Source organism: Schistocerca piceifrons, chromosome 3, assembly GCF_021461385.2.
Source record: "Schistocerca piceifrons isolate TAMUIC-IGC-003096 chromosome 3, iqSchPice1.1, whole genome shotgun sequence".
In the NCBI taxonomy this organism is placed as follows: domain Eukaryota; kingdom Metazoa; phylum Arthropoda; class Insecta; order Orthoptera; family Acrididae; genus Schistocerca; species Schistocerca piceifrons.
This window is the reverse complement of record NC_060140.1, coordinates 701082033-701154121: the sequence shown is the minus strand read 5'-3', so window position 1 is coordinate 701154121 and position 72089 is coordinate 701082033. Positions and strand designations below refer to the sequence as shown.

Genomic DNA, 72089 nt, shown 5'->3' with positions numbered 1-72089 from the left:
ACTAAAAGCACCCTTCTCTTCAAATTTCCGTATCATTTTCTCCAGGCCCACAGCAGTCATTAGACCAACGCCTTTTTCAAACCCTTCAGTGCCCGAACTTCTGCAGAGCGACGTGTGCACAGTGATCATTCTTGTAATACAGCTTTACAAGCAGAGCGCGATCCTGCATTGCGACAGTCATGACGAACGTCGGGAGGGCGAAAGGAGAAGAAGCCGAGTTCCCTGCATGTTTATACCAACGTAAGTGGATCGCATGACAAGTGGTTTTATTTACGGTTTCTGATACTTAGAGCGCCATCCGTTGATCAATTTTCACACTATTTTTTTGTTCTGCTATATGTTTTCCCCCTTCTCCCAAAATATTCCGTGGCAATTCGACGTCATTCTGACCAGTGGTATTATTTCAACAGCGTTTTGAAAGTTTAGTTTTAATTATAATCACCCAGTATTACGTCCAAATTGGACCCATTACTTTGTAAGTGAACGATATTTTAGAATGCAAAGTTTTAAATTCATCTTTCACTAAAGATATACTTTCCGAAGAGCCATAAAATAGAATGAATATGTCGTCAAGATAGCGACAATGAAATATAATTTTCTTGCAGAAATCGGAAAGCTGTTGAAAGCATTTAGATTCTAAACTGTTCACAGAAATGTCAGTGAGTGACCAAGGAGACAACTGCCCATAGGCAGTCCGTCAACTATCCGTCAAGTTGGTTGCACGCGTTATTATTAAAAGTAATTGTAGGAAGTTATCAATTTAAGATGTGAAGTTAATTCTCTAACGTCGTCGGTACTAAACTGACACTCAGAAGCCGAGTTTCTTGGATGATACCGATCGCCTTCCAACAAGAATATTAATTTACAGATTCTTCATATTGAGAGAAACTAGATTCTTTTTCTTGTTATTTGGCTCGTTCGCATAGTTTTCTAACGCTCTCTTGTTTGTTTGGATTGTCACAAAATGCAGTAACTGAATACTTCAGGCCGGTTTTGTTTCGTTCACTTTGTATACTATCCGCAGATGATATTTTCTCCTACAAGACTATGCAATTCCTTTCCTTGCGTAGCCCGTGTAACATTCATGTAGGCCTACATAACGCAAGACTTTCTTCTTGTATATACAACAACGCGCTCGACGTTCGAACACAGATCAGTACTGGAAGAATACTTCCACTTCACGTCATGTGAAACAAATTACGGCCCTGGTTGCTAAACAGATAGTTGCTTATACAGGGTGAACCAGAATTCCACAGACGAACTTTCAAAGGTGGTAACATGGTTCACAACAAGAGAAAAATGTCTCGTAAACATGGCCTCTGAAATTGATACCTTAAGAGATTCGAGCGTTTGCTAATCTTGGCTACTGTGAAACACATCTCTCCTACTGAAGAAGTGCTCGCACGTTTCAGAGCTCATGTTTACTGAACATTTTTTCTTGTTGTGGTCCATACTGCCACCTCCTGAATATGGAAAGCAAGAAGCTTGCGGCAGAAGAGATTTGTTTTACAGTATCTATAAAGAAGTTCTCGTAGCTGTTAGGGTATGCAGTTTGGACCCTATGTTTACTGGACTGTTATTCTTGTTTTGGTCCGTACTATGGCCTCTGAAAGTTTTATGGTGGAGTTCTGGTTCAATTTTTATATGATGAATTCATTCCAGATGCTGATATTTCTTCATCTGCCGATCTTCTGTCTTCTCTAGGAAACGTTTATTTTTAAGTAATGTAGTTTAACAATGTCCTTCTTGTAATATACGACGTGTACACACAAAAGAAAGGAGGTATAGGGCACAGTTTGAGAGAGACATACTTCTACTACTTTATGTAATATCAAGAGCTTCTACGGACGTGACAGAGACTGCACCCAAAAGATTTTACGTAAGAGGAATGGTAACCTAATGCGCGCTAATGACCATGCTGCAGTAACAATACGGACTTTTCTTCACACAGCAATTACACATAGGACAATGGTCTCCTGGATGTCGTTCTGCAGACGGATTCGTCAGAGCTACGGAAATGAGTTCTAATGAAAATTACGGAAAACTCCGAGGAGCAAAGCGGTCATGGACATGCATGTCATACCCGAAGTTTTACTGGGTATAATGGCCAAATGTTGTGACAGTGAAATGAAATGTAGCTTGAATAACTGATTGCTCGTATTTCCTATTAAACCATCGCTCCCCGTACCGCGATGATCACAACGAGTTAGATGGCTCTACGATCAGATGGCCCAGGAACTGTAATAGATGAGAAGTTTTACGACAAAAATTCGTTGAAGTATACCAAAATGAATACCATGCACATCATGAATATCACACTGACTTTCAAGATGCGATAAAACATTGAATGTAGCGTACATATCTGCTGGAAGTGGAGTCACCTTGCATCGAAGCCGGGAAGTCCTTGTAAGCGTTCCTCTCATTGTATGGTACCTGCGTAAGCATCAGCCTTGGGTAAGAATGAGAGCAATAAGCTTAAATTAAGTGGAAAATTATAATGCGCGGGAATGTCGGCCGCAATGACTTAACTGATTATTTAATAAAGTGAATAATGGGCTGAAATACGATAATATTGTGGACTGTTTTCATAAAACTGGTGTAAAAAATGATTCTTCCGATCTCACAAGCCTATGTTAATCGAAACTCCAGGTGAATTTCAATTTTACGCGTCGTAACTACATTTTCCACTCAAGGTTAATGTGACGAAGTGCCAAAAGCCTGAATAACTACTTTTTGCAGCTTGAGACGTGAAGGAGGAGAGACAAGGAGGTTCTGAAATGCATCGACAGGGATGTAGGGTAACTACATTTTCCACTCAAGGTTAATGTGACGAAGTGCCAAAAGCCTGAATAACTACTTTTTGCAGCTTGAGACGTGAAGGAGGAGAGACAAGGAGGTTCTGAAATGCATCGACAGGGAAGTAGGGTAACTACATTTTCCACTCAAGGTTAATGTGACGAAGTGCCAAAAGCCTGAATAACTACTTTTTGCAGCTTGAGACGTGAAGGAGGAGAGACAAGGAGGTTCTGAAATGCATCGACAGGGAAGTAGGGTCCTGCCGACTTCAGTACCGTACCCAGTTGCACTAGGTTTCTCGGCTGAGGGTCAATGGCGCGTGCAGCCCGGTCGAAATGGTCCCACAGATTCCCGATTAGCTTTAAATCAGGGGAGTTAAGTGGCCAGGTGAGTAGGCTAAACTCATCCTTGGGCTCTCTGAACAACGCTCGCTTACACTGCGAGCTGTGGGACACTTTGCCTTATCCTGCTGACATGTACCATCATACCGAGAGAAAACAAACTGCAAGTTTGTTGCAGGGTATTTTCTTTCAGACGTTTCATGCCGTACACGCCAACGGCCATCTGTCCCATGAAGCATAAGATGTGATTCATATGTGTTGTGTATGAGGCGGAACTATGGGCCTCATGGAAAAAAGGTGACCCGGATGAGTCACGCAATTTGACTCTTAGTCCGATCACAAGAGTGTAGGCTGACGTGAGGATCAACGAGCTATACTTGACGGGATGTATCTGGAACATCTTAGGTGATTAGAAGTTAGTAGACAGGAATACAATTAAATACTTAGCTTTAATTCAGCATCAGCGATTAACGTCGATCTTAACTTTGAACAATAATATTTACAATGGCAATTATAGACTGAACTGCGAATACTGCTTTACAATTCTGATTGCTTCATACACTTAGATCAACTGGCAATGCATATACTGTATGTGGTGCCTGACTAAGCCGTAGCTACTGACTTAGCAGAAGGCTAAGCTAACTAGTGTATCTGCAAACGAGATCTCTGAAGCTATAACGAGTGAACCATTCCTATTGAAGTCGGCCTTAGAACTGGGCAGTGCGCTAGCTTGACCCGTAAGACCAGCCGAGTGGCGGCGCTCGGTCTGCTAGCGTCGACAGTGGCGACTAACGGGTCCGATGTGTAATGACGTATGGCGGCCGATTTGAAGCCTTGCGGTGACACCACAATATGAAAAGGCCATTTGTCACCACTAAGTGAACGTCAAGTTGCGGTACTGACATGCAAATTCCAGTCTTTATCGCCGATGTAAGTAGCCAGCATGGGTGCATGAACCAGGCAACGTTCGCTGAGGGGACATTGTTGGTAGCACCTTTGTTCACTTGGGCGGTCAGTTGCTAAACAATTGCACGTTTATTCACCCGCACACATCTCCGCTGATATTTTTCAGCCCTGTCATCTATTGTCCGTGGTGGACAACAGGTGCGTCGGCATCGGGTTTGGATAGCGCCATTTTTCCATGCACGGTATACTTTAACCACAGCGACACGCGAACAGTTTACAGAGTTAGCCTTTCTGAAATGCCTCCACCCTTGGCCCTAAAGTCAATTATGACCCCCTTCCGATCGTCTGATGAATCGCTCCGCTTCCGCATTGCGACAGCGACTGCACTGTTCTCAACCCCCCCCCCCCCCCTCTCCCCTTCCAACAAGCTTTCTGTACCGTCAACTACTGGTGGTGTCACCTGCCGTCTGTGTGTGGTTATTGCACACTGACGTCGAACACACCCGGTGGTCACATTAATGTGACTGTACTGTGTAAAAGCGTAAGTTTACCTTTGCGCTGGTTGCAAGCTCCCAGAATGAGATATTCACTCTGCAGAGGAGTGTGCGCTGATATGAAACTTCCTGGCAGATTAAAACTGTGTGCCGGACCGAGACTCGAACTCGGGACCTTTGCCTTTCGCGGGCAGGTGCTCTACCATCTGAGTTACCCAAGCACGACTCACGCCCCGTCCTCACAGCTTTACTTCCACCAGTACCTCGTCTCCTATTTTCCAAACTTCACAGAAGCTCTCCAGAGCACTTGCCCGCGGAAGGCAAAGGTCCCGAGTTCGAGTCTCGGTCCGGCACACAGTTTCAATCTGCCAGGAAGTGGTTGTACGTTGTTGGTCCATGTGGTTGCCAACAGATGTCTTCGCGGTGCCACTAGCTCGCTCGCTCGTTCATTCATTGGCCAATGAGCATCGAGTGGGGAAGGCAATAACACAGCGGCAAAGGGCGTTTTGTGTTCTTAGTCTCGACAGGTGCTATTCAGTTACAAATGTGCAGTGTGATTTTCGTGGCGAGTACGGTACTGTAATTCAAAGTAGTTGACTACCGCACCGGCTGTTTCAAGACAGTGATAGTTTACGAAAGGGAAAATCCACAGGTCACCTCGGTGTACTCGTCGCAGACCCACTGTTCCTCCTCTTGCGACTATTTTGGGTTCACTGCGGCGCCGTATAGCGACAGTAGTGAATGTCTGCAAACCCAGGGCATGGGTTAGACCAGTGATATTCAACCTTTCTTCTTCGAATAGCCCCTATTTTCTATTCCAGCCTGTACCCCTCGGCATAGGCCCTTGGCCTAACCGTAGCGTTATCTTTAATTATAATTATACATGATAGTTTCTAAGACAAATATTAATATCCCAATATCAGTTCACGTATTGCACGTCATTACTCGGTTGACTTTTCCGCTTTTCCGAGACAATTTGCAGCCTTCTGCCGTTAGAGGACTCCGATCTGTAGGGTGTAACGTGGCGGTGTTTAACGTAACTAAGACGGTGCTTAAGAAACAGCGTACTGTTATCTAGTTACTAACCGCAGAAAATGTGCCTCCAATTGAAATCCGTAAAAGAATGAAAGATGAGTGCGATGCTGATTGTATGAACATCAATAATGGACGACGTTGAGTTGTTCTTGCTTGTAATAAAGGAAACCGTCGGGCTAACCTCAACGTTTGTGACAGAACTCGGAGTGGGCGACTGCGTACGGCAACCGACGGGACTGATCGGAATCGGGTGGATGAACCCATCAACGAAAATAGAGGTACCCACCATACACAGAGTATTCTATACCGCAGTTCTGCAGTGATAGCCTTCACACGATTTTCTCTAACGACCCGTATGTCCTGAAAAGGAATTCCCTAGTGGCATGAAGAATAAAATTTATTTCTTGTATATGCAAGTTAATCACATATTGCGTATATTGTTGTTTCAAGTATTAAGCTGTTATGTTGAAAATGTTGTTAGTTTGCTCCACTGATTAGTGACCATTTATAAATCCAAGGACTGGCAGGTAAGAGGAAATCCCAAAAAGTGGATCTCTGCCTGGGTGCCAATAATGTAACGGAGTACCAAGTCCAACAGAAACGGATCTGCTAAAGCACTGTGATATTCAAAGAAATGCCTACTTGTTGATTGTTACTTATATTTTGTTTTTCAGCTGCAATGAAAAAATGTCGCGCAGATCATAACGAGAACAACTAGATCCGAACATGTAAACGAAATGTTATCTAAATACTGAACGGCGATCTTTGTATGTACAATGTGAGCGAAAATCATTTTGAAAACGGATTAAAGTATATACAGAAAGAGAAATCTCATATGTTATTAGTTGTATAAAACAATCAAATAACGGAAATAAGAAAAACTGGGAATAAAATGAAGTAACGAGTGTTTGTACTGCAAAATTAGTATAAGCTTGTGACGACAGCGCAACGAAAACACACATTAGACACGCTACCTTACAGAAACGCAGTGCCCGTACCTAATTTCTTTTTTATGATGTACCCTGATTTAAGATGTGAAGCATCGAGAAGGGGAGGAGGAAACGAAATGAAACTTCACGGATTGAGAGGGTATGAGATTTTTTTAATGACTTCAATATCGAGTAAAATTTGCAGAGAACATGGTAATTTGAGTCCACTGATCAGCATGACTTTGCATCCTCTCTGATCCAGACGCTTGCACTGATTCGGCTAGGAAGTGTGTCATAAAGGCGTTGTATCGGCTCCTGAGTGAATCTGGTCCACAATTGTTGTAGCTGGTCCTTAGTATGCTGGATACCGGGACTGGGATGGAGAATAGACGTTAGAGTTACACTCACACATAGGTGGGATCCGATCATGGGATCATTCTCGGCGCGGGAATACCTCAACGTCATGCAGACAGTTCACAGAGACATGTGCCAAGTGTGAACCAGCATTGTTCTCTTGAAAAATGGCATCACAATATTGTCATATAAGAGGTAACACATGATGACGCAAGATGAACGTGGCGTACAGTTGCGCCTTGAGCACTCCCTCAACCACTATCAGCAACAAATTTAAACAAATATATACAAATTTAAACAAATTATATTCGATCTGAATGAGCTGCCTCTAGTGGGGGGCAACACCATACTAACCCCCCTCAGCTGCAGGAGTAAGCTCTTAGAGTAAAATGCGAAATTCGAACCCATTTTTCACGTGATGGTGGTATTTCCCCTAATTGTTTATATAAAGACTTATGTCCAGTTCCTAGGAAGACGTGACTTAGGTTAGTGGAGGTAGCCCTTTCTTTCCCGCCATTTTCTTAGGTTAGTAGAGGCAGTCCAATTGACCTACCTTCTCACCAAATGTAGCCATCCTGAATGACATCAATCGCGTCAGCAGCTGACGTCACGGCAGCCATGTGAAAGGGTTACGATGTGCTTGGTGACCAATACAGCGATCCTCCCTGTGGTGGTCCGACCTTGGATGGGATCTTGACGAGTATGCCTGCACTTACTTTAGTGCGCGGTCCAACATCAGGCCACTGTCTCGTCCGAATGTCCCACAAATATTAATATTGCACGGTCCCCCAGACGACGAAATGGAGACCCACAATGAGACTCGTTGCAAACTCTATCAGATGCTGATAATGCTGTCTCACATCAGTACAAGGCATCTTGGTGGCGCTGTTCATGCCCCTTATGTAGCCTATCAGTCCTGGTAAGAATACCAAACACGAACACTAATCCACTATGGTGTTTATGTAAACGAAGTTAAATTCACATAGAACTATGCCTTATGAGTGCTTCATGTGTTTCATGCACTCTATTTCAGTCTCACGTCACAAGTTTTACTATTACCGGTTTTGAATTTTACCAAGTCATCATGACGCTGATAAGTCGAAACTGGTAATGGAACAACTTGTGTGACATGAGGCCTAATTATATAAGAAAAACAGGATGAACGTAAATAGGAACAACAGACACAGTATGAAATCTGGAAAGTGCGCTTTTTTTAAAGTAAATCCCATTTTACGTAGTTAACTATACGTACATAAAGCCTAAGGTAAAAGTTTTCGAGGTTCCTGTAGGTAAATAGGGGTACCTTTTAGCAGAACAGCTTGAATTCACGAGAGAATATTTGTGTAGTGATGATGTTTTCAATTTAAAACGATGAAATCAGAAGCAAGCAAGACATTAGAAGTAGATGGGCACAAACGAAGAAGCCATTATTCAATAGAAGATTTCTACTGGTATGAAATGTTGATATGCAAGCGAAAGATGGACCGTCGAATAAACTGTAGAAGAAAACGCTGATGCACTTTAATTAGGCCGTATCAAATAATATAAAAAATTAAGTGGCCGCTTAAACCAGTAAATGCAGTGATACAATATATATATTATTTTTGAGTGAAGCAGTATTGATTGCGAAATTATGCTTTCATGATGCATTTCACCTTTGTAGGGCGTCATCAGATTATCGTGATTCGAGATACATTCGTTAACCTGAACTTATACCTACCCCATAGCATAATAGGTCTACGAATGTCTCTCAGTCCAAGATAAATGTTCTACAAAGGCGAAACGCTTTATGAAGGCAATATTTTCTCTATCAAAATCGTTTTACTAAAAAAATTAATATGTGATACTGGCAGGAGGAACAAGACTTTTGGTCAGGTGAATACAGGGTTATAAACACAAAATCAAATAGGGGTAATGCAGGAGTAGGTTTAATAATAAATAAAAAAATAGGAGTGCGGGTAAGCTACTACAAACAGCATAGTGAACGTATTATAGTCGCCAAGATAGACACGAAACCCATGCCTACTACAGTAGTACAAGTTTATATGCCAACAAGCTCTGCAGATGATGAAGAAATTGAAGAAATGCATGATGAGATAAAAGAAATTATTCAGGTAGTGAAAGGAGACGAAAATTTAATAGTCATGGGTGACTGGAATTCGAGAGTAGGAAAAGGGAGAGAAGGAAACATAGTAGGTGAATATGGACTGGGGCTAAGAAATGAAAGAGCAAGCCGCCTGGTAGAGTTTTGCACAGAGCATAACTTGATCATAGCTAACACTTGCTTCAAGAATCATGAAAGAAGCTTGTATACATGGAAGAATCCAGGAGATACTAGAAGGTATCAGATAGATTATATAATGGTAAGGCAGAGATTTAGGAACCGTGTTTTAAATTGTAAGACATTTCCAGGGGCAGATGTGGACTCTGACTACAATCTATTGGTTATGAACTGTAGATTAAAACTGAAGAAACTGCAAAAAGGTGGGAATTTAAGGAGATGGGACCTGGATAAACTGACTAAACCAGAGGTTGTACAGAGTTTCAGGGAGAGCATAATCGAACAATTGACAGGAATGGGGGAAAGAACTACAGTAGAAGAAGAATGAGTAGCTCTGAGGGATGAAGTAGTGAAGGTAGCAGAGGATCAAGTAGGTAAAAAGATGAGGGCTGGTAGAACTCCTTGGGTAAAAGAAGAAATATTGAACTTAACTGATGAAAGGAGAAAATATAAAAATGCAGTAAATGAAGCAGGCAAAAAGGAATACAGACGTCTCAAAAATGAGATCGACAGGAAGTGCAAAATGACTAAGCAGGGATGGCTAGAGGACAAATGTAAGGATGTAGAGGCTTATCTCACTAGAGGTAAGATAGATACTGCCTACAGGCAAATTAAAGAGACGTTTGGAGAAAAGAGAACCACTTGTATGAATATCAAGAAGTCAGATGGAAACCCAGTTCTAAGCAACGAAGGGAAAGCAGAAAGGTGGAAGGAGTATATAGAAGGTCTATACAAGGGCGATGTACTTGAGGACAATATTATGGAAATGGAAGAGGATGTAGATGAAGATGAAATGGGAGATACGATACTGCGTGAAGAGTTTGACAGAGCACTGAAACAAGGCCCCGGGGAGTAGACAACATTCCATTGGAACTATTGATGGCCTTGGGAGAGCCAGTCCACACAAAACTCTACCATCAGGTGAGCAAGATGTATGAGACAGGCGAAATACGCTCAGACTTCAAGAAGAATACAATAATTCCAATCCCAAAGAAAGCAGGAGTTGACAGATGTGAAAATTATCGAACTATCAGTTTAATAAGTCACAGCTGCAAAATACTAACGCGAATTCTTTATAGACGAATGAAAAAACTGGTAGAAGCCGACCTCGTGGAAGATCAGTTTGGATTCCGTAGAAATATTGGAACACGTGAGGCAATACTGACCTTACGACGTATCTTAGAAGAAAGATTAAGGAAAGGCAAACCAACGTTTCTTGCATTTGTAGACAGAGAAAGCTTTTGACAATGTTGAATGGAATACTCTCTTTCATATTCTAAACGTGGCAGGGGTAAAATACAGGGAGCGAAAGGCTATTTACAATTTGTACAGAAACCAGATGGCAGTTATAAGAGTCGAGGGGCATGAAAGGGAAGCAGTGGTTGGGAAGGGAGTGAGACAGGGTTGTAGCCTCTCCCCGATGTTATTCAATCTGTATATTGAGCAAGCAGTAAAGGAAACAAAAGAAAAATTCGGAGTAGGTATTAAAATCCATGGAGAAGAAATAAAAACTTTGTGGTTCGCCGATGACATTGTAATTCTATCAGAGACAACAAAGGACTTGGAAGAGCAGTTGAACGGAATGGACAGTGTGTTGAAAGGAGGATTTAAGACGAACATCAACAAAAACAAAACGAGGATAACGAAATGTAGTCGAATGAAGTCGGGTGATGCTGAGGGAATTAGATTAGGAAATGAGACACTTAAAGTAGTAAAGGAGTTTTGCTATTTGGGGAACAAAATAACTGATGATGGTCGAAGTAGAGAAGATATAAAATGTAGACTGGCAATGGCAAGGAAAGCGTTTCTGAAGAAGAGAAATTTGTTAACATCGAGTATAGATTTAAGTGTCAGGAAGTCGTTTCTGAAAGTATTTGTATGGAGTGTAGCCATGTATGGAAGTGAAACATGGACGATAAATAGTTTGGAGAAGAAGAGAATAGAAACTTTCGAAATGTGGTACTACAGAAGAATGCTGAAGATTAGGTGGGTAGATCACATAACTAATGATGAAGTATTGAATAGAATTGGGGAGAAGAGGAGTATGTGGCACAACTTGACAAAAAGATGGGACCGGTTAGTAGGACATGTTCTTAGGCATGAAGGGATCACAAATTTAGCATTGGAGGGCAGCGTGGAGGGTAAAAATCGTAGAGGGAGACCAAGAGATGAATACACTAAGCGGATTCAGAAGGGTAGGGTTGCAGCAAGTACTGGGAGATGAAGAAGCTTGCACAGGATAGGTAGCATGGAGAGATGCATCAAACCAGTCTCAGGACTTAAGACCACAAAAACAACAACAACAACAACAACAGGTTAGAGAGTATGTCTACTGTGGTAATTACTTAGAAACGACCAGATCAGCCTAAGGTAGGAAAAGATGAAGGAGAACATAAAAGACTAATGCCAGAAGTTCGACTTACAAACCCATTGACTACAGATAAGCATCAAACAACGTTTACTGCCACGGTTTTTGGTGACATCATGGAACAAAACGTCTATTCACGTCACTTGTTCTAGTCATAACAAGCGTATGTACGGACATTCTGGTGTTGCCAATGAAGGAAGAAGAGAGTTAAATGCAATTATAAACCATTTTCAGCAAAGGTCCAGTACGGTTACTGTATGATGCGATTGAAGATAGCGAGGGGTAACACGAAGTTTAGGGTTAATGAAAATAAATATTACACCTATGTATGTAGAAACGTAGCACCGAAATTCCTGACACTTGACACTGAGTTGATAATCTGTATTTCGCTACCGCTCTACGCTTAAGCCAACTCCTGGAGCTAGTTAACCTGCTTCGCAGCATTGTTGTGATGGTTGCCTAACACAATGTAGTGGAAACGGGGCTGGATTACAATATTTCGATCGTGTGATTTCACTATATCTAGCAAGAAAAGTACAAATATGTCGAAAGTTATCAAAACATTAAATAGGCTTAGCGCAAAGTACATTTTCTAACGTCTTATCGATTGAAAACTTTGTTTTTATTTTCCTTTCAGTGAGGAATAATTGTAGTTTCGAACGAAGTTTTCTCTCTGCAGCGGAGCGAGTGCTGATATGAAACGTTCTCTGGTTCGAGTCCCGCTCCGGCAGACAGTTTAACTGTGCCAGGAAGTTTCGGTTGTAGTGTGCATTCAGGTCCAGTTTTCATCATGTACTACGAAAGTCTTCTATATATTTAATGACATCCCATATTTATAATAGTGCGACCTAATACTTTCTCAAGTGTCATGACCGTGGTGAAGTGATGGCGTTCTGGGCCCCAGGTTCGGAACCAGCCACTACCTAAATTTTAAATAAAAATCATCTGCAATGGGGACCAAAGACGTGCGGCATACGAAGCCACCCTCGTTCTGCCAAGGGCCTTCTCAAAGAGAGCGGAGATGCGGACAGATGTTCAGTGCATTCTCTTGCCCTAGTGGTGAAAAAGTGCCCCCAAAACGCCGAAGCAGCAATGAAAACCACTCTGTTAAAGACACATAATGTGTAACCATAGCACATGTTGCCTGTAACTGAAAAAGTGTCATTGTGATCTTTCCATTAGCAGAAGATTCTGGATTAGACCCCAGTTCGGATCTCCGGGAGGGAACTGCCAAGGGGAATGTGAATATGAGGAAAAAGATGAAGTTACCAATTGGATAATATTGTATGAGTCGGAGCTTGGAATATCAGAACTTTCAAGGTAGTAGGAAAGGTAAAAAGTCTGAAAAGGGAAATGCTAAGGCTCAGTCTATAGTGAAGGACAGTGAAGTGAAACGGAAAGAAGATAGGATTTTATTCAAAGAAGATAAGGATTTCTGCTCAGAGGAATATAGTGTAATTTGAATAGCAACAGAAAATGATATGACGGGAGTAGGATTCGGGCCGGCCGAAGTGGCCGAGTGGTTATAGGCGCTACAGTCTGGAACCGGGCGACTGCTACGGTTGCCGGTTCGAATCCTGCCTCGGGCATGGATGTGTGTGATGTCCTTAGGTTAGTTAAGTTTAAGTAGTTCTAAGTTCTAGGGGACTGATGACCTCAGAAGTTAAGTCCCACAGTGCTCAGAGCCATTTGAACCATCTGAGTAGGATCCGCTACGAATAGAACAGACAGTGAGCTACTGTGAAAATGACAGTGAAAGGGTTGTTCTCATCAGATTCGACAGCAAATCAACAGCGACAATGGGAGTTCAGGTATACATGCCGACGTCGGAAGCAGAAGATAGAAAGACAGGGAGTGTATATGAGGATACTGAACCTGTAATTCAGTATGTAAAGGGAGATGATAATCTTACAATCATGGTTGACTTGAATGCTGTAGTAGGGAAGGAATAGAAGAACGATTTTCTAAGGAATATCGGATTGGTAGCAAGAAAGAGAGAAGAGAAAGACCTATTTAGTCCTGCAATAAATTTCAGATGTATAGTAGCGATTGCTTTGTTCAACAGCCACAAAAGCAGGAGGTGCACTTGGAAAAGATTCGAAAACACAGGAAGATTCCAGCTGAAGTATCCGATGGTTATATACAGTTTTCTAAATCGTATATTGAACTGTATGGCGTATCCAGGAGCAGATATAGATTCAGATCAAATTTTGGTAATGGTGAAGAGCAGGCTGAAGTTTAAGACAGCCGTCCAGAGAAAGCATTTGGGAAGGATGTAGGATACTGAAGAACTGAGGAATGTTGAGATGTGTTTGAAGTCCGCTAAGGATGTGACGACCAGAGTAGGCAGTTCGGTCAGAGAGCAGTGGAGTTATCTAAAAGGAGCAATTGCAAATGATGTTGGACAGACAAGCATAGGTATTAGAAATGAAGATACGAAGACATCTTGGGTAAGGGAAGAAATACTCACTTGATCGACGAAAGAAAGAAGTGCAAAAATGTTAATGGAAACACAGGAATACAACAATATAAATCCGTTGGTAGTGAAATAGGAAGTACAGGGCAGCAAAGGTGATATGGCTCCAGGAAAGATGAATAACTCGAAAAAGATATGATTGTTGGGAGGATTGATTTCGGAAATTGAGAGCATGGACGGTAACATTAAGAAGTGCAATGAGAACTCCTCGGTTAAACGCAGAGAACAGAGAGGGTAGCTAAAAAGACTACATTAAAGGCGTCTACGAGGGAATGGATTTGTGTGATGACGTGACAGGGGAAGAAATTGGAGTCTATATGGAACACACAGGGAATCCACAAGTAAAGTCAGAATTTAAAAGAGCTCTGGGAGGAGCTAAGATCAAATAAGGCAGAAGGGATAGATAATACTCTATCGCAATATCTCAAGTCATTGGAACAATTGGCGACCAAACGACTATTAAAGTTGATTTGTAGAATCTATTAGACTGGCGACGTACGATCAGACGTTAGGAAAATCATCCGCACAGTTCCGAAGATACCAAGGGCAGATAAGAGCGAGAACTATCTCACAATCAGCTTAACAGCTAATAAATTGCTGACAAGAGGAACAGATAAGTAAATTGAGGCTCTGTTATATGACGATCAACTTGGATTTTTTAGAAGGTAAAGGCACCAGAGAGGCAGTTCTGACGTTAAGCTTCATAATGGAAGCAAGACTGAAGAAAAATCATTACATATTTAGTATATTTGTGGAACTAAATTGCGTTCGATAATGTCAAATGATCCAAGATTTTTTAAATTCTTACAAAATATGAGTAAGCTGTAGCGAACGGCTGGTAATATTCAATTTGTACAAGAATCAAGAGAGGATGACCGAGAACAAAGTGCTCGGATTAAAAAGGGTGTAAGACAGGGAGGCAGTCCTTCGCTGCTGTTTCATCTATACACAGAAGAAGCAATTACGGTAATAAAAGAAGAGGTCTAGAGTGGGATTAAAATTCAAGGTGAAAGAATATCAGTGACAAGATTGGCTGATGAAACTGCTGTCATCAGCGCAAATGAAGAATTACAGGACCTGTTGAATGTAATGAATGGTCTAATGAGTACAGAATATGGCTTGAGAGTAAACTGGAAGAAGAAAAAGTAAAGAAAAGTAACTGAAATGAGAATAGCGAGAAACTTATCATCCAAGTTGGTGATCACGAAGTAGACGAAGTTAAGGAACTGTGCTACCTTAAAAGCCAAATAACCCTTGACGGACGAAACAAGACATAAAATCCACACTAGCACAGGCAAATAGGGCATTCCTGCCCAACTGAAGCCTTCTGCTATGATGCTACCTTAAAAGCCAAATAACCCTTGACGGACGAAACAAGACATAAAATCCACACTAGCACAGGCAAATAGGGCATTCCTGCCCAACTGAAGCCTCCTGCTATGAAACATTGGCGTTAATTTAAGGAAAAAGTTTCTGAGAATGTACTTTTGGACCATAGCATTGTAGGGTAAAGTATTGCAGACAGTGGGAAGACCAAGACAGAATAGAATCTAAGCATTTGAGATGTAGTGCTACAGAACAATGATGGAAATTAGGTGGACTGATAAGGAATGACGTTTCTCCGCAGAAATGGCGAAAGAACAAATGGCAAACACTGACAAGAAGAAGGTACGGGATGACAGGACGTAATATGAGACAAAGGGACTAAGTTCCATGGTACTGCAGCGTAAGAAAGATTGGTCGCTGCTTCAGAAAATACTGCCATAATTCACTTGAGGTTTTGTGATGTTTTAGGGTAAATTGGCGTTGCACAGCACGTCTTACCTGAAATATGTTGTCAATGAGCTGCGCTCTGTTACCGTTCGGCGTCTGCCTCTTCGCCCTCTCCAAGTGATGACCCTCTCGTGAATCCTGAACAAACGTAATGCTCTTAATCACAAACCCATTACACTTTGGTATGAAAGCTTAAATCAATAATTAATTCAACTAATTTAAAAAAAATTACAATTAGTTGTACAACAATATCAACATTAAGATTTTTTTGTTAACAAACATACATTATAATTTTAAAGTGTTAAACAGTTGCATTTTACTATTATGCGTTGCACAGTAAAAAGTACTCATTAGTGTACTGCAATTTAAGATTTTTTCTCGTTTGTTTCACTAATGGGTGACAGAAGGGAATGACTATCTATATACCCCAGTGACGTTATTATCATCTCAATTTTGTCTGTACGCTACTTAAGAAAGCGACATACCACTGACGGATATTCTTAAATTATCTATAACCTTGTTCTCGAAAATTTCTGACGGATATTCTTAAATTGTCTATAACCTTGTTCTCGAAAATTTTTAAGTAGCTTTTAGCGATATATTTATCATCTTTTGTCAGTATATCTCAGTTTACAGTTCTCACTATTTCAGTGAAATTCTCTTCCGGGTCATACAAGCCCTTCACCAATCGTCCTGCTTATCTTCGGGTGTCGATCTGAGTGAGCTCTTTACGTAGCCTCAACGGTGATCATGACGTGATAATAATAAGTATAATAAACTGATCCAGAAATGACTAATATACTCAGTCAGCACTTAAAGAAACATTTCTGAGACCTACTGATCGCTGCTAATTCAACAAGTGACATTTTATTTATTATAACATAGCTGAACATGACAGTCCACCGGGAAGGGTGCCTAGTATATATACACTCCTGGAAATTGAAATAAGAACACCGTGAATTCATTGTCCCAGGAAGGGGAAACTTTATTGACACATTCCTGGGGTCAGATACATCACATGATCACACTGACAGAACCACAGGCACATAGACACAGGCAACAGAGCATGCACAATGTCGGCACTAGTACAGTGTATATCCACCTTTCGCAGCAATGCAGGCTGCTATTCTCCCATGGAGACGATCGTAGAGATGCTGGATGTAGTCCTGTGGAACGGCTTGCCATGCCATTTCCACCTGGCGCCTCAGTTGGACCAGCGTTCGTGCTGGACGTGCAGACCGCGTGAGACGACGCTTCATCCAGTCCCAAACATGCTCAATGGGGGACAGATCCGGAGATCTTGCTGGCCAGGGTAGTTGACTTACACCTTCTAGAGCACGTTGGGTGGCACGGGATACATACGGACGTGCATTGTCCTGTTGGAACAGCAAGTTCCCTTGCCGGTCTAGGAATGGTAGAACGATGGGTTCGATGACGGTTTGGATGTACCGTGCACTATTCAGTGTCCCCTCGACGATCACCAGTGGTGTACGGCCAGTGTAGGAGATCGCTCCCCACACCATGATGCCGGGTGTTGGCCCTGTGTGCCTCGGTCGTATGCAGTCCTGATTGTGGCGCTCACCTGCACGGCGCCAAACACGCATACGACCATCATTGGCACCAAGGCAGAAGCGACTCTCATCGCTGAAGACGACACGTCTCCATTCGTCCCTCCATTCACGCCTGTCGCGACACCACTGGAGGCGGGCTGCACGATGTTGGGGCGTGAGCGGAAGACGGCCTAACGGTGTGCGGGACCGTAGCCCAGCTTCATGGAGACGGTTGCGAATGGTCCTCGCCGATACCCCAGGAGCAACAGTGTCCCTAATTTGCTGGGAAGTGGCGGTGCGGTCCCCTACGGCACTGCGTAGGATCCTACGGTCTTGGCGTGCATCCGTGCGTCGCTGCGGTCCGGTCCCAGGTCGACGGGCACGTGCGCCTTCCGCCGACCACTGGCGACAACATCGATGTACTGTGGAGACCTCACGCCCCACGTGTTGAGCAATTCGGCGGTACGTCCACCCGGCCTCCCGCATGCCCACTATACGCCCTCGCTCAAAGTCCGTCAACTGCACATACGGTTCACGTCCACGCTGTCGCGGCATGCTACCAGTGTTAAAGACTGCGATGGAGCTCCGTATGCCACGGCAAACTGGCTGACACTGACGGCGGCGGTGCACAAATGCTGCGCAGCTAGCGCCATTCGACGGCCAACACCGCGGTTCCTGTTGTGTCCGCTGTGCCGTGCGTGTGATCATTGCTTGTACAGCCCTCTCGCAGTGTCCGGAGCAAGTATGGTGGGTCTGACACACCGGTGTCAATGTGTTCTTTTTTCCATTTCCAGGAGTGTGTATATATATATATATATATATATATATATATATATATATATATATATATATATATATATGCACTTGCTCCTTAATTTTGACCTACGGAATATGATATCAGCAACTCATTACGACCAGTATTGTAAGATAGTTAAAATGTTATTAACAACGCAAAAAGGTATGTGATACGCAAATAGAACAGCTAATTCTCGAAATAGTAAGACTGAAGAGTAATAACAGATAAAATGAATCGTGCACGAATCCTACACATATGACATGCCATACGGTTAAATAAACATTACCATCAATGTACCACACATAGGTTTTAGGGTCTTCTTTAAATTTTTCCAGGAGTTCCTCGACGGAGTGGATGGAGTGAGCCTAGAGGAAAATCTTTAATCTAGACTTGAGATTGAGGTGATTACTGCTAAAATATATGAATTCTTGTGGCAGCGTATCGACAATTGATGCAGCAGAATGCTACACGCCTTACTGCACAAGAGTCAATGAGATGCGTTCCAAATCCAGACCGGATTTTCTATCTATTATCAACTGAGTGAAAGTTGCTAAATCTTGGGAACAAGCTGATATTTTTAACAATAAATGACATTAAAGAAATATGTATTGAGAGGCCAATGTCAGAATTCCCAGAGTACTGAACAGACGTCTACAACAGGTTCGCGAATTTCACCAATAATGATCGAACCGCCTTTTTCGGAGCCAAAAATACCCTTTTCAATCAGAAGAATTATCGCGAAAGATACCATGCAAAGTAGAGTGCTTTCCGTGTAGAACTCTCACTTATTTCTGACACTGTTCTAATGGAAAAAAACAACATTTAGTTTTTCAACAAGATCCTGAACATGGGCTTTCCACTGCAGCTTACTATTTATCTGTAGGGCTAGTAATTTGAACTGTACAATCTCACTAATCATATGCCAATTTTTTGTAATCGAAATGTCAGTTTTTGTTGAACTGTGTGACAGAAACTGTAAAAACTGAGGCTTATTGGGATGTCGCATCAATTTATTTTCTACGAGCCATGAACTTATGTCTTGAACTGTAGTAGTATTTACTGTGTCACTAGTGCACACAACATCCTGAACTACCAAGCTAATGTCATCAGTAAACAAAAATATTTGAAGATCACCTGTAATACCAGAAGCCATATCATTCATATAAATAAGAAACAGTTGCGGTCTCAGCACCGTCCCCTGGGGCATTCTTTACGTAACTGTGCCCCACTGGGACTGCACGTTGTAGCCATTCTTAGTACTGCGCAGAACGACCTTCTGCTGTCTGCTCTTAAGGTAAGAGCTGAACCAATTGTGAGCTACACCTCTTATTCTATAATGGTCCTACGTCTTAGTCAAGTCAATGAAGACGCCTAGCGATCGCAACCTTTTATTTAATCCGTCCAGAGACTCACAGAGGAAAGAGACTATAACATTTTGAGTTGTTAAATTACATCTTAAACCAAACTGTACATCTGACAGCAAATTATGTAAACCGAAACGCTCAATTACCCCTGTGTATACAGCATTTTCATTAACTGTAGCAAACACTGATGGTATAGAAATGGGCTTAAAATAGTTTGTATTATCCCTTTCTCCTTTGTTATGAAGTGGCTGAGTACTTTTAACTGTCAGGAAACTGATTCATCCGAAAGGAAAGAAAGTTACAGATATGGCTAAGTACTGGACTAACATCAACTGCAGTACTTTAGTATTCTGCTAGCTACCTCGTCTTATTCATGAGAGTCCAGAGTCCTTAGTGATTTAAGCATTGACACAATCTTCCCCTTGTCACTTTCATGGAGGAGTATTTCAGATAACAGTCTCGGGAAGCTATTTTCTAAGATAGTCATAGGATTCCCTGTAGGAACTACGCTCCTATTTAGTTCAGCTGCTATACTAAGAAATTGATTGTTAAATATTGTACCTATATCCGATTTACCAGTAACTGAAACATTGCTACTACGCATTAACTTTATATCCTCAACCTGGTGCTGCTGACGAAACACCTTCTTTATGACCGACCTTATGGTTTTCATTTTATCCTGAAAATTAGTTGTTCTATTTGCGCACCACATACCTTTTGCGTTGCTAATAACATTTTTAATTACCTTACTGTTTGTAATGAGTTGCTGCAGCTCGATTGTGACTGCTTCTAACGTTTTGACGTACCAGTTTGTCCTACATGGTACTCTTAACCCCTCAGCAATCCAGGCTGCCTGTTAGTGCCAATCCCTGTTTGAAACGTTCTATTTGAATGCAACTTTCAAAGAGCATGATAAATGTGTCGAGGAAAAGAAATTGGAAATTTGTGTTAAGGACTATGGGACCAAACTGCTGAGGTCATCGATCCATAGGCTTACGCACCACTTAATCTAACTTAAACTACTAATGCTAACGACAACACACAAACCCATGCCCGAGGGAGGACTCGAACCTCCGATAGGAGGAACCACGCGAACCGTGACAGGACGCTCAAGACTGCACGGCTACCACGCGCGGCGTTGAGGAAAGCATTATATTTATCGTCTAGGTTAGAAGCATTATAAATATCGTGCCACTCTTGTTCCTTAATGAGTTTAAAAAGATCTCTGTTGCAATTGGGTTAGCTTTCCTAGACAGTTTACAACTACATTTAAAATGTGATTGAGTAAAGAAACTTCTTGCGTTGAAATCTGTGTGTCGTGATCTGAAAATTCATTCATCTTTTTGCTAACAGAATGCCCCTCTGGTAATGAAGAATGAAACCAAAATCTCGTCTATGGTTGTGCTACTGTTCTCCTGCACTCTCGTTGGAAAGAGTACAATTTGCATCACATAATAGGAATTAAGGAGATCTACCAGCATCCTCTTTCTGACACACTCGCTTACACAACTGATATTGGAGTCATCACGTACAAGGAATTTTTGCACTTCCTATAAATTGCACCAGGATCCCTCTCTAGCATGAACAGAAATCAGACAGGGGACCTATAAATGACAACAGTCAGAAATTCCAGTTTCTTTAAGCAGTAGTAAAACGAAGATGCAGCTCTTACACCAGATACTCCAGGAATTTTCCCATGAGTGCTCCCACCGTCTCCCACTATACTGTCACCTGCAAGCTTTGCCAACCTCCCCTTCCAATACCAATTGGGGCGCAGGCCATGCCTAGTAAAACCCGATCTATTGATAGACAAATCTGACACCACTGCAATGTGAGCCATGCCCTCCGCCATCAGTGCCTTCTGAAGCCTCACGTTAATACTCCTGACAGCTGTATTGAGGCCGTTCACGACGGCCAAACAGTTGCACGAAATGCACATTTGTACCACCAGTTTGAGTAGCTACTTCTTTCAGGTCACCATCTATATTATACTCCCCGTCCCTATCAAGGCTATTCACATCTCCCCTACAAAAACTACCTGAGCCTTATTCGTTAAATTACTGTATAACTGTGATCGAGCGAGGTGGTGCCGTGGCTAGCACACTGGACTCGCATTCGGGAGGACTACGGTGCACTTCCGCGTCCGGCCATCCTGATTTAGGTTTCCCGTGATTTCCATAAATCGCTCCAGGCAAATGCAGGGATGGTTCCTTTGAAAGGGCACATCCTTCCCCGCCCTTCCGTAATCCGATGAGACCGATGACCTCGCTGTCTGGTCTCCTCCCCCAAACAAACACCCCCCTCCCCTCCTGTTTAACTCCTCTATGTTAACAGTCACCAGAGCCAATCCTACACAAGGCTTCACAATGCTAGTGACCTGATAATAACACCCCCAACTCTTCCTGCAACTGCTGACAATCGCCTCTGCCACGAGAACTACTTAGCAGCAGAACTATCTTCTTTCTATTAGAATTAGCAACTGACGCAGAATCGCTAACTGCTGAGATCTGCTGCTCTGGGATGAGGAACACATTCTTCTCAATAATTAATTTGTGAGGGTTAAAAGACTAACTCGTGAATACCACTGAAACACCGATTTCTGGAATGTCCAGCCTATCCAGCAGGTTCTCCAATGTTCAGCTCTGTTCGCGTGTAGACAAAAATAAATCGAAAAATTTTTAATTCAGAGAAAAGCCTAAGTTAGTCTATGATCTCAGATAAGGGCACTTCAAGAATGATATCAGTTCATAGGGAGAAACGATAGGTCATGTGAACTAACCGAAATGCAGAGTACGCAAAGTTGAAAAATCGGAAAAGAATTGGGATTTTACGAAATGCCACTAGGTAGATCCAACAGTCTACAAAGTTACTCAGTGACAATACAGGATAACAAAGAAAATTCAGAAACGTAGAATTTGGTCCTCCGAGATTGTTTACACTGCGGAAGATCATACAATTGTTCCTCCTTTCAATGGTCGTTGACATAGCAGGTGCTGTGATAAGTGATTGCAGAATTTAAAATCAACTAAAATCATAACTGGACCTCTTCGAACAGGTCCAGTTTATATAGTGCAAAAGAGCCCGCTCCCCTTTCACATAATGTGGGAAAAGTAGATGGGTCGTCGGCCCATGGCAGACATTAATAACTGCGTAATACTCACTCTTCGTACAGGAACTAGCAGTTGGAAAGATCCATTATTATTTGGTTACACTATCTGAGATAAATCACCGGATACCCTAGGGACCAGAAGTATGAAACCGTCCGAGGCTAACTAAAGTAAAGAACGCACATAAAACTACTTTTGGTAAAACCACATGCCGAAGTCGTTGGAATATCATTAAGGAAATGCAACGATCTACGAAGGAGGTAGGTCACAAAAGCCTCGTTAGACAGAATTGTGAGTATTGTTTGTCAATATGGAAGCCTCAGTCCCTTCGTCCACATCATTCGTGAATGGAGCAAAAAGGGGATACCCGTAATACCCTAAGCTATACACAAAGTAAACTTATTTGAGTGTCAGGATATCAATATAAACCACGGTCAGTAACCCGTAAAACTATCTTATCAACCCACACGTAACGCTAGATTTTTCTTCAAACCGACTTTATAAACAATTTTGAAGTCTTTGTCAGTAAGAACACATTGCTCTAATCTGACGTTTGCATGGTCCTAGTACGGTACAGCAGGGATAGCTTACTGGACTGCAATGGAGCGTCCCGCCGGTACCTGAGCCGGGCCAGTGACCTATGCGGTTGGCCGCTTCCCAACTACCCACGTGGTCCACAGACAACTTTCTCCAGCCGCCCATTGCGTAACGCTAGCGCTTTGTTAGTGGGCTGTATGACTCGCCACTTGTTCGCGACTCTGCACCCGTGCCGATACTTCCTGGTTACACAATTGCACTAACAGCAGTATTAGATGCTAGGTAATGAGTGGCCAACCCACTTTTGTGTGCGAACAGTAGTTGCTTTTTTTGGATTACTGAGTAATGTGCCCTGCAAATAAAGAAAGATCGTTGGCTAGAGAGACGTTATAGGCGAATTATTATCTCGGCTGAGGAAGAACACGTTGGGGAAGGTATTCTGGAATTGGTTTGAAATTATATTACAAAATTAAGAGAAAATTCTGCAAGAATGGGCTGGTGAGGTGTTCAAATAATTTTCAAGTTGGAAAACACTCTGGATTACAAAGTTATTTAATTTCAATAAAGCCTTTCGTCCTTTTGGGGCATTATTACATTGCCTACAAAACAAGAAAACCGTTAAGGACAAATACACAGGGGCGTTGTCCCATCTTGTAACACTAACGCGAATAAATAATGTAAAACATGCTTTAAAACTTACGCGAAAGTAACAAGGTACAAAACCACTCCGTCGTAGAGTCCAAGGAATTATAGGTTGACCTCAAGCATATTAGCAGACATCGCCGTAGCAGCACAGCATTGGAGGACGCTTACAAAAGTATAAACACAGTATCAGCTGCGCACGGCACAATACATCCATTAGGTCTCACGCAGATATGTCTGTGACAGACAAGAAAGCGCACGTAGAGCTTGGGTTGCAAAAGATAGCAAGATGACGCACAAAAGTAGCCATAAGACGCTTACATGAATATAAAGTTATGTAAAACAAATACATTAAAATACGTATACCCACAACATATGAAGTCATACAAATTACATAAACCGAATATATACGGAAAAGGAAAAAGATAAACTGATGGTAGCATGATACATAGTGAGTCAAGTTATAAAGGCCCAGTAATGCTCAGTAAATTGGCTAAAATTTAAAGCGCGCGTACACCGCATACATTAGTAACCAATATCTCCAAACATCAGCCACCAGACTCAGGAGTTTCGAAAGGAAAGACTTATCCCCAGATACTAAGAAAAAAGAAATATAAAAATTTAAAAACAAAATTATTGGCGTCTTAATGCGTTCTTGGTTCCACGTAATTTCTATGACTTTTTATACTTCGCACAAACACGTGTTTTCTACTTGTTTTACATAGTGCACGCCTAACGGCTAATTTTACCCTCCATTTGGTTATCTATCCACAATAGTGCTCTGTGTGCTTTCCATTCTGTCGTAATCATGTTTGCTGCTGCTACGGTCGCAGGTTCGAATCCTGCCTCAGTTATGGATGAATGTGATGTCCTTAGGTTCTAAGTCTATGAGACTGATGACGTCAGATGTTAAGTCCCATCGTAGTCAGAGCCATTTGGCCATTTGACCATCATGTTTGTGTGAGCGTTAAGCGAACGTATTGTGCCGTGCTCAGATGACAGCGCTATTATACGTCAGTAGGCGCGGTGCTGCTTTGGTGGTGTCTGCTGGTGTCCTTAAGGTCTATTTCCAAGCTTTTATGCCTCTACAACGGATGCTTTTTATATCCAGCTACTTTTGCGTAAGTTTTAACATTTTTTTAGTTTATTTATTCACATAGTCGTACAAGATACTACCATCCCTTCTCTCTATGTGTAGCTAAATGATTGTTTTCTTCTTTTGTAGACAGTCCGACCATGTCCCAAAATGGTGAAATGCGTTATTGAAATTAAATAACTTTAAAACCTCCCGATTTGAAATAATTCAAAACACTTGCTGTACCAGCCGACCAGAACACATTGGAAAAAATTTTACTCCAAGTCAGCGTTATCAGAATGCAACCATTGATTCTGAATCTTAGGCGTCGATTCGTTGTTCTGAATATCACATCCAATATCTGGAACTTTGCATACTGACGGTAAACTCTGTTGTATTACTCCTACGCATGACGGTTTTTCAGGTCGCGTGTTTGAGCATACTATAGCGCTGAAGGGCTGGAAAAGCGTTTCTTTATAGAGTAGGTCTTGGAGCATTGTAGAGCTCGCCTTTTTTTCCACTTAAATCATTGCCAGCAGGGAGTGGAGTAAACGAACTCTCAGTTGGGAAAGATTAGTAGCGGGTTACCTATTCAGCCATTTGCATTACAACTAAGACAAAAAACCTTTGTCACAACTGGTGGACTGAAGCTATTTTTATGTTGTATCTGGAACAATACGACACATAAAAAATATACAGCCTGATTAACGTAAAACTTGCACTGCATATATTGCGATTAAAAATGGCTCTGAGCACTATGGGGCTTAACATCTATGGTCATCAGTCCCCTAGAACTTAGAACTACTTAAACCTAACTAATCTAAGGACATCACACAACACCCAGTCATCACGAGTATATTGCGAAAATGGAAAGTGCTGTTAATGTGTGGTTTTCACAGAATCAACTGGCAGTCAGGGGCTCGTATCGTTAGCCAATCAACAGATTCTAGTAATAGAAGGTGTATTTTTTGTGCAAACATACACTTTTTCAAATCGAACAATGCCTATTGACATTACAAAATTAAAAGTAGAGTGAATCAGAATGTCAGTGAGGTCTGTTGCAGCGTTCTAGTGCTGGTCGTTTACGAGATATCGTCTTTTGAAAAGTTCCCACACCGACACTTGTACAGTAAATGTGGTAGCACACACTAAAAAACATCACAAGCGGATAGACTAGTTATGTGGATTCTGACCAGTAACAAGACAATTGACCAACACAGGTTATGTTCACAACGACCAACGGCAGTGGCAATGCACTCTTCCAGTCTGATGCTAGCATTTCAGCGTAGACGTCAGAGTACGTTGCAGTAATACGCCGATGTACAGGTCCTCTGCGTGCAATCCTACAATTTGGCAACAATTTGCGAAGACACGCAGACGATTTCATCCCCACATTTCCCACTTAAAATGTCTTAAAGCATAAATCTACCGATCATGGGTCAGTAAATTTTAACATGACATTTAAGCATGGCGAAAAGTCTAATCAGTTCTTTACAGGCAAGTAAAATAAAATTAATTAATCCATATATTGTTTTGAACATCAGACTACTTTACTGGGAACGATTTTGTTGGAGTTGGTATGGCGTAGCCCTCCTCCGACCTTTGAAATGACTTACCCAGCCAGTTATGGGAGGGATATACTGTCTATCACGGATTCTGAACTAGGGTACAGATACAATGCTTAAATGGTAGTTTATAAAGCTATGAAAAATGTGCAGAACAGCATTTTACCTATTCTCTAAATCAACTATCATCGAAGTCAGACAAGGAATTCTTTATTTCTTTCAATTAAAAACCATCTGATCGTCTTATGTGCTCAGTTGGACACTTTTTAATGTTTACGTGAATCTCTATAATTAGAATTCGATCCGAGCGTCAACACACCTGGTTGCTGGACGGTGATATGGGCCTAACACCCAGAAAATTTGTCCGCACATTCTGGTAGCAACAATAGATAAGTGTCTCAGTGCATTACTATTAGTTTCATTGTAAGTTAAGTCACGAATGGAAACAGGATAATTTATTTCAAATATAGTATGTGAGTACCAAATAATTTCACGCTTCATTCATGAAATATGCTGTTATTCCATAATAAACTAAGGCTTATTAGATTTTAGCCAAATTGCATAAGAGAGACCTGTTTTCAAAACTGGATACGAGTTTCTCTAGAAATGTGGTGAATCCTTGTTCTGATAAACAGGCCGAGCAAAGGGTGCAGTAGTCAAAACACTGCATTCATTTCAAGGGGCAGAGTGAGTTAATTCCCCGTCCATCTATCCAGATTTACGGCTTTCCTTACGTCGAATAAGGCGAATGTAAGAATGACCTCTATGACGAAAAAAAAGAAAAAAAACCACACACACACAAAACTGAGCGACAGACGAATGGAAAAACTAGTAGAAGCCGACCTCGGGGAAGATCAATTTGGATTCCGTAGAAATATCGGAAAACGTGGGGCAATACTGAGCCTACGACTTATCTTAGAAGCTAGATTAAGGAAAGGCAAACCTACGTTCCTAGCATTTGTAGACTTAGAGAAAGCTTTTGACAATGTTGAGTGGAATACTCTCTTTCAAATTCTGAAGGTGGCAGGGTTAAAGTACAGGGAGCGAAAAGCTATTTACAATTTGTACAGAAATCAGATGGCAGTATAAGAGTCGAGGGATATGAAAGGGAAGCAGTGATTGGGAAGGGAGTGAGACAGGGATGTAGCCTCTCCCCGATGTTATTCAATCTCTATATTGAGCAAGCAGTGAAGGAAACAAAAGAAAAATTTTGCTTAGGTATTAAAATCCATGGAGAAGAAATAAAAACTTTGAGGTTCGCCGATGACATTGTAATTCTGTCAGAGACAGCAAAGGACTTGGAACAGTAGTTGAACGGAATGGATAGTGTCTTGAAAGCAGGATATAAGATGAACAGCAACAAAAGCAAGCCGGCCGAAGTGGCCGTGCGGTTCTAGGCGCTGCAGTCTGGAACCGCGAGACCTCTACGGTCGCAGGTTCGAATCCTGCCTCGGGCATGGATGTGTGTGATGTCCTTAGGTTAGTTAGGTTGAACTAGTTCTAAGTTCTAGGGGACTAATGACCTCAGATGTTGAGTCCCATAGCGCTCAGAGCCATTTGCACCATTTTTTGAACAAAAGCAAAACAAGGATAATGGAATGTAGTCGAATTAATTCGGGTGATGCTGAGGGAATTAGATTAGGAAATGAGAGACTTAAAGTAGTAAAGGAGTTTTGCTATTTGGGGAGCAAAAGAACTGATGATGGTCGAAGTAGAGAGGATATAAAATGTAGACTTGCAATGGCAAGGAAAGCATTTCTGAAGAAGAGAAATTTGTTAACATCGAGTATAAGTTTAAGGAAGTCGTTTCTGAAAGTATTTGTATGGAGTGTAGCCATGTATGGAAGTGAAACATGGACGATAAATAGTTTGGACAATAAGAGAATAGAAGCTTTTGAAATGTGGTGCTACAGAAGAATCCTGAAGATCAGATAGGTAGATCACATAACTAATGAGGAAGTACTGAATAGGACTGGGGAGAAAAGAAGTTTGTGGCACAACTTGACTAGAAGAAGGGATCGGTTGGTAGGACATGTTCTGAGGCATCAAGGGATCACCAGTTTAGTATTGGAGGGCAGGGCAGCGTGGAGGGTAAAAGCCGTAGAGGGAGACCAAGAGATGAATACACTAAGCAGATTCAGAAGGATGTAGGTTGTAGTAGGTACTGGGAGATGAAGGAGCTTCACACAGGATAGAGTAGCATGGAGAGCTGCATCAAACCAGTCTCAGGACTGAAGACCACCACAACAACAACAACGTCCCATCCGTATTTAATAGTGCGTCATAGACGGGATGGTAAACCTTGATATCACTTTTTCTTTCTCAGCAATATGTAGTTTAAAATTTTGTCAAATCGTCTGCCATTGTTTAGTTGATGGATTATAGGCACTACTGTAGTTCTCAAGAGCACGGCCGAGAGGCCTACTACGGATGGCCAGACATGGCAACACCACGCCTCGCGTGTCCATTCTGTGTCTACGTAAGAGCGCCGCCACTGTTTGCAGCATCAGTTGCTGTTCGCTGTGTATTTGACTGTTACTAGGACCACTGGCTGCAGTACTGAGCTGACGGACCGTGTACGAGAGGGATTGCTCTTTACAGCAACTGAAACTGGTTTATTTGTATTGTAATGAACCGGAAGCCTTGTGAATTTTGTTAATCTAATTTGCTTGCTTTATTTGACAATGCCTCCCGAGCCTATGACACAAATTCGCTGAAATAAAGGTGATGCTGGCTTATTAACTGATCCAGTCATTTCGATCTGGGTTTTACTTTGTGTCCTCGCATCATTTCTGGAGTTACCTTCTGATAGACCATGGTCGGATGTTTCCTCATTCCTTATACAGTATTGTGCTTTGGAAATGAATGTTCATGCTGAATGTTTATTATTATTAATTTTTTGATTCAAATACCTTCTGATATTTCTTCTAAAATAAATGTATACGTCTAACAATACGTACCATGAACTTGTCTCACTGACACAGAATTTCGTTGGTACAAATGTGTAAATAACAACAACAGTAATAATAATAATAATAATAATAATAATAATAATAAAGTGGGCGCTATGATTTCACAGTATGTCCACAGAACGGTAAACATTTGATTAACTATAACGTTTTAACGGATATAGCGTCTATTAGCTGTTATGTGAATAATTTAGAAAGTTAACAAAGACCTGGAATCTGATTTTCACAATTTTAACTCGAATAGCTCGGAATGAAATGCATCAAACTTTCTACTAAATGGGTCTCTCGCACTCCATTGGTTGGGTTGAAAGCTTGTAGTTAATGTTTAGTTGATTTTAAGAGACTTAGCTCAGATAACTGCAGAGCAGATGACTAAATGAATTTAAAAAGTAGTCTGCTAAAGTATGTTAATTACAACGAGAAATTGTATGCTGTCTAATGGAAAAACTGTGGTAAACAGTACGGTATAGTAAAATTCTTGTTGTAGCATATAATATTTTTCTTCATAGGGTATCTCTGCATATTACACACAACAAACTCACCACGTTGTGCAGGGCAGGAAGCAGCAGCGCTAGCAACAGCAGTGACTTCACGTGCTTCATAGCGAATAAACGCTTCTCCAGTGGCTAAGCCCAACTAAACTGGAACTTTCCTCACACCAACGGGAAGACACCTCCCTCTATGATGAATTCTTTAACCGTAGTTTACGCGCTGAATTTGGAGTCTGAAAATGAGATAAACAAATAAATCCAACCTCGTGAGGTCATAGTATACTTAACGAACAATTGCAGCTGTTATTAATGTGTACTGCAGTCTTGCTATTAGCATTATGAGAAAGTAAAGATCAAACTTCAATAAAAATTAAATAAACTGTTTCTAGCAGTAGTTGATACCGCTGTTTCATCTACTGTATATGCGACGTGTAACAATTCAACAGGTTTCATTTTTTAAATGGGTTTAAAGAATGCAACTGTTGGCAAATACACCTTACAGTGAGAATAAGCGTTAGTCAACAGAATGGCGTAATACATATATGATATCAAAGAAACTTAATGATGATGGATAGTGGCACCAATGTTTTGGGACAGGAACACTTCTCTTCCAAAATTTCCTCGGGTCATGTTTGCTGTAGATATTACAAAAACTCTCAGTAGCAACATATACACATCATCAAAAGTTTTTCTGTTGTGACTGTTCCTATAACAATCGAGAGGTCACCTCAGATGTTTGAGAGGTACATACATTTAGCACTGCCTACAGACAAAACGTCGCACTCGAATGGATTTTAGCATTTCAGTTGAAAATAAAGAACCAGTATGGAGGCATTAGAAACATTTCTGAAACAGTACAGTGAACACTCATTACCCCACGATGGAGAAGCCACTAGTGGTCTGGTTCGCTTCATCATGTTATGCCCAGAAGACTTGTCAAACAGCGAAGTTGCTCGACGTGTGCACTGGAATGAAATTGATCTGTGTGGACATGGAATCGGTTCCTATCAATTGGTGTTGTTGAGGACTTACACCGCACAGTCCGTTAACTATCTACCGGTGCACAGAATGCCAAGACTTTTGAGTTAAAGGAACCGAGGGTTCTGTGATCCAGAACTGCATTAGGCGTTCGAACAGGCTACAGGGTGACATGTATCGCATCGAGCTGATAGGAGACGCAGGTAACATCGAATGCCTCCAGTACTTTGTATCACATGTGCAATGAGGCGTTTGTGGAGTGGCGTTCTGGAGTGTTATTACATGGGCTCCTCTACACCTGCCACGACTTTTTAGTGAAATCTCACTGTTGTATGGTGCAGAGACTTGATTCTGCGGCCAATATTCCGACCGCATCGCATACTTTTTGATGAAAATTTCACCTTGATGGATGCTAAACTGCGTGCTCATGATGCTGATCTGGTGAATACAGGGTGTCCCAAAATAATGTATACACTTTTTGAAACTGAACATCTCTTTAATGAAATTGATTATAAATACAATTTTAGTGGTGTTAGGTGACTCATAGTGGTAAATGTTCAAACTGGTGTCCGTCCATTGCAATACACCATCGACTACGACTTACTGCTGAGTAACATGCCAATTTTATTGTTTGCAACGGAAGAGCATCAGAGAATTGCTCAATTTGCTCTCTAAGATCATCCAGTGTTTGCAGTCTCGCAGCGTAAACTGTGTTCTTGAGAGTACCCCACAGAAAGAAGTCTAGAGGAGCTAAATCGGGAGATCGAGCGGGATACTCCACACTCCCTCTTTGTCCTATCCATCTGGCAGGGAATGTACGTTTGAGAAATGCCCTCACATCCAGGTGAAAGGGAGGTGGCGCCCCATGCCGTTGAAAGTAATAATCTTCATTTCCAAACACAACGGTAAGACCAGGAGTTATCGTTTCCAATATTTCCAAGTACGAGTCGCTCGTGACAGTGTTGTCAAAGAAGTACGGCCCGATTAACCCTCTAGAAGACAGACCACACCAAACTGTTACGCCTGGTAGATTAACATGCCTTTGCTCGGATACGTATGGATTCTCCCTGGCTCAGTACACGCAATTATGGCAGTTAGTTGTTCCATCAAGTTTAAAAGTCGCTTCATCTGACCAAAGAATTCGTTCTTGGAAACGTTACTTTTCTTCACATCTGTTAATGAACCACTCACAAAATTCGCTTCGCCTATCAGGGTCATCCTAGTTAAGAGCTTGGAGAAGTCTTGGAATGTAAGGCTTAATGTTCTGAGACCGCAAAATTCTATGAACACTGTTTCTGCAGATCCTAGTCTCACGAGGGCATTGCCTCACAGATTTCTTCGGGGATCGAGTGTGTGTCTGGATAATCGCATCAACAGTCTCATTGTCTGTTGAACTTCTCTTTCGTCCGTTATGTCACTTCTTCATACCGTGCACCGTTCCTTCGACTTCAAACTTATCTCTGATTCTTGTAATTGTTACTCTTGTCGGTGGTGGTGTTCCAAACTCAACTCTCCAATGTCGGCGTACCGCACTCACATTCTCTGTTTTCCAGTAACGCTTCAGCACCCATTTCCGTTGTTCAAACATGTTTTCTGGCAATCGTGAAACAAAAGAAAGCATTGTTATGTTTTTCACCGCCCTCTAAATTATTACCCATAAAAACTTTATTTCTGTCTCCTTTAATTAAAGAGAGATTCTGTTTCAAAGAGTGTATACATTATTTTGGGACAGCCTGTATGTTTCTTCAGCATGCTAGGATCACCAGAATGGAGCCGTCTGCTTGTTTTCTGAACATGAACCCGATCGGACATCTGTGGAGACTTACGTAGAATCGGCACTGAAAAGTGGAACAATATATACCAGAGCTGTGTTAATCTCATCTATGGTACGCCAAAATCATATCAAGATGACGTTCCACCACTTACTGATGTTGCTCAGGAGTGCAGTGAAAAACCCCCAGTGGGAAACAGATGACTTCGTCGTTGCACATGGGTGGGCAGCGTCATTTCGTGCATTACGTCTTCCCCGACAGCGATGGCATGTTACAGTAGGATAACCGTCCGTATCAGTAGGCCAGTATCGTGCTGCGTAAAGTCTGAGAATCATGATAGTAAATTCACGTTCATATCTTGGTCACCAAAGTCGCCTGACCTGAACCCAATGTAACACAACTGGGTCGCTATTGGGCACCAGCTCCGCGCTTTCGAACAACAGGCCCGTAATTTACGAGAACTGCGTGACTTGCTCGTGGATACATGGTTTCAGTTACCTTCGGGAATCTAAAAAGGGGTTGAATCCATGTCACGTAGAATCGCTTTTGTATTGCGTTCCAGAGGTGGACCAACATGCTGTTCAGGTGGTCTTAACGTTTTGGCTCGTCAGTGCATAATAAAAACTAATAACGGAAACACACACTGTTCAAACTAATTAAGGGAATACATGTATCAACGTCCGGTATATTAAATCTGTTTTGATATAGGCAGTACCTGTGGTTTTACTGAATGGTTTTTATCCTGACTTTCGGCGTAGGCAACAATTAAAACCATTCGACATCTATTGGATATGTTATGCATTGTAGTATCAAGTGATCCCAAAGTTGGAAGTGAGTACCGGTGAACCAGTATTTTCTAATGAGGTACACAGATGGCAGTTCATTTGTTGACGTTGAATTCAACCAAGCACGTGCAATGCGACATCGTAAAGCAGTGCAAGTTCCAAGTGCAGTCTGTTTAATCCGAGAAGGATGGATTTGCGGTCGTGTTGCTGCAGATGCCAATGCCCCCATCCATAGATTGTGGACACGCTGCAGGGAGACAAGTCAGTACACAGGGCCAGTTGGAAAGAGGTTCAAATGGCTCTGAGCACTATGGGGCTTAACATCTGTGGTCATCGGTCCCCTAGAACTTAGAACTAGTTAAACCTAACTAACCTAAGGACATCACACACGTCCATGCCCGAGGCAGGATTCGAACCTGCGACCGTAGCGGTCACGCGGTTCCAGACTGAAGCGCCTAGAACCGCACGACCACACCGGCCGGCCAGTTGGATAAAGACGCCGACGCGTTACAACCCTGTGTGAAGACCGGCATCTGGCCACCTCTGCGTTGTGACATTGTATGGACGCCGCCAGAGCACTGCAAGACGATCCCTGGAGCCGCTGTGTCCGTGCAGACTGTAATCAAGAGGTTACCAGAAAACATCTAATGACCCAACTGTCCCGTTCGAGTACCTCGCTTGCTATGACAATATCTTGCAGATCGCCTTCAGCTCCGCATTTCCCATGTCAACTGGCAACTTTGTCACTGCGTTAACGTGTTTTTCAAAGACGAGTCCAGAAATCCCCTGATGCAGGGCGATCACCGAGTTTATGAGCCGAGACCCGTGGTGAGGGGTACCTACCAAATGTTGTCTAGGAAATTATTTCGAAGGTTATGTGATGCCGTTGGGAGTCTTCAGTGCTGACGTACATACGGGTCTTGTTGGTGCCTGTGGCCGCATTACCATCAGGTAGTACATCGAACGCAGCCTATTGGACCAGGTGCTGAATACGATTGTGGTCTTGGATTCCTCCTAATGCCAGAACCTATGTGGCGCGTGTCAGCAGGAATGCCTTGCGAAGCCTGGAAATTGAAGTAATGCAATAACCGGCAGTGAGTTCCGCCCTGAATACCATCGTTCATAAGTGGGACGTGCTTGAAAGACGTGTTCGTGGTCGTCCTGTTCCACCACAAATTGTCCAAGAACTCTCATGGGTTCTCGTCGAAGAAGTGGAATGGATGTACAAGGCTGACCTCCACAGACGTGTACAGAACACGCCACATAGGTGTCAGGCTGTGATAAACGCTCACGGAGGGTGTAAACGTTATTGAGGCTCTCAAAGTCCAATAATAAGTACCCAGGATGAAGGGATGAATGACTATTGCCACTTTTATTCGACAAATGTTGGACATTTCAGTTCTTTTTATGTAAACAATCGAGAATGTAATGATGGTTTGTAGTGTTCTTAAAGTGTGAAAAAAAGGTAACATATCCAGACCTTAAGTATTGCTCAATGGAAAATGGCAGACGCCCAAAGTCATGTTCCTTTAAATTTTCTGAGGAGTGTAGTTCCTGAAAAATATATTCTGCTCTTTGTGTCTGTTGCATGGATGATTTTGACTCTAAATGTAGATACATTTCAGGAAAAACTAGAAAACACTACGAAGTAGCAGTCGCAGTGAAATAAATCTTCACCTTGGACGTAAGAACGTTAAGAAATGTTTTTTTGATGTTGAGCTACAGCGTCATTCCACAACAAGAGAAGGTATCTGAGGAAGATCGTGCAACGTCTCGAGCTGTACCTCCTACGATGCAGCTTCCGTGTTTTGTAGCTGACATGACTGGGGGGCTTGCAACTCATTTTAAAATTTAGCCAGTGGTCAAGACATGTGCGATGCTACAACTCCTGTGCGAAAGAAGAGTCGTACGATAGTGGATTGTCCTGAATATATTTCCGCGCCGTCGTTGTTTCCAATATTAGTTTGCGCCACGTTCACGTTGCGCTAGTACAGGGGGCCAGCCACCTTTTAGTACCCAATGGCCGCGTTATAAAAACCCTAGTACCTTAACTTCGAATCTTGGACATAGCACACAAGAGAACCGCAGCATTTTGTAATTCGTTCATACAAAATGAATAAACACAGTTCACGCGGCAAAAATGATTTGTGATGTTTATTAAATTGGATGCGATTTCAGTATAAGAGGCTCCAAGATGAGAAAAACTTTCTCTTTCAAGAAATTTGACGGTAAAGGGGCAACTTAATCTTCTCAAAAAATCACTGTAGAAATTGATGAAATCACGATGAGACTTGAGTAAAAATTAGCAGTACAGAAATATGTGAGAAACGAAACATTCACACGAAACAGTTTTAAACCATTCAGCGAAGACTCTGTAACACTAACCGCCGTCCACAAAATCTTATGGTGGAGAAAAAATGTCTAAAAAATACTTGAAGCAGCATGAATTTTCTTAATATTTAAACTGTGCTTTATGCGCGACCACATTCTTGCGTGTTGGGCAATGATACATGAGAGAGGAGGTCGTTAGGCTTGGCGCAAATAAAGTAATGTTGCTGCGTACGTCCGAGGGGGACGGAGGGATTCAAAATAATTTTTCAACTGGTCATTGGGATTCATTTCGAAGCGGGGCTCATCACTGAGGACAACTAATCTTATACTCCCGTGAAGGAGATTCCAAGCCGAATGTTTCCGACCACCACTGCAAAAGGGGTTGCTGGTGAGCAGCAATTTTTCAACTTCGATTCCAAAACCTCGAGACTGAAGTATTTGTCAACAACTGGAAAGATTACGTTAAGAAAAATGAAATACAATCAAGAAGAAAGGTGCAGCGCCGTCTCCTATCCCGGCAACGGCACATCCGCACAACCACAAACAAAATCTTTTACTAGACTGTGAATTTCCTGGTAGTGAGTTATCTTTGATCTGGAATCATCGGCAAGACAAGTAACTCGAGGCTTGCTCGATGTGATGTGAGCCTTGCTTTTTAACGTTGTATGTTAATGGCCTAACACGAAATATTAATAGTAACCCCAGACAATTTTGTAGATCATTCAGTTATGTGAAGATAGTTTCATGTTCCATGGATCATGTTCACGATAAATCGTAATGATGCGGAACAAGCCATCCTACATTCACATACATTATTTTGTAAATATTCTGAACATCTACAAATATTATTTTAATTAACTATACGGATATGAGTTAGTAATTTCTACACACCACCTTTTACACAGTAGAATAGTGAAAGTTCTTCTATGTGATACAAGTAGTTGTCAAAAAAACTTTTTAAGTCGTTTTGAAATTTTACTTTCCTGTCTGTCAGACATCATACATCACTGAATAAATAATGGGAAATTGTGGTTTGATTATTTACAACAAACTTCATGAGGTAATGAATGTCCTGTGAAACAGCAGTCAAAGTACCTGTCTCCTTAAACCGATGTCTACAAGATGATCATGGGTGATCACCACACATTGTTTTTTCAGCAGGGTTTTAAGCAATCAAGAATTTCTGTTTTCAAGTTGAATTAACCCAGAGCATTATTCCATATAGTATACTGAATGCAAGTATGCATAATATGACAACTTATCGAATTTTCTTTCCCCAAGGTTTGCAATGGTTCTAAACGCAAATATCACTGAATACTGAAAGCACCATTACTAATACATTTTTCGTAAAGTCGGCGACATTGCTATATGCCAGTTTGTTGTTTTAATAATAATAACAAAAATGTAATAGTAACACTCAGCTTATAACTTTATTTAAAGATCTTACAGTAACATACAGAACTTAAAATTTGATGTGTTAATATTCACTTAGGGTAAAAATGAAACAGACAGGCTACAGTAAGGCACTGTTCTTAGAAAGCGACTCATTATTTTTCATTTCATACTAGTGTTTTAGGAGTTTAAATACGTGCTATTTAATTTTAAATTATGACCAATGTAGACGGTTAAAATTTTCGACTTTTTGAATCTGTTTAATATTTTCTCACAGTTGTGTTGCACCCATCGTTGGAGTAGTACCCTGTAGACGTGTCTCTCTAGAATTGAGAGTTAGACCTTTGCCGAAGACCAGTCAATAATACTTTTAAGAACATTATTTGCCGTTTTCTCTGTAGCTGTATGTATGCTTGGACTGATTATAATGCTAGTGCCATCCGCAAAATGCACTAATTCTGCTTTCCATATAATAGACGGAAAACTGTTTTCCTACATCGGGAACAATAATAGACCTAAGTTCGACCCTTAGGAATCCCCATACGTGATTTCTTCCCTGTTAGGAGAGTCTTCTCTGATTTAATTGGTTGAATTTCTAAGTACAACTTTCTGCATGCTGTTGGTTAGTTGTGAGACTGCCGGCCGCTGTGGCCAAGCGGTTCTAGGCGCTTCAGTCGGGAACCGCGCTGCTGCTACGGTCGCAGGTTCGAATCCTGTCTCGGGCATGGATGTGTGTGGTGTTCTTAGGTTATTTAGGTTTAAGGGGACTGATGACCTCAGATGTTAAGTCCCATAGCGCTTATATACATTTGAACCATTTTTGAAGTTATGAAACTGTCCATTAGTTGGCTATACCATTAATTCCATGAAACGTCAGTATATCTAGGAGGATACTGTGATTCACACAGTGAAATGCCTTAGATAGGTCGCACAAAATACCCTCCGATGCTATTTTGTACACAATTCTTGTAAAACTTGATGAATGAAACTGTTAGTCCGATTATCAGTTGAACAACTCTTCTGAAATCCAAACTGTGATTTACTGAGGATATTATTGTTGTTCAGGTGTGGTACTCTTCTAGAATACATCACCGTCTCAAAAAAAAAAATGAAATGTGAAGTCAGTTGTGAAACAGTTCAGTAGTAACTGATATTTCCCCTATCACCTTTATTGCAAGGAGGTTTACCAATGGCTTGTTTCCGTCTGTGAGGTAAAATGCTTTGAGTTATTGATAAATTATGTATTTAAGATAAGACTGGGATTGAAGAAAAATGGAAATGAGTGAATGGCATCGTCGGCTGGGAGGCCCCTATTCGGGGAAGTTCGGCCGCCAAGTGCACGTCTTACTTCTTTCAACTCCACATTGGGCAACTTGGACTCCGGCGATGAGGACGAAAGGATGACGAGGACAACACACCTTCCAGTCCCCGAGCGGAGAAAATCTCCAACCTGGCCGGGAACCGAACCCGGGCCCGCTTGCATGAGAAGTGAGCGCGTTACCACCCAGCGAAGCAGGCGGACAAGACTGGGATTATTATACGGCAACAAGCCGTTAGTGCTCTATTGCAAACATCATCAAATCTAGATGAGCTTTTATTTTTAGGAATATAATTTCCTTAACGTCAGAAGAAGTTGCTGATACATTCATATGATCGAATTTTACGGGAAATGTTTTTTCAGAACAAACTGCTGCGATTTCTTTCTTGAATTGCTTGTTCCAATATTTTATCCTACGTTTAAGAACTGCTGTGATTTCTTTCTTGAATTGCTTCTTACAATATTTTGTCCTACGTTTAAGAAATGACTATTCAACATACCTGCTACCTGTAAGTGATTAACTATAGGCCCTCTATTTAATTCAATAGTAATGCTGACCTGTTCTGTTTCCTATTGTCCTGTCGCCGGGGCCCATACAACCTGTTGACGAAACTGATGATTTCTGACATAATGTGCACGTTCCTTGATTTTTAATAACTTTCCTTAGTAATTTTGAGTAGTTTTCGGTATATGCAAGGATTTTTACTTGTTCCTGCGAACAGACACATTTCTTTTTTCCTTCCACATGATATTTTTCTTCACACGGCTGTTACAACGAAGTACTACATAATCTGAGAAAAGCTACACAAATATACAGTGAGAGTTTGATAAGATTTCGAAGTCGAACGAAGACTGACAACTTGGTTCACATGTACAGAGAAATAAAATTGCGAACTTCACAAAAGGCGTTATTATCATGTCATTAAAACATCAATGAGTTACAACTGGAACCAGCAGCTCATAAATACTGCTGAGCGTAGCGATTTTTTTTGATATGGATGAAATTTTCACACAGGCTCAGTCGTAGAGTAAGGCAGGTTGTAGTCGTCGTAACATTGGCAGGACAGTGGGAAAATGCAGTCAGTCTACACATGAGACCGCTCGCAAATTATTTGTGCGTGCCAGTTGAGAATATTGCTAAAATATGTGCAACACACACCAGTATGATTACCAGGGACATTGAACGCACAGTATGCAAAGAAGGGCGTCAAAGTATGGCGGCACAAATAGTCTCCGGTTATCTGACTTATGGGAGATCGTCACGAAAATGTTGAAAGAACTGAACTGACAGACTTCTAAAATTAATTCGGCCCATGAAAGCCTACTTATATGCTCCAGGAACCAACGTTAAGTGGAGAGTGCAGAAGTATTCCTCAATCTCCTACAGCTCTCTCTAGTTGGGACTGTAGAGACAAGATTTGATTCATTGCAGCACTCACAGAAGCATTCAAACAGTCACTCTTCCCGCGCTCCATACGCTGTTGCAGCGCAAGAAGCCGTAACGCGTGGTACTATGCCCACTAATCATCCTCTGCCGTTCTCTTCAATGTTTCACAGTGCGCATGTAGCCGTAGACAACGAAATGAAGAGAAAGTAAGTGATAGGAAATGTACGTGGAAGTTAGATGTTTAACATTTCTTAGTCGATGAGCTCACATTTATGGCATATAGTCGTTGTCGATCTTACGTCCGAAACTGAAGAGAACTAGAAAGGTATACGGGGCAGGAGGGCAGGTGACCTTCCCAAGGAAACAATTTCTTGCTTCACACCATTTTAATTTTATTTTGTTCTCTCCTGTTATACCACACGTGTGCGAATAATAAAAGACATTCATTGCAGTAACAAAGGCTTCTGCAGAATCATTTATTTTACAGAAGGGTGGCACAAAAATGTATCTTTTTCAGCCAAATTTTTAGTTAAGAGGAACTTTGGTTTAGCTCAGTGGCACAAAAAGCATTTTTGGATTTTCGTCTTCTGCTTGACCACGATATTGACCAAGTGTTGCAAAACGAGATTGTCATACTTCCCAACGGCATTTTTTAATTACAGCATGGTTAAAATAAAAGGTTTAAGCAGTATCTTTGACATATGAAGGGGGCATAAAGTTATCCGAGCATAATTTTGAAGGTCATTGAGTGAAGTAAAGGAAAAGAAAATCGCAGGGCCATAACGCAAGGGACGTTTGATAGCCAATGACAGTCCTTCGGTAAAATCCTGTTCACTGATGATGTGCAAGGCATACTGTAGCAGCTAGAGATGCTTGTTCAATAATGGCTCTGAGCACGATGGGACTCAACTGCTGTGGTCATAAGTCCCCTAGAACTTAGAACTACTTAAACCTAACTAACCTAAGGACATCACACACATCCATGCCCGAGGCAGGACTCGAACCTGCGACCGTAGCGGTCGCGCGGTTCCAGACTGAAGCGCCTTTAACCGCGCGGCCACTCCGGCCGGCAGAGATGCTTGTGCTCAGGTTCAAATGGCTCTATGCCCTATGGAACTTAACATCTGAGGTCATCAGTCCCCTGGAACTTAGAACTACTAAAACCTAACTAACCTAAGGACATCACACACATCCATGACCGAGGCAGGATTCGAACCTGCGACCGTAGCGGTCGCGCGGTTCCAGATTGAAGCGCCTAGAACCGCTCGGCTACACCGGCCAGCCTTGCCCTTAGGAAGTGGAACTAGGTACAAAAAATACATAATGAACAATTCATCTGATGGAGTGGCAAAATTGTTTTTATATGTTGAAATTATTAAATGTTACCAGTTATTGCTTTCCTGTGTTTTTGCTTTCACTATTTTTTTTTTCTTATTCTTCGGTGCCAAAGGGGCCCAACTGCTTCATACGTAGAGTATTACAAAAAATACAAAATACTGCGAAAGACCTGTACATTGCACAAAGATAGTATGCAGTGATAAATATTTTCAATTTAAATTCGTAAACCTGAATTTGTCGCGTATCATCGCCATTTCAGCAGGATAACGCACACAATTGTGTACAATCGTTGAGTATGTACTATTCAAGGGAAAATTGTTGATTTGTCTAGTGTTTACAGAAACAACGCTGCAATTCCTTTGTTACTAACAACTAATTCACAAGGAGCTATCAGTACCAAGATGACTTTGTAGGAAATAACAAGAAGTTTGAAGATTGCCTACTGACCGTTCGTGGAATGAATACCGCAAATTAATTGGTAACCGTCTACTGAACATTAATGTGACCGTCGCCTTTCTTCGACGCCAACGTGCAACAACCAACCACCGTAGCGCCGATGCAATTGTGGAACAACAGAGACCATGGATGGCAGGGGTGAACGACGGCTGCTGAGATGTGGACGAGCAAATAAACGTGCAACTATTAAGCAACTGACCACCCAGATGTACCAAAGGGCTACCAACTGTCTCCTCAACGGCCTTTCCGCGAACGTTGGTTGGTATCGGCCTCCGCAGCAGTCACCTGGTTCATGCACCCATGGCGACTGCTGTTCATCGGCGACCAAGGCTGGAATTTGAATCCCAATACGGCCACTGGACGTCCACCTTTCCAGGTGAATCACGTTTTACACTCTATCTGAAAACAAATATCCAGCGACAATCATCGGGAGAGTCCAGGCCGGAGGATGGAGCATTGTGGTCTGGGGAATGTTTCTGTGGCGTTCCTTGGGTGATGTCGTCATTCTGGAAGGCACAGTGGATCAACACATGTATGCATCTATCATTCGGGATCACGTTCACACTTACAGCATTTTGTTTTTCCTCGGCACGAGGTCATCTATCACGAGGACAATGAAACATATCATACAATTTTCAGTGTAGGTGCATAGTTCCAAGAGCACCACGATGAGTTTACTGTAGTCTTCTGACCACCAAACTCCCCGGATTTAAAACCAGACGAGAATCTTTAGGACCATTGCTATAAGGCTGTTCACAGCATGGATTCTCAATCGAGAAACGTAGCGCAACTGGCCACAGCACTGGAGGTACCATGGCTCCACGACCCTATTGGTACCTTCCAGAACCTCATTGATTCTCTTGTTGCACATCTCGCAGCAAAAACTTTATTCTGCCTTTCGACAGGTGGTCACATTAATGTGATTGGGCATTGTACACTGAGGTGATAAAAAGTCATGGACACACGCATATACAGGTGGCGGTGGTATCGAGAAGATATGTTGGAGCCGCCTTTTGTCTCAGATGATTCATGTGAAACTGTGTCCGACGTGGTTATGGTCGCACTTTGGGAATTAAGTGACTGTGAACGTCGACTGGGAGCTGGAGCAAGACGCATCAGACATTCCATTCTGGAAATCGTTAGTGAATTCATTATTCCAAGATCCACAGTGTAGAGCGCTTGCTGAGAATATCAAATTTCAGATATTACCTCTCACCATGGACAACACAGTGGTCGAGGTCTTTCGCTTAACTGCCGAGAGCAGCAGTGTTTGCGTAGGATTGTCAGTGCTAACAGACAAGTAACACTAGGCGAAATAACCGCAAAAATCAATGTGGGACGTACGACGGACAAATCCGATAGGGTAGGAGGCGAAATGTGGCGTTAATGGGCTGAGACAGCAGATGACCGACGCGAGTGCCCTTGCTGACACCGCAACATCGTCTGCAGGGCCTCACCTGGGATCATGATCATATCAGTAGATGATTGGAAATCCGTGAGCTGTTCTGATAAGTCCAGAGTTCAGTTGGTAAAAGTTGACGGTAGGGTTAGAGGACAAGCAAGATCCCACGAAGCCAAGGACAGGAATGGACTGGGTCCTCTGTTCCAACTGAACCGACCATTAAGTGGTAATGGCTATGTTCGGTTACTGGGAGGCCGGCCGCTGGTGACCGAGCGGTTCTAGGCGCTTCAGTCTGGAACCGCGCGACCGCTATGGTCGCAGGTTCGAATCCTGCCTCGGACATGGATGTGTGTGATGTCCTTAGGTTAGTTAGGTTTCAGTAGTTCTAAGTTCTAGGGGACTGATGACCTGAGACGTTAAGTCCCATAGTGCTCAGAGCCATTTGAACCATTTGGTTACCGGGAAACCATTTGCAGCCGTACGTGGACTTAATGGTCCGAAACAAGGATGGAATTCTTATGGTTGGTAATGCGTAATGTCATAGGACCACCATTGTTTCCAATTTGCTTGAAGAACGTTCTTGACAATTCTAGCGAATGATTCGGTCACCCATCAAACATGTATAGGACACAATAGAGTTATCAATTCGTGCACAAAATCCTACGCCGGCAACACTTTCGCAATTATTGACGGCTATAGAGGCAGCATGGCTCAGTATTTCTCCAGGGGACTTCTAACGACTTTTTGAGTCCACGCCACGTCGTGTTGCTGCACTATGCGAGACAAAAAGTTCCGACACGATATTAGGTGGTATCCATGGACATTAGTCACATCAGTATAGTATCCTCTTAAAACGTTACCTCAGTATCGACATAACAGACTGATAAGAATGTTGTGCACAAGTTCTAATTTTAGAGATTCTATTCACATAACGTTAAGTAATGCAAGTCACACAAAGAAAAGCGTATTTGATACTCAGGTTTTCAGGACCAGACTAGGGAAAAGAAAGGAGAAATTTGTGGAGTCTGTATCATTAAAGACACTCTTCACAGACATAATAACGAAAGAATAGGACGTAAGACCATTTCTGAACACTATCATTATAAATATTAAACTGAGATTCCAATCGCAACCTGCCTTGTCAGTCCATAGCTTGGACACACGGCATTGTTTATGTCCAAGAAAATAGGGGAATCGTAAGAGAGCAGTGAAGGACGACTAATGCAGCGTTGCTGATTGTTACCTCGACACGCGTGTCCACAGCACGGCACGTCGTCCCAGAGCCTTCTCGCAGACGCGCCTACTTGAGTAGAAGCCGGCAGTGTTCAAATGATCGCGAGCGACCGTCCGCCACATTTATAATGCGGCCTGGGCCCGAGACTCCTCCCCTCCAGTTGCGCTCGCTGTCTAGAAAGTGTCCGCTGCCCACGGCCGTGCTTCTTGCCCCAGGTCTCGCTTATACCGAAACGCAACGTGATATCGCCTCTCACACGCGGAACAGATTTATATAGGTACGGCTTCAGCTGTCAACACCGAAAGGGAACGAGACAGTCCTTTTCCTCTTTACTTTCCAAATCGAGCAGTCCCATTAAATATTTCAGTACAGTGACAGCAACGAGTAGCACTACGATTGCACAAAAATTCGATGTAAAATACTGTTCAAGAAGCTGCTCATGAGACCACCCTCCCTCTGATTACCATCAATATACATTTTTTCTTGTAGCAGATGTTAATTTATTTCTTCCTGCTAAAATTGCTGTTGTTATCTTCATTCCGAAGACTGGTTTGATGCAGCTCTCCGTCGCACTCTGTCCCGTGCAAGCTTCTTCATCTCTGAATGACTACTGCTATCTACATCCTTCTGATTCTGCCTACTGTAGATACCTCTTCGTCCCCTCTACGACTTTTAACCCATCCCCCCTCTCCCCCTCCCTCACACTTCCATCCAATACTAAATTCGTGTACCCTTGTTGTCTTAGAATGCGTCCTATCAACCAATCCCTTCTTTTAGTCAAGTTGTGTCACAAATTTGTTGTCTCCCCAATTATTTTCAATGCCTCCTCCTTAGTTACGTGATCGAGCCATGTAATTTTCCGCATTCTTCTGTAGCACCACTTATCAAAAGTTTCTATTCACTTATTGTCTAAACTGTTTATCGTTCACGTTTCCCTTCAATACATGGCTACACTCCAGACAAATATCTTCAGAAATGATTTACTAACACTTACATCTATATTCGATGTCAACAAAATTCTCTTCGTTAGAATGCTTTTTTGCCATTCTCAGTCTACATTTTATATCCTCTCTACTCCTGCCGTGATTAGTTATTTTTCTGTCCATACAGTAAAACCCTTCTACTACTTTAAGTGTCTCGTTTCCTACTGTAATTTTCTCAGTATAACCTGATTTAATTTGACTACATTCCTTTATTCTTGTCTTTCTTTTGTTGATGCTAATGTTACATCCTCCTTTCAAAACACACTCCCTTCAAATGCTCTTCCAAGTCTTTTGCTTTCTGCGATAGAATTACAATATCATCGGTAAACATCAAAGTTATTATTTCCGGTAAACTTAGATGTTTTTATTTCTTCACTCTGAACTTTAATTCCCACTCCATATTTCTCTTCGGTTCCCTCCACTGCTTCCTCAGTGTAGAGACTGAATAACATCAGGGGAAGGCTTCGTCCCCATCTCACTCACTTTTCAACCACCGCTTCCCTTTTACGCCCCTCGGTTCTTATACCTGTCTTCTAGTACCTGTTAACTCACTCCGTCTTCAGGCCACGAGTGGTCTACCGGGACCATTCGACTGGCGTGTCATCCTAAGCTGAGGACGCAGATAGGAGGGGCGTGTGGTCAGCACACTGCTCTCCCGGTCGTAATGATGGTATTCTTGACCGAAGCCGCTACTATTCGGTCGAGTAGCTCCTCAATTGGCATCACGAGGCTGAGTGCACCCCCAAAAATTGCAACAGTGCATGGCGGCCCGGGGGATCACCGATCCAAGTGCCGACCACGCCCGACAGTGCTTAACTTCGGTGATCTCACGGGAACCGGTGTATCCACTGCGGCGAAGCCGTTGCCCTTTTCTAGTACCTGTACAAGTTGTAAATAGCCTTTCGCTCCATGTATTTTATTCCTCCCGCTACCCACGTTGGTGGTGGTGGTGGTTAGTGTTCAACGTCCCGTCGACAACGAGGTCATTAGAGACGGAGCTCATGCTCGGGTTAGGGAAGGATTGGGAAGGAAATCGGCCATGCCCTTTCAAAGGAACCATCCCGGCATTTTCCTGAAGCGATTTAGGGAAATCACGGAAAACTTAAATCAGGATGGCTGGAGACGGGATTGAACCGTCGTCCTCCCGAATGCGATCCAGTGTGCTAACCATTGCGCCACCTCGTTCGGTACCCACGGTGAAACCAACCTGCACATACAGGGTTTAACCAGTATAAGTGCAGAAGTGCAGATATTTTGATATGTGGTACCTTGATATGTACATACATCGTCGTGTTGGTTGTTTTTTCACTGTGTTAAATAGTCTTCCCACAAACATGTCACAAACTTTACGAGCTGATATTTTCTGCACGGCCGTATCTAGGCCGTAAAGAAAACAATGCCTGGTAGTGCAGACAATCCGTTTTGTGCCCATGTGCCCAAGTTTCAGTATCCGGCCTCCTGCCCAAAGGAAAGTGGACAGTAATGGCTTGCTTGTGCCACTCGTACGTGGGGTTACTAACCAACCAGGTACTAACCAACCTAAAAACATACGACTTGTAACACCTATGGGTATCAGGCTGCAAGTGACGTAAATGCTGATGTAGTGTTGAGATTGGATTCCATTAGGAAGTTTGTGCACCACGACCACACAACAAGTATTGCAAATAAAGGAAACTGCAGCACTAGTCGTATACCTGTAAATATGAAATCGCTTTTTCTTACTGCAGACAGATTTCAGTCATATAGCGAGTATCTTGCACTGAAGATGATCAGTCTGTAATTGAAATCGATATGCAGTAATTAAGAAACGGTTTGAAATTTATACGATCAATGGTGGAGTTACTCTTGTTTTCAATGATGTAATGTTGTTCAGTACAGTCATGAGTCTCTAACGGAAGTATCTGCTCGTATACCCATTGCACTCTGTACCAAATTTCAGTTTAGGGATGTTTTCTGTGTAATTTGGTAGAAAGACCACGTGGTTTCCGGTCGCTCATTACAAAATGATACTTAAATAGTGGTTAAATGTATTTATGATGTATTCAATTTGTTACCGCAGCTATCTTTATTTCTGTGAAAATATATTCACAACTGTGAAGGGGATTGTAATACGTCATCAACACAATGTTTAAGACTAACACAGTAGTCCAACAGCCCTCAATCAGTGGCGAAATTATGAGGTTCTCTACCACTGTATTCAGAGAACTCACAAATAAGTTGGTTATCGGCCAGTCCTTCATCAATTAACCTGTCCATTCCCTGTGTATCACTGTTAACGTACTACTAGCGGTGCTGGGAAAAGAAACCCAAGACAGGAACGAGCAGTTTTCAGTGCAAGTTTGGGGGCGAAGACTGTTAGGGGCTCTTATTACTAGCCAATCAACAGATTGTAATGATACTCAGAAAGTACATTTTTGTGCAAACGTACATTTTAATAGCCAAAAATATCTGTTGAAACTAACAAATTAAACATAGTGTAAATTAGAATGTCAGTGGTATTTGTTGCAAGAGTCTAATGCGAGTCGTTTACGAGGTATCGTATTCTGAAAAGTTTCCACAATGACACTTGTTTGTGCCATTCAACCTGCATAGTTGCTATGTAAGACATTGCTACGTTTGCTTTTAGTGTGCTTGTGTGTTTCTTGAGTGCATTGCAGCTTGCTAGTCAGTTATTGAATAATAGTCCAAGCAGTAGGTCATGACTGAACGATGGGATTTACCAATGCAGAAAAGGCAGACATGCTCGTGGTGTATGGAGAGTGTAGGAAGAATGCAGTGCGTTCTTGTACGGAGTATGCTACAAGATATCCCAATATACTCACCATCTCGCCAATTATTTATCAGTCTCCTCAACCAGTTACGTATAAGTGGTACTCTAACACTAGACACGCCGGCCGGTGTGGCCGTGCGGCTCTAGGCGCTTCAGTCTGGAACCGCGTGACCGCTACGGTCGCAGGTTCGAATACTGCCTCGGGCGTGGATGTGTGTGATGTCCTCAGGTTAGTTAGGTTTAAGTAGTTTTAAGTTCTAGGGGACTGATGACCACACATGTTAAGTCCCATAGTGCTCAGAGCCATTTGAACCATTTTTTTTCTAATACTAGACAACGTCACGGAAGAAAACAAGTTACGACCGAAGAGGAGAAATTAATGTTGTTGCTGCTGTTGCAGTTGATCCCCACGCTAGCATTCACACAATTGCACAAGGAAATGCCATGAATCAGGCAAGTGTTCCACGCATTCTCCATCGACATAGGTTGCATCCCTATCACATGTCTCTCCGTCAAGAGGTGCATGGAAACGATTGTGGGAATCATGTTAACTTCTGTATGTGTGAATTAAGACTGGGTACTACACATGTGTCATGTATCTTGTTTAGTGATGAAGCCAAGTAAACCGCCGAAACATGCACTATTGATCCCTTGACAATCGTCGTTGTATAAGCGTGTCGATGGGATAGTGACTCATCAGTTCATAGGCCCGTTTCTCAGAAACAGAAAACTGAACGCGAACGAGGATCGCAGCCTCCTAACAATCTTCCAAGAATGCTAGAAGACGTTTTTCTGTAGACTAGAAGGAACATGTTGGCTGTGCAGATCGTAGTGCATGAAGTACTACAGCATGTCTTCAAGAATTGTTTCCAAATCGTTGGATTGGACTCATAGGAACTGTACCTTGTCCGACTTGTTTCCCGGATTTGACGCCTATAGACCTTCTTCTGTCGGGAAAGCTGAAAGGCCCTCTCTGTATTGACACACCACCTACATCCGATGACATCCAACGGCGTATTACTGCAGCCTGCTCGGACATTTCCGCCGAAGATCCAGCACGTGTGCAGCAGTCGTTCTGTACCAGACTGGAGGTGTGTATTGCCGCTGCCGGTGCTCATTTTGGATGCAACCTGGGATGGTCAGTTGTCTCGTTACTGGTCAGAGTCCACACCACTAGCGCATGCATTTGTGTTGTTTTTTAGTGTGTGCTACCACAGGTACTGTACAAGAGTCGGTGTGGGTATTTCTCAAAATACTATATCTCGTAAGCGACTCGCACTAGAATGCTGCAACCAACACCACTGACATTCTAATTTACCTAACTTTTAGTTCGTTGATGTCAATATGCATTGATGAATCTAAACAGTTTATGTTTGCTCAAAAAAAATTTCTAAGTATTATTACATTCTGTTAATTGGCTAACAATAAGAGTTCCTCACTACCATCCATTTTACGAAAACCCTTTCCATTTCCGCAATATTTGCTGTGCAAGTTGGCGAAACGAAGCTACTCTTCAAGTATTCGTGTTATACCACACTTCCCTTACGATGAAATACTCTAAAAAATGTTCGAAATTTTGTTGGTGTACAGTTTCAGCATGTGTAGCTACCTACTGTAGGGAGACGACTGCACGCAAAGCTTAATACTACATGTGTTCAAATGTGTGAGAATTCCTAAGGGACCAAACTACTGAGGTCATCGGTCCCTAGACTTACACACTACTTAAACTAACTTATGCTAAGAACAACACACACACCACTCGAACCTCTGGCGTGAGGAGCCGCACAATCCGTGACATGTCGCCTCAAACGGCGCGGCCCTTCTGCGCGGCTACTACATGTGAGAGCAAGTAATGTGCATGTTTATCCAGCTTCTTATTCAAGTTTACAAGAACCATTGTGAAACAACCTAAGTAATTATGATATGCAGTTCAAGCTTTTATACCGTATTCACCCATAATATTCCACTTTTTTGGTCCACGGAGAAAGCCTTGTAGCATTTCTGTAATATTTATTACCTCGGGCATTTGAGGTACGCAGGAGTTCTCAGGAGCGTGAAAATTACTGACGCTTGGAGGCACCCAGAATGTAAATGAGAGAAACTCTGGCTGTTTCACTGGGTACGAATGGAAATACATACTGGATTACAGTCAGGGACAACAGACTGACGCTGGTTAAGGGCCGAATCGACTTCACACTTCCATTCAGGATGAATTCTAGAAAATAATTCGGATGATTATTACACGAAGGTTGGAAATTTAATTGTGGAAACTATTTGTTTAGAACTTAAAGAAAATAGATACATGTTTCAAACATTTGGTGTCCTTCAAAGTAGTCGGGATCAGTGCTAATAACACGTTGTCAGCGATATGGAGGTCGTAGTATACACTTAGCAGCACCAAGTGTGTTGATACTTCGAGTGGAGCGGTCTAATGTCACACGAATCTCTGTAGGATTTCCGAAGCGAATACCATTAAATGCTTCCTACAGTTTAGACATCAAGTTAAAGTCACAAGAGCACAATCCCGGAGAATGTTGTGGGTAGTGCAGCACTTCCTAGTTCCATCGATAGAAAATATCAGCAACAGCATGCGCCATTCCACCCGAACACTGTTATGCAAAATTATGGGCGGGCGCTGTAGATAGTGTCGCCGCTTCTTTCTCTAAGGCAATCGCAGGCTGTGTTCCTAAATTTTAATACACGCATTTGAAAGAGCACTATACATTGCAGTATGAAAAAGTAAGTTTGGACTAAAATCCCAGGACCACTTCGAACACTAACAGAGTGAAATGAATAATGCTTTATCATTGAAGAGTCAGTTCACCTACCAAGGTAGCCGAGAGCCCTAATGCGCCGCTGCCTGAACTCGGGTAGTTGCGCCAGCCCCAGATCGAATCCGCTGGGCGGACTAACGGCGATGGTGCGTATGCCGGCCAGCCTGCATGTGTTTTTAGGCGGTTTCCCACATACCACTAGGTGAATACCGGGCTGGTCCTCACGTTCCGCCCCAGTTACACGACTCACAGGCATTTGAAGACATTCGCAGTATTTCATGGCTACACTAGACGCATGCAACTGAGGTACACTACTTACGTATTGGGGGGCTCGGGGTGGCGGCAGAAAGGGCATCTGGCCACCCTCTGCAACTAACACTGCCAAATCCGTAATAACACGGCCGATATCGCGTTGGAGCGGGACAAAGGCCCACAGAAAGAAAGAAAGAAATTAAAGAGCCAGTATCCGAAAGATAATAATTTTATTCGTTAGCGTCGTTTCAAAGTTTCAAATTACATTCTCCCACCCCCACTAGCGCGCTTATGTAAATTAACATAGCAAGAGTGCTCACGGAGTCTGAGAAACCGTAATTATGCAAGGCAGTGTGCTGCCCGGATAAATCTTTTAATGTGACACCTCGGTCAAAAATGCATGATACGCACACTGCAAAACCGTAAGACCGAATGAGTCCGGGCACACTGATTTAGGTTTCCCGTTGTTTCCACAGTTAAGGCAAATGTTCAGATGGTTCCTCTGAAAGGACACGGCTGTTTTCGTTCCCCATCCATCCCCAATCGGAGCTTGTACTTCGTCTTCCTTAAAACTATAAAAACAGCTACAGTCAACCAAGTGAAGGAAGTCATTCATCAACAGTGTGAGAAGTATTCAGTTACTATCTGGATGCTATCAACGCAGCAGCAGGGAGTAGATTTGAAACCTATATACCATCAAGTCGTTATACTGAAATGTAAAGAACGTCATTCAGATATCAAAAGCAAAATACACTGCCAGAAAACAACAATTGCAACATCAAAACCAATTTACATACGAGTAATGATATTTGCAGAATACATTTGTGTTGGTAACTTATTTAGGGGATTAACTTTGCAAAATCACAGGTCAATGCAAGGGCAAGATTAGTCATGCAAATGGGAAATGTAGGTACATTAACAGCCGGTGTAACCGCCAGAATGTGGAATGCAAGGACGACTCACAAATTTGCAGTTAGGGTGCATGTGATAACTAGGAGAGTGCTCCTGTTGTCATACGACGTCGCTCCCCAGACCATGGCTCCAGGTGAACGTCCAGTGTGTCTAGCACGCTGACAAGTTAGTTGGAGGCCATCAGTTGTCCTCTTTCTAACCGAGACAAGGCCTTCACTGGACGGAGGAACAACCAGTTTTCATCAGAAAAGACAACAGATCTCCGTTCTGCCTCGAATTAGCTCTCGCTTGACACCACTGAAATCGCAAATACCGATTTTGAGTCCGGTCGAATGTACGCTTACGGGTGTCTGGTTCCGGCTGTCTTTGAAGTAACAGATCTGTAACGTCGTGCCACTGTGGTGCCTACTGCTTCTCAAATATCGGCTGCAGTTGCTCTATGATGCGCCAGAGCCATAAGCTGAACACGATGGTCTTCCCTCTCGGCAGTACCACGTGGCCGTCGGGAACCGTGTCTTCTTGCGACCGTAAATTCTCGTCACCACCGCTGCCAGCAGTAATGTACAGTGGTTATATTTCTGTCACGTCTTTTGAAATATCGAAGAAGGAACATTCAGCTTCTCGTAGCCTTATTACAGGATCTTGTTCAAACTCATTGAGGTGTGGATAATGGCGTCTTTCCCTGCCTTAAAAGCATTCTTGACTAACATCAACTCGCTACGTTCAGTCTCAATGGTAATTAGCGCTAACCACCATTCCACCGTGTATTTAAAGCAAACCGGATTTGCGTCCTCATAAGGGTCCTACTACGGCCATGAGCAATTGGCACGAAATTTGAATAGACATCATATTTCAGTGGTAGGAAAACGAATATCAGATTTCGTTTACATCACTCAACTCCTTCTTAGTGTTACGATTTCTTCCCATCAGTGTATGCAGGAACGAAATTGGGCCCATTAGCCTGAATAAAGTGTACAGATTTTCTTCTTTCAGTACGAGAGTGCAAAAATGTTCATGCATAGCGACGTATATTTTTTTATTGCCACTAATGCTAAATATTGTCAGGATACCGTTGTTCTTACAGTTGATGACATCACAAGGAATCGAGTTAAAATCTGTTTCTTAAGAGAGTGTGCGGTAATGTCCCCTTGCCGAGGTATCAGATGGGGGACATTTGCAGACACACAAGGGTGCCTGGCTGAGGTCACCCCAGACCGTGCGCTGGCCAACAGCAGGAGGGGACTTGTTGGGACCAGCTTCTATTTTTTAAAAGTTGCAGCTCGCTATTGGAACCAGTTTATTTCAGCAAATTTAGCTGCTGGGCTCTATGTTACGCTCTACGCGCCGACCCTACGACATGCAGCGAACTAACCTTTAATCAGAATCGCACATCATACAGCAACTGAGACTTTGATGTCGGTGGCCTTGAAATCGCCAGCAGCAGTGGAGAACAGTACGTCAGCAGCAGCAGCGGGAACTTCAGCATCAATGCCAGCAACAGTGTGTAGACAGCCAACATGATTGCTATGTTCACACGCCGAACGTGTAAATATATGCACATTTGTAGATTTTCCGCCAGAGATAGAGACTGGCATGATTAATCATTGGTTCAGATAATGTTCTAGGGCCAAATAGTCTTACATCGGAACGTAGAAATATCACAGGAGATCAGATGGCATTGAAATTGGAAGCTATTTCAAATTTATCAGGAAATTTTGGAAAATTGAATTCTAATATGCTTGAAAATTAAAATGTAATACTGAATGGATAGAACTTAATGCTGTAATTGTAAGATCTGTAAATATTAACGCTGAAGATGTAAACTCTAATATTAGAGAATTAAAATCAGATAGTGGGAACGTAAAACTCAGACGGGGAAAGTAAAATCTGAAACCGATAGAATAATATAGGGCAAATTGACAAATTAAAATATAGAAATTGGGAAGCTTTCATAACCAGTTGGCCATGTTAACGGCTGAGTCGATACAGGTAGAGAAATATTAGAAGGAGAAAATCTATGAGGTACAGGATAAGGTGAATAATATTGTAAGGGGCCGTGAGTAAAAGCAAGCTATGCTCGAAGAGGTAAGAACAAGATAGTCAGCGGTTTATCGGAAAAAAATTCGAATGATAGGATGCAAAGAGCAAAAAGAATACAGAGACAGGAATCAGTGATGAAGCTGCGCATAACAAACAGCTAATTAAAGATTTTCTCGCTGAGTTAAATTCCTCAGCAGCTGGTCACGCCGCTACCATAGTTGGAATATCGTGGCCTGGGTTTTCAAGTGTGACGAGTTTCGCAAATGGCGGGAAATACCACATAGCTAATTATCTCACTGCTTGCAGAGATGCATTTCTGCTAGACGTGTGAGAGACATTTTCTATGTTAGTTTTGGGGAGGGTTGAAGCAAACATGGCTTCAAAAAGGATCTTTAAACGGTTTTTAAACGGACCAAAGTATAGAAACTGTGGCCTGAAACAACCAGGGAAACAATCACATAAATCACCTGTTGTGTGTGTGGATTGAGACTATAATGCTCAGAAGGCAAGTGCCAGATTATTTACAATGGGATCTTGTACATTGTCCAACAGACCTGATGGACAATTAATTTACATTTCACAGAGAAACTGGAGCAGGTGCTAGGATATAAGGCATAGAAATTTAATAACGGCATGGGACTGTAAACTGAAATGCGCACTGAAATGATAACTAAAATCTGAAGAACAACAATAATTTTCATTTGAATCATAGTAAAAATAGTTTCTAACTTGGTAGTAATGGTTATCAGCGTAGGGATCACGATCAAAATCAAGGGACCAGCGATTCACGAACCGCAAAATCAAAATTGGACTTCCGAAAACTAAGGTGCACCACATCTCAAGTGATAGAAGAATGAAACTGAGATAAAATGGAAGCAGAGAATGTAATAGCCAGTATATGCACAAGCAGGTGGTGTAGAAGGCACAAGTATTGGAAATGACCATGAATTCTGGATCAGATGGCGCAACAGGAAAGAAAACGCAATGAAAATAAAGAAAGGTAATCTTAATTTAGATATTGAGGGTATGGGGTTAGATATTCGTGCAAAGAACTTCCAACTTAAGGAGTTATCGCTTCTAGTGAGTTTCTAAATGTGAAATTGATTGTAATTGGAACTTGGCATCTTCTGTTGTTAAATACAAGAAAAAATACGGGGTAACATTCGACATACACGACAACTGAAATATGGTTGTTTTTGCCACCTCAGAAGACAACACAGTGGAGTTTTAGTTGAGATTTTAATCAATTTTATCAATGCTATCCGCCAAAACACATACAGCAGCTTTGCTACCATGAAGAAAATTTCATGCAATTATTTTTAATAAAAGAATGGCATTTTTAACTGTTAAATGCAACGCATGAAAAATGCAACTTCATTAACTCCAAAGATCGCAGCGATCTGTTGTATGGGAGACCCAGCTCATCGTAGATCGCACGTGTGTGGCCAAATCGCACTGATCAGTTTCTGATCTCTGATCACGTGGAAATCCCAGGCAGTCCGATGGATCGAATGAGATTCGTTCGCGCAATCTGGCCGCCTGGCGGGTAAGCGGCGGTGTGCGGCAGTGTATCTGCCACTCGTTTCTCTAGCTGTTAAAGGTGGTTGTGCTCATTTGTTTCCTTTCACTATGCTCATTTTGAGTAACAGCTTTACGTTATAACTAATAGTTACTGAAGGCTCATGAACTACTCTGAGAAGTTAAGTGGAGGTCAGAGTTCCCATTAATGCTAAGAAGTAGTGCAAAGCAGATACTCTGTTTTTGCAGTGATTAGATTTTTGATGCTTGTGCTGTAGAAGTTCATAGTAAAAGTCAAGATACACTGGACTCCAGCTGGTCATTTCGAGGTATTTATGACTCACTTCCACGCATTATTAAAGTCTTACCTTCTAAACAGAATGACGTACTGGTACCATTATATTAAGTGGACATTTTAATTTAAACGTTCAAGGCAAATCTATTATACAGCTGCACTGAGGCCCCTTGTCGTTTCATGTAACTAGACTCAGCCTCCTAAAATTTATCACAAGAAGTATGGTAACCAGCAGAGCTGCTATCGGCAACATTTCTACAGACACACCGAGACTGCAATACAATTCTGTAATATTACTACATGAAAAGCTATGAGATCAATGAATAGATGTGAGCAGGACTTGCGCACTGAGGGTTCCGTACAAATGTAACTGTGTACATAGGCAGCCCATCCATTCCGGGAATCGAAGATCTCGATTATTTTTGCGTTTTATCGACACTGATACTGACAGTATGTCGGTCCCAGGGCACCAAGACTTTCCAGAATGTTTTAATTTCACGTTCAAAATCGGATAAGAAAAAATGGTTCAAATGGCTCTGAGCACTACGAGACTTAACATCTATGGTCATCAGTCCCCTAGAACTTAGAACTACTTAAACCTAACTAACCTAAGGACAGGACACAACACCCAGTCATCACGAGGCATCGGATAACAAATGACAAAAGAAATATTTTTTCTGTTAACGTAATTACAAATTAACACTTTTCTGATTTGATTCCTTTAATGTACCGTTGAATCTTTCTTCTTGCCCACTTTCATGATTCTACGTTAGGGGGAAGTACACATAAGATTTTAATGAGTGAGTCTGCGAGTATCAAAGTATGTGACATAAATGGCAGTATCTTCTGACTGCAATGACTTAGAAGTTTAACTTTTTTACTTCGCCAAGGATCCATGAATCTTAATATGTGACACAAATTTCAATTTGATACATCCATCCGTTCCTGAGAAAAAATAGGGCTTAACAGACGGTAAGACAGACAGGTAAAAGAAGGAAAAAAATTTCTTCGTGTGATGCAATTGCAAATTAACAATTTTCGGATCAATTTCCTTTGTTTGTAGTGTGAAATCTTGTTTCTTGGCATATTTCATGATTCTAGGTCAACGAGTCTGTAGGTTTTGATGAGTGAGTTTGCGACTGTCAAAATATGTGACATAATTGGCCATATCTTTTGACTGTATTGACTTCGAACCATCAAATCGTCAAGGGACCGTACACCTTAATATGAGGCACAAATTACAACTTAATACGACCAGCTGGTCCTGAGAAACGTGATTTTGAAAAGTCGCACAGACCGACAGACAGATGGACGGGCAACAAAGTGACGCTATAAGGGACTTGTTTTTACCGATTGAGGTACGGAACCATGAAAAAGAACTGAGAACCAATAAGCGAAAAAAGAATTACATTAGCTCACTGGAAAGATTCACACAACCTACTTGGCATCAATGAAAAATGTAATAAAGTGTGCAAAAAAAAAAGTTTCCATGAAAAGCGTTTCAAAATAAGTTTAACAAATTACGATTTCTGTTTTTCAAAAGTTGTGTTCTGCATTAAATCGTCCGTCAAACGTCACCAGGAAGACAGTTTGGGAGGCACGTGCCGTCTGTTTTGCTTACAGGACGTTGCTTTTTCATGTGAAGGAAAATGTTATGTTGTTAACCGACACCTAACCGATTCGCTCACAAATTTTCCCTCTACACTCACAGATCACTTCTCTAAAGGATGAGAGATGTGCGCCTGGTTAATATGGATCCCAAGTTTTGTGGGATACTTAAGAATTGCAAGAAAAAGTTCTGTTATTCCAACAACGAACTTCGCTTCTCTATTGGCAGGCAGGGGCCGAAGCAATTACTACTGGTCATGAAGAAAATTCAAGTACGGTTGAGGGGCCAAATGAGGACGTAGGTATGTGGATAGAATTTAGTTAACTACCGATTTCACCGATCATCATTAATAAAAATATTCAGAGCTTATCTGTTGAAAATACTAAACAAAATTTTGCGGTTACTGTGGTTAACAGATTACAGAAACAAGCTGATGTGTTGGTGATTCTACATGGCATTGTGTTCCAAATTACTTATCCATTAGCAGTCGATCGATTAAGAAGGCTAATTTCCGAGTGCTTGCAATGTGATGAGTCTCTACATGAGCTCTGGAGAAAAATACTTAAAGAAAATCAAGGGACCTGTAGGCGAAAGGAACAAGAACCAGTATTTTTTCAGATTGCGATTGGAAAATGAAAGTTTAGGGAATTATACCGAAAGTGTACGTACCGTCTATCATTGGAAAATGAAAGTTTAGGGAATTATACCGAAAGTGTACGTACCGTCTATCATTGAGGCTATTTCCGCTGCCGTGGATAGAATGCAGAACTTGTCCCAGAATATAAGTTTTTGGTGTGGCAGGCTGTGTCGTTTTGTTAAGGATTTTGAGGAGGCGTGGAGTCGGCATCCGAGAAGCTGACACCGCTAAGTAGTGGTCGTATCTCGTCGCATTTCGTCCGTAAGGTGTACGCTCCTGATAAAGTGCGTCTGCTCTCAGTTTGTGAAGCCTTAGGTTCGGAATCGGTTTTTGTGTTTGCTTGATACTGACAGGAATCCCTCTGTAACTGCCACGCATTACTCTTTGTCAATGATAAAAGCTCCTACAGTTTTTAAAAATTATTTATAAGCTTCATTAATAGCCGCTGGTGCTGTAGGTATCACCGAATAGGAAAATCTCCTAGTTTGCAAGTTGTTTTCCAGAACTTCCGATGTGTCACAGTTGATTTATTAAATATACGAGTAGTAGGGCAAGCTTATTTTAAATTAAGAATTTGATGTTTTACGTGAGCTATGAAATTCCTTGTAGTCAAAAGGGTTAAAGCCAAGGTAATTTCTTGTTGTGATTTTTTGTGTGCTACTCACTATGTGTTGATTATGCTGGGACAAGCTTTTTCTCTACATTCAAGGTCGAAAAGGTAAAGAGATTCTGTAGTAACATCAAGTTGCTAATGTATTTTGGTTCCTAGCAAGAAACCTGAATTCAGCTTTGGTCATCTATCAGATCCTGAGGCTACACAGTGGCTGGTAGGTGAGTTTTCTGAAGTCTTGACGGACAGACTGGGTGATACCAACAAAATTCAATATCAGATTCAGCTAATGATCAAATACTGGGCCTGGAGACTCCGTACCGCCTTTTGCCACCAAAGATGGAAATTAACGATTTGATGATGGCCTAATGAAGCCTTGTGTTTCACGTTAGGCGGCTCCTATGATTTTGGTACCGAAATTGAATAATGCAGGGTATAGACCAGTCGTCAGTTGCTGTACTTTAAATCAGAAGATGATGGAATCTGTTCCGCTACCTAACCTACATTATTTTAGGTTGTTTGCAGGACTGCACGTTTTTACCTATATTATTACTAGATGCTCTTCACCAAAATTCCAAGGCTTTATCAGGATTCGGCACTGACTACTACCTTTTAAAATTAACAGATTTTTCTCTGACCTGTCCACAGCCGTGGCGGTGTTGTCTCGACTTCTAGATTCCGAATCTATAATTACGTAGACGATATGGTCATTTACAGTGTAACCTTTGCTGATAATTTAGAGCATCTTAAGTAAGTGTTGGGGCATCTGAGGGAGATGGGCTTGGGCGTTAAGCTTTCTCAATTAAATATGGCCCATAGTAAAATCTCATTTTTGGACGCATGTAGTATTAGGTAGAGGGATTAGCATAGATCAGAAGAGTGTTCAAGGTATTTATAGGTTCCTATTGCTCATGGAAAAACAGGGTGTTGGTTGATTCATAGGCATGATGAATATTTTTAGAAACTTTACCCCAAATGTTGCCCAACTTGCAGCCGAAGTTAATGAACTGCCTCAGAAAGATGAGAAATTACGGTGGGGAGATTTTCAGCAGGCAGACTCTGATTCCTTGAAACATACATTGAGCAGTGCTCCTGTACTGGGTATTCCAAATTTCAACTTACCGTTTGTTGCAGAGACAGATGATTCAAATTCTGATGTTGCCACTATATTGTTTCAGAAACATGATGAAGCGCGGAGGCCTTTCGCTTATGTTTCAAGAGCCTTGTCAGCTACTGGTTATTCTTTTCACGAGCTGGAAGGTTTGGCCAAGAAAAGTCTGAGTTTTACTTGGAGAATAATAAATTTCGATTAAAAGCTGATAATCAGACACTGAGTCGGATGCCTATTAGGCCCGATAAGACCAGAAGAATTGCGGAATTCAATAGGAAACTCATGATCTGCCTTCCTGAAAGCTTAGTCCAGGCAGTATTTAGTTATTTTCATCGTCCATTGTGCGGGGCATTAGAAAACCCAGGTGAACACCTGGCCTGAAAAATCATGTATTCAAATGTGACTTCTGAAATTTTCCCGGCGTATTTCTTCTTCTAATAATTTCCGGGTATGCAGCCGGATCCCGTCGACATTCTGCCACGATATTTCGACCCAGAGACGTCCAGCCATCATCAGGTGAGTACACAACTACTGAAGAGCCCAGTTTTTTTTTTCTTTATTGTGATTTCATACCCCTGCCCCATACGGGCAGGGGAGGGCTGTCAGCAGCACAATCCGCCGCTCTTCAGCCGAGTGAATGACAACTAAAACAAGAATAAAATAATACATACATAAGGAGGTAAAAAAGGGGAACATAAAACAGAGTAAGGGGAGGTAAAAATACACTGACATGTAGAAGTTCATTGGGGACAGTTAAAAAAGTCACCAGAAAGTTAAAAAACACAGTTGGCGATTCGTAAAACACAGAAGACACTGGAAGCGCATGCACAGGTTAAAAGTTGGCCACAGTATTAAAAACACTCCGAAACAACACACTTAAAACCCACTTGGAGCACACACGACGAAGAATAAAACTACCAGGCGGGACCTGCCGAGGGAAAGGTCAGAGAGGATGGAAAAGGAGGGGAGAGCATGGGGCAGCTGGGGAAGCGGCGGGATGAAGAGAGGAGGGGCAACCGTGGGTTCACGAAGAGGCAGGAGACACATGGGGTGGGAGAGGAAAAGGGAAGACAGGGCAGGAGGGAGCGCAGAGACACTGAAAGAAGGCACAAGAGATGGATGGTGAGTAGGAGGGGAAATCCGCTCAGAAGAAGGGAGGGGGAGGAGAGGGAGCCCTGAGGAGGAGGCAGGAAGAGGGGGTTAGAGTTGGTAGGAAGGGTAGATGTCAGGGCGAAGCTCATCATCCGGGAGTGGTAGACGGTGGAAGTTGTGTTTGGAAAGGAGATGGAGGGTGTGGAGATGGAGAGAGGGAGGGACACAACGGTAAAGGCGCGGCAACTGGTTGGGAGTGGAGAGGAAGGGAGACACCAGGGGGTGAGGGGGATCAAGGCGGCGGACAATATATAGTGTGCGGATGTGTTCAAGGAAAAGGTGGGGGAAGGGGATGAGGTCATAGAGGATGCGCGTGGGGGACGGAAGGCGGATGCGGAAGGCGAGGCGGAGTGCATGGCGTTCGAGGATTTGGAGGGCTTTATAGAACCGGGGAGGGGCGGAAATCCAAGCGATGCTGGCATAACAAAGGATGGGCGGATCCTGGATTTGTAGGTGTGAAGGATGGTGGAAGGATGCAGACCCCACGTCCGGCTGGACAGGAGTTTCAGGAGGCGGAGGCGGTTGTGAGCCTTGTTTTGGATGGTAAGGAGATGGGGAGTCCAGGTGAGGTGGCGGTCGAGTCTGAGGCCAAGGTATTTGAGGGTAGGAGTGAGGTGGATAAAGAGCCCAGGTGCAGTCGCGGTATTTATGCCGAATCTCGCGCATGCGAAATGTACTGGCATCCTACAGTGCATGCGTCAGGCGTTGACATGCGCAGCATAGCCGAGTTGTACGTGCTGCCCTCGGTGGTGAAAATAAAGGTTCATCTAGTCATTGAGTATCAAATGACACTGTCGATTCCGCTGTGATTGTATAATTTTAATAACAGGATTCCAATTTTTATCCAGCTGAAAGCCGTTGTCACGATTTATAAGATTATTGGCAAGACGTATTTCCACTGATTCCATGATTACGGAATCCCAAAAACCGGAAACCGGGGCTAAAATTTTTGTTCCATTGTATTCCATTGAATGTCCCAATGAAATACAGTGCTCTGCTACTGCCGATTTTGACGGTTGCCGCAGACGGGTGTATCTTTCATGTTCTAAACATCGTTCATGGACAGTTCTTGTCGTCTGGCCAATATATGCAGAGCCACATTCACAGGGAAATTTTAATAATGCCATTTCTCATGTCAACTACCACGTGTTACTCTCTGATGTCTTTTGCGAAACTTATTTACAAAAATTTGAAATCTGTCTTAATAATTTACTATTCTTGTTCGCAGAAACGTTGGGATAGTTGCGTGAACTGGCGTAGTCTTGCCTTTAATACCACCTGCCGTTAGGCACGTAAGGTAACGCCTGCCAATTGCATTCTCCCTTAATATGCTTTTGAGTAATTTTTGATCGGTGAATGATCTGTTACCTGAAAGTAGTGATCCTGAAGAGATCAGGGCCGAGTGGGAGGCTGTGAGAAAATAACATTTCTCATGCGCTTTGGAGGGAGGCTCGTAGGTAGAGTCTAGGGACATGAGCCGCTTCTGTGACAGTCAGGGATTTTTTTTTTTTTTTTTAATTTCCAGGGCCAAATGCTTCAAATGTCTCTGAGCACTATGGGACTTAACTTCTGAAGTCATCAGTCCCCTAGAACTTAGAACTACTTAAATCTAACTAACCTAAGGACATCACACACATCCATGACCGAGGCAGGATTCGAACCTGCGACCGTAGCGGTCGCCCGATTCTAGACTGTAGCGCGTAAAACCACTCGGCCACCCAGGCCGGCTCCAGGGCCAAAGTAAAGGGCCATAGGGACCAAGGGGAAAATGTTGCCCTGATTATTTGGGCCGTGTAAAGTCATTAAATGTTGTTCCGAGTCAGGCTTTTACTGCAGAACCTGAAAAGGCATAAGAAAATCAAGTCACTTTTGAGTCAGCTGAAATTAGGTTCTGACGAAGCAGAAGCTGCTTTTTTTATGAATTAAAGAAACTCAGCTGCCCACGCAAGTTTTACATACAAGGGGGAGACTGATACGTATTTTGTCGATGTACTGCAAGCTAGCGCTAACACACTGACTTGGGGTGTCACGTCGCGAGAGGGCGCGAGTTCCCATGCGCCGGTTTTAAGGCGACGCACAAGCGCTCAGCCAGGAACAGGCTTTGGAAGTACACTGGCTGCGGAATCTCCTGGCAGCGGAAAGTACTCACAGTGACAGTTGCCAACTGGAAAGGTGGCGGGTTTTTCAGTCTGGAGCTGGCTATGCGACTAGTAGCCACGTACAACTTTTTAGATTCTTTCGTGGAGTTTCCACTGATTGTCTGGAACAATTCCACGCGTTATATCCAGTTTCTGATCCTACCATGAAAGTAATTCACCTATTTTGCGACAGTCGGAAGTTAATGGTGGGCTGGCGTCTGCTGAGTTACATTTTAACTGATTTTAATAGCACAAAAGTGATTGATCTGGAGTGGGTAAATCTTGATCATGCTCGTGCGAAATTGGGTACCTCTTCGTTTATGCGTTTACAAAGTTACTTTTGTGTTTAATGTTTTTAAATCAGGTGACACATATCGTTGTACAACGTGTTAAATTTATGAGTTATTTTTATTTAATATTCCAACGAGTAAAATGAAACTTACGTGCTGCTGCGATTTAATTTAATCTGTAAATATCACACGCCTGTGTGGGATTTTGTCGCAAACTTCAGTTTGTTTCGAAGTGGTGGAGCTGGTCGAAGCTTTTTATTATGATGTCTTTTGCGGGTAAAAGTTGTCATATTGGTAGATTTTATTTAACAAAAACGATTAAGAGTGAGCTCCTCAGGTGCGGTACCCTAGATATTAGCCTGTACTCGGTTTAAATGTGTGCCACTGGGCCATAGAGCCGTATAGTCAGCCAAATTCCTGGAAAACTTATGTAATTAATACACTCCTGGAAATGGAAAAAAGAACACATTGACACCGGTGTGTCAGACCCACCATACTTGCTCCGGACACCGCGAGAGGGCTGTACAAGCAATGATCACACGCACGGCACAGCGGACACACCAGGAACCGCGGTGTTGGCCGTCGAATGGCGCTAGCTGCGCAGCATTTGTGCACCGCCGCCGTCAGTGTCAGCCAGTTTGCCGTGGCATACGGAGCTCCATCGCAGTCTTTAACACTGGTAGCATGCCGCGACAGCGTGGACGTGAACCGTATGTGCAGTTGACGGACTTTGAGCGAGGGCGTATAGTGGGCATGCGGGAGGCCGGGTGGACGTACCGCCGAATTGCTCATCACGTGGGGCGTGAGGTCTCCACAGTACATCGATGTTGTCGCCAGTGGTCGGCGGAAGGTGCACGTGCCCGTCGACCTGGGACCGGACCGCAGCGACGCACGGATGCACGCCAAGACCGTAGGATCCTACGCAGTGCCGTAGGGGACCGCACCGCCACTTCCCAGCAAATTAGGGACACTGTTGCTCCTGGGGTATCGGCGAGGACCATTCGCAACCGTCTCCATGAAGCTGGGCTACGGTCCCGCACACCGTTAGGCCGTCTTCCGCTCACGCCCCAACATCGTGCAGGCCGCCTCCAGTGGTGTCGCGACAGGCGTGAATGGAGGGACGAATGGAGACGTGTCGTCTTCAGCGATGAGAGTCGCTTCTGCCGTGGTGCCAATGATGGTCGTATGCGTGTTTGGCGCCGTGCAGGTGAGCGCCACAATCAGGACTGCATACGACCGAGGCACACAGGGCCAACACCCGGCATCATGGTGTGGGGAGCGATCTCCTACACTGGCCGTACACCACTGGTGATCGTCGAGGGGACACTGAATAGTGCACGGTACATCCAAACCGTCATCGAACCCATCGTTCTACCATTCCTAGACCGGCAAGGGAACTTGCTGTTCCAACAGGACAATGCACGCCCGCATGTATCCCGTGCCACCCAACGTGCTCTAGAACGTGTAAGTCAACTACCCTGGCCAGCAAGATCTCCGGATCTGTCCCCCATTGAGCATGTTTGGGACTGGATGAAGCGTCGTCTCACGCGGTCTGCACGTACAGCACGAACGCTGGTCCAACTGAGGCGCCAGGTGGAAATGGCATGGCAAGCCGTTCCACAGGACTACATCCAGCATCTCTACGATCGTCTCCATGGGAGAATAGCAGCCTGCATTGCTGCGAAAGGTGGATATACACTGTACTAGTGCCGACATTGTGCATGCTCTGTTGCCTGTGTCTATGTGCCTGTGGTTCTGTGAGTGTGATCATGTGATGTATCTGACCCCAGGAATGTGTCAATAAAGTTTCCCCTTCCTGGGACAATGAATTCACGGTGTTCTTATTTCAATTTCCAGGAGTGTATATGAGTTGTACCTCGAACTGCAGTCGAGCTGCGATACGGGATACAAATTTAACGTACGTCGATTTCTTCGTTTTCGTTATCATTAGTAGGTTGTTGTTCAGTTGAACTATGTAGATCAACTGAAGTACGGCAAACAAATTTTACATGTACTGTTTCTTTAGCCTCCGCTACCACTAATAGTCTGTTCTTACGTAGATAGTAGTACTACCGACGGCGGAAAGATCTACGTACATAATATTTGTATCCCATACTTCAGTTGTATATATATATATATATATATATATATATATATTGTAAACGAAAACGAGGAACTCGACGTAATTTACATTGTACCTCATTTGAACTACGCGAAGGCGCAAGAAGACGACACACACAAAATTTGTATCCCGTACTTCAGTATGGGGCATATTTTTTTTTTTTTTTTTTTTTTTTGCCTTGGATGCTAATAGTACCGACTGAAAGTTATAGTCTTGCTAGCGACGACAAGAAAACCAACAACAGTGAAGTCTGTATCGAATTCTCTGGTTGAGCTGTATAGGCCAACTGAAGAATAGAAAAGTAGTACTAGCGAATGGGAAATAACGACATTTATAGCATGCGTATTCAATGATGGCGCTTATACGCAGCAGACAACCGATTTACTATCTATGGCTGGAAAGTAAAGATATTAATATCTATGAGCAACCATGACGTCATTGGTCAAAGCTGACGAGTTGTATCCCGTGCTTCAGTAGACCCTTAAAGTTGGCACGGTGGCACAACCACACACTAACAGAAAACGCTCTGAAATGTGCTCACCAAGTTCATTTCTTTATGATTGAATAGGGGCTGTTCTAAGTGGTAACTGGTACACCACTCTTCCTTGGTCATGCCCACGACCCGACGATTCCTTCGCCCGGTGTGCAGCCGTCCACTTCGCATCCTGTCAGCGTGCTCAGATATGCAACCCGCCGGCTTCAGGCACTCGGCCGCGCATTGCTATAGAGGTGCCCACTCAGCTTGTCCACTTGGAACAGACCCCACGCTGCTGTTGCCAGCTGGAACCTTCCTTCTTGACTACGAGACAGAGAGTCCTCTCTCGGAGCTTGGTAGGCCTGGCAAAGGCTCGGAAGTGTTCGCGCACACATTCTCGGGAGCCATACATGAAGCTGTTATTGGGTAACAGCCAAAGAGCATATTACGCAGAATAATGATATGAGCCCGCATGGCTCATTTGGTGATTTTAAAACACTAAGTAATTAGATGACGAGTGTTTAATAATCTAGTGTGCTCAGGTCATCAGCTTGTGCCTTATGTAAAGTTGAGATATTTCATGGAAGAAAGGCTTCTAGGACAAAAGGGTTATTTTAGATACGGCAGTTAAAATACCTACTTTTAATATACTTGAATCACGAAAAGATTAGAATATACAAGTACCGGGTGATCAAAAAAGTCAGTATAAGTTTGAAAACTGAATAAATCACGGAATAATGTACAAATGCACAAATTGACACACATGCTTGCAATGTCATGCGGTTTTATTAGAACCAAAAACAAAAGTTCAAAAAATGTGCTACAGATGGCGCTTCATCTGATTAGAATAGCAATAATTAGCATAACAAAGTAAGACAAAACAAAGATGATGTTCTTTACAGTAAATGCTCAATATGTCCACCAACATTACTCAACAATAGCTTTAGTCGAGGAATAATGTTGTGAACAGCACTGTAAAGCATGTCCGGGTGAGGCATTGGCGTCGGATGTTGTCTTTCAGCATCCCTAGAGATGTCGGTCGATCACAATACACTTGCGACTTCAGGTAAGCCCAAAGCCAATAATCGCACGGACTGAGGTCTGGGGAACTGGGAGGCCAAGCATGACGAAAATGGCGGCTGAGCACACGGTCATCACCAAACGACGCGCGCAAGAGATCTTTCACGCGTCTGGCAATACTTTTTTTTTTTTTTTTTGGTTCTAATAAAACCCCAGGTCAATCCAAGGATGAGCGTCAATTTTTACCTCTCTATCTACATTATTCCGTGGTTTATTACGATTTCAAATAGATACTGACTTTTTGATCACGCGGTGTATTCCAATAGGATGTGTGTACTATTAAGTAAATCTTTTCATAGCAGTAGATATTTTAACCTATGTTTTGAATATGAAAAATTATATAACTTTTTTCAACGCTGTGCGGCTCGTTAGTGGAGACAGGAGTGAGGAACAGATGCTGTTCATCAATAGAGAATTCGAATATTAATTTATTCTACATCTAATATTAGATAATAAAAGCAATACATCTTTATTGCTATAATTGCAGCATCAGTTGCTAACAGCAGCTTTGAATGTTGAAACATGTACAGATATTACAGATCTTAAAACAGGGCAGTCTTCAATGCAACGACTATTCAGTGGATCAGAAGCCTTGGCCACTATGAAAGACTGTAAACATTATTCAGTTGGCAAACACACGAAATGGGCTCATTGCATGAATGTTCAGACTTAAGTACACCAGTCGCTGGAGCTCAGGAGAGGGGATGCCTGCATCTCACTGGCAGCAGCGAAATCGTTCGTGGCAGCGTTCTCGTGCCGCGGCGGCGGCTGTAGGAAACGAGGCGGCGTAATTGGCGGCGCGCATTTGGGAGTGCGGCCGACAAGGCGATAACGCAAAAATATCATCTATAATAAACATTTATGGGCCCTTTTCCCAAAAATCACTGTCAGTAGGTTGTAATGAGCAAATATTTCTTTCACCAAATGTTATGTTAACCCTCAGAACACATTAAAACAGAACTAATATTTATCGCAATAATAACAACGATCAGGGAACCCTTAGAAAGGTACAGAAACAAAATAACAGCAAGTAAATTGATAACAAAATACAACTATACAAATAAAATACCACTGTTTTGTCCTGTGATCCATACATTATGGTATTTCTGGTATAGTTTATAATTAGTGAAGAACATCTTGTTTCTCTTCTTCTTCTTCTCCTTCCTGTTCTGCGTGGATGTCTATTTTCTACATAAAATCTACCTACTAGTGACTATCTTGAAGCTTATTGTGTAACAATGAATTACATTCATCATCCATGTACTTAAAAAATATGCCGGACATCCTTTGAGTTATTCCAGCTTCACTGGATTAAACGTCATTATTGATAGTCCCAGGTTTTTCAATACTCTGTTGCTGTATTTCTGTTTCCAAAGTCTGAGTCATGCATATGGACCTACGTATGATAGTGAGTCTAGGACTAAACAAGTCCGATGCTCCAAGTAAGCTGACCCGCAAACAAGCACTCGCTGCATTAAACTCCGTAACGCTTTCGCGATTACTAAATGATCCTGTAACGAAGCGCGCTGCTCTCCGTTGGATCTTCTCAATCTCCTCTATCAATCCTATCTGGTACGGATCCCACACTGGTGAGCAGTATTCAAGCAGTGGGCGAACAAGTGTACTGAACTTACTTCTTTTGTTTTCGGATTGCATTTCCTTAGGATTCTTCTAATGAATCTGCATCTGCTTTACCGACGATCAACTTTATATGGTCATTCCATTTTAGATCACTCCTAATGCCTACTCCCAGATAATTCACGGAATTAACTGCTTCCAGTTGCTGACCTGCTATATTGTAGCTAAATGATAAAGAATCTTTCTTTCTATGTATTCGCAGCACATTACACTTGTCTACATTGAGATTCAATTGCCATTCCCTGCACCATGCGTCAATTCTCTACAGATCCTCCTGCATTTCAGGAAAATTTTCCACTGTTACAACCTCTCGATATACTACAGCATCATCCGCAAAAAGCCTCAGTGAACTTCCGATGTTATCCACAAGGTCATTTGTGTATATTGTGAATAGCAACGGTCCTACGACACTCCCCTGCGGCACACCTGAAATCACTCTTACTTCGGAAGACTTCTCTCCATTGAGAATGACATGCTGTTTCTGTTATCTAGGAACTCTTCAATCCAATTGCACAATTGGTCCAATAGTCCATGTTCTCTTACTTTGTTCATTAAACGATTGTGGCGAACTGTATCGAACGCTTTGCGGAAGTCAAGAAACACGGCGTCTACGTGGGAACCCGTGTCTATGGCCCTCTGAGTCTCGCGGAGAATAGCGCGACCTGGGTTTCACACGATCGTCTTTATCGCTGTTGTAGCCCAGTATGGTCTACAGCGTGTCAACAGGTTGCCCTGGCCTGTTCCATCACCAGAGGAAGACTAACAGGCTGAGAAGGACCTGGAGACATAAAGGATACAATTTGGATTGCATCATGGTCAGACAGGGATTCCGAAATCAGCTGTTGGATTATAAGGCGTATCAAGGAGCGTATACAGACTCCGATTAAATTTTAGTAATGGTGAAGAACAGTCCGTAGTTAAAGAGAAACATCCAACAGAAACAATTCGCAAAGAAATTTAATACTGAATTAGTGAGGGATGATGAGATACGTTTGAAGTTCCCTTAGGCGGTAGATACTGCGATAATGAATACTGCCATAAGCATTCAGAAGAAGAGGAACGGGCAACACTCAGAAGAGCAATTACATAAGTGGAGCTGACAATTATAGGTGCAAGGAAGCTAACTGCAAAGAAATCTTGAATAACAGAAGAGATACTTCAACTGAACGACGAAAGAAGAAAATGTAAAGATGCTCGGTAAGAGACAGGAATATCATCATCATCATCATCATCATTTAAGACTGATTATGCCTTTTAGCGTTCAGTCTGGAGCATAGCCCCCCTTATACAGTTCCTCCATGGTCCCCTATTCAGTGCTAACATTGGTGCCTCTTCTGATGTTAAACCTATTACTTCAAAATCATTCTTAACCGAATCCAGGTACCTTCTCCTCGGTCTGCCCCGACTCCTCCTACCCTCTACTGCTGAATCCATGAGTTTCTTGGGTAACCTTGCTTCTCCCATGCGTGTAACATGACCCCACCATCTAAGCCTGTTCACCCTGACTGCTACATCTATAGAGTTCATTCCCAGGTTTCTTTGATTTCCTCATTGTTGACACCCTCCTGCCAGCAGTATAATTCACATAGTAATGAAATAAATGGAAAATGGAGGGAAAGTAAGGTGAAATGAAGAAATAGAAAAAGAAATGGTCGCTAGAAGGACAGGTTCAGCATATATGGTCAAGGAAACTCTTAGGTGAATTTAATAGTAAAGACGTTAACATTATGAGTGTAAGAGGAATTCCAATTTTAAACACAGAGGATCCAGTGAATTTGTGAAAGTAATGTATTGAAGGCCTTTAAGAGAGGGAGAAATCGTTTAATGATGTGTCGGAGAGAACAAGTAGTGCTGACTTAAAAGTGCAAAGGACGGAACGATTTTCGAAAATTCAAGGAACTTCGGAGGCGCACGGGAAGTACAGCGATGGATGTGTCACAGAAGAAAAGCAAGGGATTATGCCATCAAGTTGAAGAGAGAATTTTTGCCGGGCTAGATGCGATGTTAGACTGAGTAGATTCAGAAACAGAAACAGTAGTGCAGGACCGCCGCAATGTCAGTGCTGATCTGCATACTGAAGTGGTAATGTGAAGAGCGAAGTTAAGGCACTGATGAAGGTGTCGGATAAAATAAGCAAAATCAGAAGCTGTTCGAAGAAAGTTACTACAAGAAGGACAAATAACTAGCTAATGCGTATAATACGGAGTCAAACATGAGAGAGGAAAATATTAAGAACTGGACAGAAAGAACATGGATGTGGCATCAGGAAGGTGTTAGTAATCATCACGCACACAAGCCCAAGAGTCATTTGAGTACAGGCATCAAGGAGGACATTGTAAAAAGAGAGTTTATAGGGATCCTGCAGAGAACGTAATTTTCAAATATGTCCTACGACCTTCACCCAAAAAATTGGATCAGCCAATTTGACCACATACTGCCACTGTCATGGTTCTGCACTAGAAGAATAAACCTTGTGCACAGATCTACATGGGGAACCTGCAACGTCCATGAGATCAGGATATCTGTATGTCAGGATTATGATGACTTTTTCTGGGAGTCATAGAGCAACACTGGCTGCAAGTACAACAGGAATGTGAAATGAGGGAACTACTGAAGCTGCTAAAGTATCTGAAATCCGAGTGCAACAGTTGAGTATAGTAATTTAAGTCTGTAGTTATGAGAATTAGCTTGTTGCATGATCTCCTTACGTCAACGACATGCTAAATGGAGTTTCCATGCATCAGTGAATGAATATGTATGACAGCTGCGAGGTCATATTGTGAACAGAAAAGTTGTTGGTAAAGATGACAGACATGGGGTCACTGTGTGCTGCGATACAAGGTTCAGTTGAACTGCCAATCACGAGGTCATTCTGTGTACATTTGCAGCTACAAGGAGTAGTATGTGCATAAACAAGGAGTAGTAGTTTTACTTGGATGTGAGGTCATGTCGAACTTGGTATACCTCTTTTCTTTGTCGAGATGATGGATGCCACAGATCGCAGGAAAGTGCATACGTCTGAGATCAAGAGATACGGGTTTAGTTTTTGTATTTTGTTTGTGGCATTCGCAGAGGTTGCGACTGTCCGTGATTGTGATATTAAAACAATTTTACAGAAGATGATTTGGTGAAGACTATGGTAACTTAAAAAGTAGAACTAAAACGAGATCACATATACAGGTACAGTATATAAATATATGGCAACTATAACGTATACGATAATAAAGGTTTATGTTTTGTGATAACTTCAAGCAAATGTTGTGCTAGTGTGTTTTGTGTGTTGCAGAACAATATTCAACGTTTTAGGCTATGATAAACAGAGGAAAGTATCAGAGGGAGAGCAAATAACATCATGATAATTAGGAAGTATGTCTGTGCATGGTACCATCACATTGGTTTGCTGTAGGGCAAAAAAAAACTTGTGTAACGTACAAGTACAGT

General features: G+C 42.5%; 1 long non-coding RNA gene across 1 annotated transcript; it reads right to left on the bottom strand.

Annotated features, from left to right (window-relative positions):
* Positions 1-15804: 15804 nt before the first annotated feature.
* Positions 15805-44317, bottom strand: LOC124787769. Its single transcript, XR_007016008.1, has 3 exons — positions 44252-44317; positions 29901-30082; positions 15805-15891 (listed from the first exon to the last, which is right to left on the bottom strand). It is a non-coding gene; the product is annotated as an uncharacterized LOC124787769 (long non-coding RNA).
* Positions 44318-72089: the final 27772 nt, after the last annotated feature.